The sequence below is a fragment of the Homalodisca vitripennis genome, chromosome 1 (assembly GCF_021130785.1).
Source record: "Homalodisca vitripennis isolate AUS2020 chromosome 1, UT_GWSS_2.1, whole genome shotgun sequence".
NCBI lineage: Eukaryota > Metazoa > Arthropoda > Insecta > Hemiptera > Cicadellidae > Homalodisca > Homalodisca vitripennis.
In genome coordinates this window covers 242557009-242629097 of record NC_060207.1, presented here as the reverse complement: position 1 = coordinate 242629097, position 72089 = coordinate 242557009, and the positions used below count along the sequence as shown (strand labels likewise).

The 72089-nt window shown below is 33.4% G+C and overlaps 1 protein-coding gene across 1 annotated transcript; it reads right to left on the bottom strand.

Annotated features, from left to right (window-relative positions):
* Window positions 1-12069: 12069 nt before the first annotated feature.
* Window positions 12070-68378, bottom strand: LOC124355376. Its single transcript, XM_046806499.1, has 2 exons — window positions 67032-68378; window positions 12070-12195 (listed from the first exon to the last, which is right to left on the bottom strand). The coding sequence occupies exons 1-2, from the start codon at window positions 68376-68378 to the stop codon at window positions 12070-12072; spliced, it is 1473 nt and encodes a 490-aa protein (XP_046662455.1).
* Window positions 68379-72089: the final 3711 nt, after the last annotated feature.

The following is a 72089-nucleotide window of genomic DNA, read 5'->3' as shown; positions in this document are numbered from 1 at the left end:
ACTTGGAAGTGTTTATAGTTTATATGAAAGATTCCCTGAAATTCCAATGTGGAAATGTTTTTGCTTTTGATTCATAAGATTCTGAAGAAATCGCTGTTTTCGCTGGCTTTCCAAAATTCCAAATCTTAAATAAAGTATCGATCTGTAATACGGCGACATAAAAACTTGGGTTGATCAGCCTTTGACTGGGGACCTCAAAACATAAGTGCATGAGAACCATTTTTAGATCAAATATGATGTGAACATTTTTAATCTATTCCCAAAAAGAAATATTCCAAGGATTTTGAACGATTAATCTCCTCCTCCAGAGATTCTATCACTTAGACAGCTGGTCTGTTGTTATTGAGCGTAAATATCTGATCGTAACGCGAAAGTCTGATGTTTGATTTTGAAAATTTCCTTCCTAACTTCCTGACACGTGTATTTAGTTATAAAAACTTGAAAAGAGCGTTATTCCAACGTCCAACGTCGTAACATACGAGTCAGACGGATATTTAGAGTAATTTTTCAGATGACAGCTACGTACAAAGATCTCCAAATGTCTTTATGTTTATTGCAGAATAATAAATTTGCACTTTTAATTAAATAAATATTTGGCTTCCATATTAAATCTTAATTTAAGTACATACTTGAAAACTATCAAAATATGAGCTAAGATTTTGACGAGAGATTTCAAACCCTCTCAGTTACAATTATTTTAAATTAAGTGGTTTGCGGCTTTATTAGCTGTTATATTATCTTTATATTCGCAATGTAAGTTCCGCAAAAAGGAACTTATTTACGAGTAATGGCAGTTCAAGCATCAAGTCAATTCACCAGAAAGGACTCCTACAGGACGAGTACTTAATTGCTCTAATGCTGTGCCAGTCTCTGTATGGTCTAAATATATCACTTGTCAACATCAGTAGCACTTCAGACACATACATGTTATGTACTTGTATTTCCACACTGAGACCCAATAAAAATTTCAAAATTGTATTTACAGACACTGGTAGAAATTAACTGAACAAATCAATGTATTAAAATTATAATTCTGCTATTCATTAAGATTGAAGGGCGGACGGAAATAAAACGATAATCCCAAGCCACCTGCAGGAAATGCCTCATATCCGGCTGCCGTGAGAATTCCGATGTCTGAAATATGTCTTAGAAATGCTGAGGGGGAGGATAAAAATCATCCACATGATTATAACGTGAAATATTTATTTATAATTATTATGATTATGTGATTATAATATGATTGTTGTGTGCGTGTGTGTGTGTGTGTGTGTGTGTGTGTGTGTGTGTGTGTGTGTGTGTTGTGTGTGTGTGTGTGTGTGTGTGTGTGTGTTGTGTGTGTGTGTGTGTGATTATTGGTTTTTGTTTAAGACAGAACGAAACTAAAATACAGCCTAAAAGGGCAACACACCCATTCTAGGATGGCGGAATTTGATCCAAGAGAAAAAACTCAGTATAAGCTGAAACCTCCGAGGCGACGGGACAGCAAGTAAATTTCAATAAGCGATATTTTTATGAGGCTACTTTGTAATAAAACAAGGTACGAAAACACTATATTGTGTATAGCAGAAAAGCTTCCTTAAAATTCTGTGCTAACTCAGGATTGCAAGTCTATACCAACATGTTTTAATATGTCGCATATAAATACGAAAACATCATATGATTATTCTTGTTTGCAAATTGATTGCAATTTTCTCGTTTTCATCATGGTTACGCAGAAACATCTAAATACATTTTCTAATTCTGAGCCAAATTCCATGAAGTAAGATGCACGATCATTGAACTCAGTGATACCCATATAAAATTAAGCTTAGAAAGTAAAGGAAGTATGTATGGTCAGTATTTTTGAGAAGATCATATATAAATTTTCTGTAACGCTCAGCTAAATGCCATTAAGTAACATGCACCAACTCGAAAAGAAGCTATAAAAATCAAACTTCATTAAAGTCTACTTTAGGTTCGTTCTGTAGGACAATAATATGGAGACAGAAAGAAAAAAAATCAGACTTTTGAGTAATGAGTTTTGCTAACGCTCAGGAAATATATTACTCTTATTCACACAACACCAAATAACTTCTACATTATTTTCTATACGAACTATGAAGCTCACAAAATACAGATTATAATAGACTGAGAATGCCAAATTTACTCTGCCTCCTACGCCTAAAAATTTCTCTTTTAATATAAAATTCAAATTACATTCAAATACTTTATTACATTTACTCCATAATTAAAGGAACCCCATAAATAAAAATATAAAAATAAAATAATGTCGGCAAAAAGATTAATTGTTCAGATTTAGCATTGCAGAAATATGAAGACTATACAGAAAATATATTAATTCCTGTCTTAAATGAAAGATTCATATGTATATTAATCTTAATTTTGTCACTGAAACAAAAGCTTTACTATTCAAAAAAACATTTCCTTATTGCTAATAGCTCTGGTTTCATTTTATTCCCTTCCACGTAGAATTTAAAAATAAGATGCGATGATCAGCGGTGATGGTGGACGATTTCCTTCTGGAAGAAACAGACTCCATTAAGTTCCTTGGAATGTACCTTGATCGGGGGCTGACATGGGACGATCACATTGAAAACGTTTGCTCTAAGATTGCTTCGGGAATTTATGTCCTGCGCAATCTTGCAAAATTTTGTTCGGTGGATGTATTAAAAATGGCCTATTTCGGTCTGATACATCCACATTTGACATATGGCTTGAGATTGTGGGGAAGCTGTTCCAAGTACAGATTTGAAAGAGTTTTCAGATCTCAAAAGAAAGCCGTAAGAATTCTTTCAAAATTAAACCCCCGAGAGTCGTGCAAATATGCCTTTAGGGAGCTTGGATTGCTGACCCTTCCCTGTCTCTATATTCTCGAGGTGGCCTTGTACTGCCGACTTAAATGCGAGTTGGTACGGGACAGGGATGTCCACCAATATGGGACTGGAGGCAGGAATAACTTTCGAGTCGAACAGCACAGAACGGCAGCTTTCGAATACTTACCATCTCAAGTTGGAGTCAGACTAATCAATAGGCTCCCTGAGGGCATCAAACAACTCAATGAAACAAAACAATTCAAAACTCGACTAAAACATTTTTCTTATGTCAAAGGCATTTTACTCAACTGATGAGTTCATGATGGGCCGCTGGGATGAAAATTTTTGAAATTAACAATAACCACGAAATCCCCGGTTCTGATACATGCAATGTAATATAATTCTTGAATGTATGTTACCTTGACCAACATCATTTATCTGATGTACTTATTTACTTTATATAGTTATGTTGACGCATGCCATGCAATATTTTAATTGTTTCACGCAATAAAGAATATTATTATTATTATTATCAAAAGCATCTTTAATCAGTTTTAATCCATTGTCATGTGTGATTTTTATTTAAATGTAAACCAAAGCATGACTAATACCATAATGATTTCCTCTAAGGTTGTCTATGTGAAAGCTTCATCGCGTCGAACACCCGAGATTTTTTTGTATTTACCTTGATGTTATTTCTATGCTTTTGATGTAACCTTCCGTGATATATGACGAAAATTTTATTAAAGAACACAGACCTTATTTTAATTCGATTTTCTAACAGAAAACCACGAAGCAATAATAAATATCTAGAGATTTTATTTAATGTGATAAGGATGTTGGATTTGGTGTTACTATAAGACTAAAATATCGTCTTAATACAGCCACATTTAAAGACTTGGATGTGTCTATAGTTTTTTGCAATATTCCCCGAACTCCAAATGTTTTTGCTTTTTAGACTCAGAGGAATCTGAAGAACTCGCTGTTTGCGCTGGCCTTCCAAAAATCCAAATAGTTAATCAAGTACCGATATGTAATAACGGTGAGATCAAAACTTGGGTTAAGCAGACTTTGGCTGGGGACCTCAAAAGATAAGTGCATGAGAACCATTATTGAACAAATATGATGCATGTGAACATTTTTAGTCTATTCCCAAAAAGAAATATTCCAAGGATTTTGAACGATTGATCTCCTCCTCCAGAGAGTCAATCGATTAGACAGCTGGTCTGTTCTTTGGAGTTTTTGATCGAAAACGCGAAAGTCTGATATTTGATTTTGAAAAATTCTTTCCTGATTTCCTGACACGTGTATTTAGTTTTAAAAACTGGAAAAGAGCGTTGTGCCAACGTCGTAATATACGAGTCTTCCATACGCTAGTGATGTTTCCATGTTATTTATAAAGTAAAAGACAAAATTGTTTTAAAATCTTAATTTACTTTAATTTGACCTCAAACATTAAAATTATTGACGTTAAACCGAGCAGACGAATATTTAGAGTAATTTTTCAGACGACAGCTACGTACAAAGATCTCCTAATATTTTATTGCAGAATAACAAATTTGCACTTTTATATGAATAAGTATTCGGCTTCCATATTAAATCTTAATTCAAGTATATATTTTAAAACTATCAAAATATGAGCTAAGACTTTGTCGAGAGACTTCAAATCTTCTGTTACAATAATTTTAAATTAAGTGGTTTGAGGCTTAATTAGTTGTTATATTATTTTTATATTCGCAATATAAGTTCCGAAAAAAGGAATTTATTTAGGCATTTGATACATTTAGGCTAAGATATGACATATATGCATTATATAACAGCTTATATACATTAACAAATATGAATATAGATTTTTTTTATACGTAATAATAATAAACGAAAGTATATTCCAGAAAATTAAAAAACTTTAACACGCCATATAACACGTACCTTAAATCTCCAGTCTTAAACATTGTTTCTCCCCACGGTCGAGTAGTGTTCATGCAAATTGTAAGTTGTATGTCGCGTGAAACTTTCAATTTAGCGAGCACGATGTGCTTCTGTGTTCCATATTTAAAATATACTAGATTTTGGCACGCAATTATTCTTACAAAGCTTTCAGCTTGACATGTAGATATTTAAAACTAAAAGCCATTTGATGCAACAGATTCACTTAATTCAGATGGCACATCCAAATTCAGCACTGACCTAATTCCCAGCTTATCAAAAAAATGTCTATAAATGGCTGAATATAAGCGAAAATTGTTACTCAAGGGATAAAATTTAACGTATGTCTGTATGTGCGTATCTACACGCATTATCTCAAAAATTAATTCTGATTCTGAATAAATATTTTCAGAAGAGTTAATGACAAGAACCATATCAGTTCCAACATCAAGTCCAATCACCAAGAAGGACTTCTACAGGACGAGTACCGGATTGCTCTAATGCTGTGCCACTCTCTGTATGGTCCCAATATATCACTTGTCAACACCGCATCGGTAGCACTTTAGATACGTACATGTTATGTAATTCTATTTCCACACTGAGACCCCCTAAAAATGTCAAAACTGTATTTACAGACTTAACGTCACTGGTAAAAAATCACTGAATAAATCAATATATTACAATGATTGTTCTGCTATTCATTAAATTTAAGGCGCGGACAGAAAAATAAAATGATAAATCGCAGGCCACCTGCAGGAAATACGTCATATCCTGCTGCCGTGAGAATGACGATTTCTGAAATATTTCTTAGAAATGTTGAGGGGGAGGATAAAAATGAACATCGTGATTATAATGTGCAATCACGATTATAATGATTATGATTATAACGTAATTATTGTGTGTGGGTGTGTTTGTGTACGTGCGCGTGTCTGTGTGATTATTTGTTTTTGTTTAGAACCAATGAAACTAAAATAAAGCCTACATGCCACACACATTCTAGGATAGTGGAATTTGATCCAAGATAAAAAAATCAGTAGCTGAAACCTCCGAGGTGAAGTGACATAGTCTCGGGTTATAAAATTGTCGGTGTTCTACGGTGTTGGAGGCGTAGCTGGAAAGGCCAAATGTGCGGATAGTACACGTAAAGAACCTTTGACTACCCGAGTACCAATTTTAAGTAGACGCTGAGAAGTGTTGTGTTCCGAAACTTTGACTTAAAATCACAGACCAATCTAGGTGAATCGTGTACTTCGATATTGTTTTATTGGCTTAACGATCTAGCCTTAATCGACAGTTCGTCGCTTCCACATTGTGGGCCTTCTTCACATCTGCGATTCGTCACGATCATTTACGAAGGAATCTGGCTCCAGCGACCTTACGCAGTATTAAGTTAAGGATAACTTATTTAGTTTTGACTAAGTCATAATTGATACGACTAAGTCATAAGGATTAATAAGATTCATTAAATAATATTGTAACTTATTGACTATTAACATGTTTTATTATTATATTGTTTGATTTAATAAATAAAAACAAATAATACTAAAATGTAACTCTGTTTTTAACATAATTTATTATAGTAATAATTAACTGAGCTACTCAATAACTAATTAATTAATAAAAAGGAGATGGAAACGCCACAACATTTATGTACCTTAAAATTGCAATTGCTATCATTTATCAGAATAATATTTTCTTTGGATATTTTGTTAATACATTTTATTTTATTATATACTTAGAACTTGCTAAATTTATTAATCAAAAGCTTCGTATCTAAATACATAATTTTAACGAATATTTGGCAATTGAAAATTTATAACAATCCCTTTACAAGGTTCGAAAAATCCCAACAATAGATCCAAGATGAAGGAAGTTATTTCTGGCACAACGATCCCGACTGTAGCAACTGGACCAGAAACCCGCTCTGCCCTTTGTAGTAATAACAGTTTAACTTTTGACGCTAAATGTATTTCTTCCAAAATTTACTTTAACATATTTATTTATCCCTGCTTCGCCTTACAAATACAACGTAGAACAATAAAGTTGGTTTCGTTATACCTATAAAAATTGTTTCATCCTTAAGTTAAAAAGCATAAGTTATATGGCATAAGTCATATGGTTATTTCCACGTTCAGATTTTTACTCTTTTAAATCCCTGACACATATGCTCATATTCCGACAGATTAAAAAAAATTATTTGGCTAAAAGGAGGAAAGGAGGAGGAGGAAAAATGTTCTAACTAATCATAATGTGTGATATTCATGTTAATATAACCCGAGCTTAACAAGCATTCTTGCGTCCAACGAGGGTAATAATGTTTTGAGATCTTTGCATACTTGGAGAGTTTTCCATTGTATACTATTGCTTATGATAGACCAAGCAAATGTGAATTATTTCTTGTTGATTAATGAATACAATATTTAAAATTGTTTCAGAAGAATATAACACATTTTAAATGCCAACTACAGTATAAATTATAATTCGTTCTAATCTTAGATTATAAAATAACTGTTTTGAAAAGTATTATTAAATTTATAAGATTAATCAATTATCACGCTTTAAATATCTAAACACTTGTTGATTTGAAAGTCTATCACTCAGCCTCTCTGTAATTAAGTCCTTAGAAAGCAAATTGAGATACTTACTTGATATTTTGCTCGAAGATTCATTTCTATACAGGTGATATCTCATTGGATGATATTTTATGACATTGTAATTTTTATATCATTCAGGATGGGGCTGGCAAATTATCTCTTCTATGTCTTCGAAAAAGGTTCATCTTTGTAATATATATTTAGAACGAGCTACATCATAACAAATTTGTATTTCTTACCATGCCTTCCTACCATATCTGCATTATGAGTAGAAAGTCGGTTGGTTCTCCGTACATAGACGTAGTGTCAGAAGCATCTTAGTGCACTCAACTGTGCACATAATGAGACAATGAGCCTGTTCTTTCATGTAGACCATATTTTTATATTTTGTAGTCTAAGTATTGTTGAGGTCGAAATGATATAAATTTTCTTTTTAAGGTTCTTTGCCAACTTTTTTGGATCTTCTCAGATAACTCCAGAAGTCAAGTTTAAAATACTTTCAGATACCAGATGATATAATGAGATTAAAGTGACTGGAGCTAATCTGAACTTCCAAAATATACCATAGCTACGTTTTATTATACTTAGCTTACACAGGTTTTAGGATATTAGAGTTAACCGTGTTTTAACATGACTTTAGTGAAATAACACCCAAGACCTCAAAACTGGGTAAGATTAGGTAATAATATGTGTACATAATATTAAAACACGTAAAGTTCGAGTTAAATCGATAAGACTTATTGCTGATTCCCTATTGATTATTGATAAGATTGAGTTATAAATTAAACTAAAATGACAGGAATTTGAATTTTTTCCACGTTGTAAATACATAAAACATTATTCTCGAATGCGATAAATACAAGACATCTCTAACCTAAAAGACTTTGAATTAACGTACATATTTAACAGTACTGTATTCACAATAATAACCTATTATCGTTTGTTAACTTAGTTTAAGTCACGTAAGATGATTATAGGCATGGTCTGAAGCTTGGGACTGGATTTGATACAGTGAGAGCTGTAAGACTCTTATCGTAATCTGAAACGAGTGTTACGTGTTACACACATTAATCTCAGGTAACTGTGAAATCATGATTATGCATTCTAATAAAAGTAGTGTAGTATTCAGATGTACAGTAAATTGATGCTATCTCACAGGCAAAACTAGATCCGTCCCAGGATAACAGGTAAGGTTTAATCATCCTCGTTATTCAATATTGCGTAGTTCTTTTAAGAATAGAATTAAATAATTATCTACACTAATATTTGGATATTTTTTATATAAGTATAAATTTAGATTAAATTTCTTTAGTTTTGATTTCATTAGCGCGTACAAAATTATATAAAATTAATATAAATTATCAGGCGATATAAATGTTATATATATATATATATATATATATATATAATTCTCTCTCTCTCTCTCTCTCTCTCTCTCTATATATATATATATATATATATATATATATATATATATATATATTGTTTTTACGAGACAATGCTGGAAACTAATCAATATATTTTACCTATCTTTAATATTGAAGAAATGTCTTTGTGTGATATCCGGTCAGAAGGACCCAAAGATATGTTAGATCCGGCTTGGCGGACCGCAATTATTCGAAGGACCAATAAAATGTCTAATATTTAAAAACTCATACTTCGATAGCTGAGCAGGTGGAGCCCATACATTGATTTTCTAAGGAATAACTCTTAGTCGTCTGGGAAAAATAAAAATACGAATGAGATCACAAAACATAATATTAGGAAAAAAGGGCACACAATTAGAGCAAAATACAAGTGTTAAAATGATTTTCTTCTTCTGTTAAATTGTCCAAAAATGTCCGAATTAGTTGAGGATTTTAAATCTTGGTTGAAAAGAAGATTGTCTTTAGTTGCGAAGGACCATAATAAGAATGATGAAACACTGTTACCTTTGCACCGTCCCATTGTCTGATACCTCGACACACATGAAGTTGGGTTGATTGTAGTTCGACCTGGGTTGATTCCAAGGAACGTTGCGCTGGTGGAGTCCTTGCTGAGGGATGAAGATTCCACCATGAAGATTCCACCTTCACTTGACACTGTTTTCGGTTCACTCACGAACGTTGCGACAAAGTTACTTTTGGCTCGTTAACCAAATAATGTCCGGCTCGAAGGGACTGTTAACTGCCATAGAACGGCTTACGGTTCACAAGAGACAAGACAAAGGGGCACGGCCCGAACTTGGTTAACGTACAACCTAGCGAGACGGAGTCTTAAGAAGAACTGGAGAGATGCCTTGGGGAGCTTTTCTTGTCCGCGTCCTGGACGCCTGATTGGTCGGCAGAAGTCACCTCATACCACGTGACGATCGGACCACTATAGATTTGGAATGCAGGTGGGTGTGTGTGTGTGTGTGTACAAAGATAAGTGGAAATAGATGGCTTATAATAAAAATGGTATCGGACAATGGTGGGCAAAGAGCAGTTCTAAATAACATACAATTCTAATTATTAGTAAAAACTATATTAATGCGTAAAATTTGATTAATTGATATGACTAAATATGAAAACCTAACAGTCTTCAATAATAAAACTACTCGTCTTAAACAACTCAAAATGAATTAGCGTAAAGCCAAGGCATACAATTAATAAAATATAAACTGCTGCACTAAAAGTATGAGCCACATGAAACATCATTACTGGCTATAATCTTTAAAAACCAAAAGGTAAGAATTAATTTTATCATTGACTATAGAGTATGTTGAGGAAGTTTTTGGCTTATTAACTATTACAAAAAGAAAAATAATACTTACTTACACAGGTGACGGAACTTTAGTTTTTTGGATGAGACATGCAAATTCTTCTAATGAACATCACCACATTTATACCGGAAGTGGGTGTTGCTTAAAAAAAGAGCATTTATGAAAATTTTTATGCTACCATCCATTATTATAATTTTATACTAGTTGGCACAATACCATATAGTTTATAAACCTAAACATATCACTGATTACTAATTATTAAGGGTAAGCGGATTTCACGTGTTAATGGTAATACTAGGCTTGGCCATTGGACTACGCTGTGAAAAAATTAAATTGAGACGTAAGTTTTTATTGTATTATGTTCTGGAAGCCTTGTTTAGCTAATGCGGTATCACTGGGAGAGAAATATAATTAGTCACTAATGTTATAACAATCAAAGCAGCAGCATTATTTCTTCAATTAGTCGACCATTATTGACGTGTATACGCAGATGTCACCCATATGTTCTCCACAAGAATATTTATTTATGAAGGACTATCTTCTATCTATATTTATTCAGCGTGAATAAAAGGATATGTAGCATATACAGGTAGACATGTACATTTGTATAATTGTTAGTAATTACATAAGCTTAACTCTGGTACACTTTTTGTTATTCAACTTAAGCTAGGATCAAAGTTTTAGTTATTTATAATTTTCAAAGTTTTTAAATTAGTTATTAAAATAAATATGTTGCAATTTGAAGGAACTCTTTAATACTTTAGTAGACATGCATCAAGAATAGATACAAATTTTATCCAACAATGTGAATGTGCATATCAACAAAGAAACATATTGGCCGACAGTTGTACATATAGTGGTCAATCAAAATGTTAATAACAGTTTTAGAGGCCAACTGCAATATTATGACGTGACCGAATGTTTAACACACATTTTGCAAACAAATTGTTCGCAGCCCAGAATAAATATCAATCCAATAATACTAATATATACTAGTTCTTCTCTTTGGCACTCTTTATTATCTGCAAACTACGTACGTTTGTCTCTAAAGATATGACATCAGTATTTAGTTGTATACCTTAAATAAATTTGAGTACGTTATATTATATGGTGTAAAAATTTAGAGACAGAATTGTATGCAACCCATGCGTGTGAGACAGGAATGTTACTGCAATCGGCTCTCATGCGTAATAACTGTAATTTGTCTCTAATTATGGCGTGACATACAATAATAAGAGTGAGGAGGTAAATAGCATGCTTAGGACTTCTTGATAAAAATACACTATTAGAAATTACCTTAGACAAAAATGAATAGAATAAAAGAAAATCTGAGTATCGAAAGCTTATCCAATCAGAGAAGAGCTTTGTGGCTAGGTCTCATATTGAGAATAGTGACAATACAGGAAAAGCGGTTTGGCAGATTGTGGCTGAATATTCAGGGAAGTGCAAAAGTAACAAACGCATAAATGGTTTGATTGATAATGGCTTGTTGGTCTCAGAACCTAATTTGATAGCTGCAAGGTTTAATTCTCATTTCGTTAACGCTTGTAATCAGTTGGACCTTCAGAGCAAAATAACATCAACTGATTCGGGGTTGCCCAGCTCTCCAAGTTCATCGAGCATTTTTGTTGCTCCTGCCTCGTACAGTGAAGTGTTGAGTGTGACTAAGGGTCTCAAGGCCAGCTCCTCTTCTGATGTATTTGATATGTCTCCATCCATTGTCAGGAGGGTTGCAGATTCACTCTCGTATCCCTTAACTGTCCTGTTTAATAATTCTATTGACCAGGGACTCTTTCCTTCTGCGTTAAAATCCGCCAAGGTCATTCCTGTCTTTAAGAAGGGAGATAGAACCTCAGTTAACCAATATCGCCCCATCTCAATACTTCCCACGTAGAGCAAAATATTTGAACGATTAATTCACAATAGACTGATTAATTTTCTTAACGAAAATTCCTTACTATCTCCTTCACAATTCAGGTTTCTTAAAGATAAATCAACCACTCACGCGATAAATGATTTCCTTAATACCGCCTTCTCTTCTGTTGACTCTGGCAGTGATACTGCGGGCATATTTTGTGATCTTTCCCGTGCCTTTGACACCGTCAACCATCAACGTCTCCTGGACAAGATGGAAAGGTAAGGTGTCAGAGGCATCCCTCTAGAGTGGTTTCGTTCCTATCTTTCTGGTCGCTCTCAGTTTGTTGAGATCACCAACAAAGGGGGTAGGGGTAGGTCTGCTCTCTTACCGGTCTAGGTTGGTGTGCCGCAAGGCTCAATTTTTGGCCCTCTTTTATTTAATATATACGTGAATGACCTTAAATCATCTGTGAGGGGCCACTTGGTGCAATATGCGGACGACACCAGTGTACTTATTCAAGCTGACACAGCTCAATCTCTTTCCACCGAGCTGGCTTTTTCACTCAAGAGTCTTAGTTCTTGGTTTTTCTACTAACTATTTATTTCTCAATCCTGAAAAACCCTCAATAGTTCACTTTAGACCCCACAAGAATGAGAGTGCGTTAGTTACTCTCCTTGACAATATACCTATCGAGCATTCTTCAACGGTCTGCTTCCTGGGACTCCACATTGATTCCAGATTTGGTTGGTCAAATCACATCAGTCATGTCTGTCAAAGACTTGGTGCCAGCATTTACTCTTTAAGGTACCTAACAAGTTTTCTGTCTAGAGATACCGTTAGGCTAGTGTACTTTGGTTACTTTGTGCCCATTTTAACATATGGATTGATTTTCTGGGGGACGGCTTCAGGTGGGTTGATCGGTAGGGTTTTTTAAACTGCAGAAGAGGGCTGTTCGACTGATGTGTGGTCTGGGTCATCGTGAGAGCTGTCGGGAGGTTTTACCTAGGGAAAGCATAATGACATTGCCATCACTTTATATATATTCGGTTGCCACAGTTACATTTAAGAACCTTCAATCCTTCCCATCATTTAACCACGTGTATTCTACAAGAAACAGAGATGCTCTAATCATTCCGCAAAACCATAACACATTTAAAAAATCAATGTCATATATGGGCCCTAAAATCTTTAATGCTTTGCCCTCTAGTATCACAGCGTGCGAGACTGAGACGTCTTTTAAAAACAACTTAAAAAAATACCTAATAAGACAAGCATTCTACTCCATTAACGAGTGGTGCTCCAGCCTAGTGGACGATATAGATAAGATAGTTTGTAGTTTAAGTTGTAATATTTTATGTTTTAAACTGTTTTTAACTGTTATGTAAATGTGTGATGTTGTATTCTTCTGTTTAGTATTAATCGGTTTTATAATCTCTGACCATGTTCCATGCATGTCTCATGTCAATGAACAATAAAGAATTTGATTTGATTTGATTTGATTTGATTTATCCCCTCGCCCGCTAGAGCAATCCAAGCGGAACCTTTCGCCCTGCGCTAGAAAAATCCCAGCGCCTCTTCGTCTTTCCCCGCTAGAGCGATCCAAGCGGAACCTTTCGTCCTGCGCTAGAGAAATCCGAGCGCCTCTATCCCCTCACCCGCTAGAGCAATCCAAGCGGAACCTTTCGCCCTGCGCTAGAGAAATCCCAGCGCCTCTTCGTCTTTCCCCGCTAGAGCGATCCAAGCGGAACCTTGCGTCCTGCGCTAGAGAAATCCGAGCGCCTCTATCCTCTCGCCCGCTAGAGCAATTCAAAGCGGAACCCTTCGCCCTGCGCTAGAGAAATCCCAGCGCCTCTTCGTCTTTCACCGCTAGAGCAATCCAAGCGGAACCTTTCGTCCTGCGCTAGAGAAATCCGAGCGCCTCTATCCTCTCGCCCGCTAGAGCAATCCAAGCTGAACCCTTCGCCCTGCGCTAGAGAAATCCCAGCGCCTCTTCGTCTTTCCCCGCTAAAGCGATCCAAGCGGAACCTTGCGTCCTGCGCTAGAGAAATCCGAGCGCCTCTATCCTCTCGCCCGCTAGAGCAATCCAAGCGGAACCCTTCGCCCTGCGCTAGAGAAATCCCAGCGCCTCTTCGTCTTTCCCCGCTAGAGCGATCCAAGCGGAACCTTTCGTCCTGCGCTAGAGAAATCCGAGCGCCTCTATCCCCTCGCCCGCTAGAGCAATCCAAGCGGAACCATTCGCCCTGCGCTAGAGTAATCCCAGCGCCTCTTTCTCTGTCTCCGCTAGAGACATCCGAGCGGAACCTTAGTTCCTTTGTTATACCCTTTCCCAACGCTTTTATTTCCAAGTTACTATTGTCCTCACTCCTCCTCATACCCTAATTGGAGCCTGGGCTGTGATGATACCGAGCGTTCGTCTTGAGTCCACTTAGGTTGACTCTGCTCTCAATCTGAGCCTTGGGTTTCCCGATTCTAACTACTTTCTCCCGACCCCTGGAATACTTTACCCCATTTCACGACTGAGACTTTCTGGGTCAGTTAAGTTACGTTTGTGAAAATTGACGTTACAATAGGTCAAATATTTCACATCAAACTGCAAAGAAAAGATCACAATAGAACATTTGCGTTATAACATTTTGAAGTAAAGCACTATAACACTACATGTGGATGATTATTAATTTTTAAACTCTTGGAATATTGCGCAAGACATATTTTCCAGAACAGTAATTGATAGTGTGAGTAGTATACTTAGAATTAACATCTCCAAATGTAAAACTATAGTTTAAGTATTTCAATTTTATGCCCAAGACGATGAAAATGTTACTTATTTTGTTAGTGACGATGGGAGGTTAGAAAGAATAGTAGGATATTTATAATTTACCATCGTTATAGGTTATAAACGGTATATCACAACTTTTGAACGTTTATGTATTTTTGCACCCTTTTCTTTCCCTTCTTTTATCTATCTGCTGGTCATTTTTGTATGTATTAAAACCTCCCCCATATGACGAGGAGGTTAGATTCCTATCCTCGAATCGTCCTGTTATACTTTTTATAACCTGTAACGATGGAAAATGTCCGAAAGCCTGTTGTCCTTTCAAAATGTTACTGTTACAATAAATTGTGGGTGTCATACTGAGGATGTACTCTCCATGTGGTCGCATAAGTCAGACCTCACTTTCTAAGAACACGCAATGCTGGAATTCTTAGTTCACTTGTAACAGTTGAAAATGAATTTCTGAGGCAATATTTAAGTTCGTTTTTGTGTGATCTAAGGAACTAATTGTATTTTACAAAGTGTATATTACTATATGAAAATTGTTGCTCTAAAGATGTCTTGCTAGGGTAAGCATATTAGCTTTATCTCAATCAGAAAATGTACCAAACCGTAACTAAATGTGGGAGTGCCGATGACCGAGCGGTCTAAGTCGTTAGACTTTGAGTCTGAGTTAGAGATAACGCAGGTTAAAATCCTGTCAGTAACCATTGCACTTTTTATCAGTACCATTGACCTTGTACTGTATCGACTCACCCCCTTATTCTGTTTGATAAGATCCTCGCACAGGCCAGTGGCCCATGAGGGCGGACAGAATAAAGCTTAAAAAAGGGATCGGCCTCTCCTTAAAAAATAAGAAATATGTATAAAAATTTAAATTATTATAAGTATACTAATTTAAGGCTGTAAACATTTAAGTTATTAGTGCATTTTCACAACACCACACCTGTAATTATTGTAATTGGTCCATCGCTGAAAAAGATAAAATCTTTTAATATAATAATTAATAACTTTTTTGAGAATTTTTATTTTGAAGAATATAGCTACGAAAATAAAACAGGTAATATGGTTTAAATTTAGTTTTTTACTATAACAATAAATTGTATAAGAATCACCATTACTGAATTTACGAATATTTTATTAAATTCCATGTAAGTCTATGACCGCGAAACTGCCTTAACAGGTAATCAATAACTATCAAGAAAGGGACATTAGAGAACAGCCAATCTCCGCCATTTCCTGGTTTTTGTTCTTCTAAGCTAGAATTAATGTGATGGCTTACAGTGGTCTCTCGCAAATTTGTATTTTAATCAAATAATTATTACGTTATAAATATTACGTGCTGGTTATTAAATATAAAACGACTGAAAATAACTCATTACTTGGATTGTTTTATATTTTAATTAATTTCAACGCTTGTTTTCAAAAATTCTCTTCCTTAATTAGAAAATTTTAAATTACTTTCTGCAGCCTGATAAGTACTAATACAGAGCAAAATAAGAGAAATTAATAATTTATTATTTATCACCATATTTTGAGTTTTTATTGCCTGATTGTACTATATTTTCAAAAACCTTACTTTGAATGAAACAGAAACATGACTACTAGTCCAGAGACGAACGTCAAGTCAACATAAAAGTTTTTATATGGGTTTTAAAGTATCATAATACTATTAATTACGTAGATATATTTTTAATTTTAACTATGAGATCGTGAGAATGATCAGACACATTCAATGTCAGCCGTATTGTAACTTGATTATTTAAGATGTCTAAATAGATTTAGTAAATTAGCACAGAAGCTAACATGAATGTGGGAGGGATGATACCCCCAACTCCAAAACTACTATGATCCATGCATCTTGATCCATTCCCTGGAAATTTCCACTTTTGTCTGGCTTCATCAAACTTTTCTCACGCTAGCGTGTCTTCCTTTTTTCAGTCAACAACCTTATCCTTTCTGTCCTCGGAAATAGGAGACATCCTATCAACTTTTAAATAACTCAGTACAATTAATATTCATTATAAATATTCTTTAATTAACAACTTGTTTATTTTTTAAATATTATTTTCATTATGAACTGCAGTAATTTAATAATTACTTATTCGTCACTCACTTGTAATCAAGGGAGGTTAAAAGCTTGAGCGAAATGTCTTTATCTGTACGATATTTGAACCTAAGTTTTCAACCAAAATTTGACATTCTTTTATGTTTTATATTTCATTAAAATCTATAAATAAAAATTGTTGAGAATAGGACAAATATTTTATATTGACATTTGGATACACCACAATATGCGATGATTTTGTACAAAATAGTGTGGTTTTGGTGAATAAACTATCAAATGTAATGTGTTAGTGAGTGAAAGCAATATAAATGTAAATATACCCCTTCCATGAGATTGGTTACATAGTTATCCCGCAGGAGCATGACTCATTGACTATGTAGGAGCCTGGCTCAGTCAACAGACGTTTGATTTCTGTTCCTTCAGGCGTTCTAATACATCATGCATTCTTATTTTCATATTAATTACGTGAGAATTTGCAATAAGGAACATTTTATTTGTGACGGACAATAACAGTTTTAAAAATGGTTCAAATTAATTACAATTAAAAAAATGTGTTTCATAGTTCATCAAATAAAATTTACTTTTTACAACTAAATTATCACATAATACCATACTAAAATATTTATAATTTAAATAAAAATATAAATTTTGGCTTTTTTCTGTTTTAATTATATGTCCAAGCCATAGCAAAACGTTTTTACATGTCCTAAGACATCATTAAAAAGATAACAAAACTAAATTCTAAATTATAACATATTCAGGAAACAGACCTAAGTATTTCGTAGGGAACCTTTATCTATTGACATATTTTGAATAATATAAAAACTTTCTTCTTATGCTCTAATTTATCTTACGATTTACTTACACATAAAAGTACAGCTTTATACAAAAACATTCTTGATAGTACCAACACAACCCTTTTGGAATAGTATGGTAATATATATATATATATATATATATATATATATATATACATTAAATTGTATAATGGCAATAGCCTTATTTAATTTCAATAAACATTGAATCGCAAAAAGTACTTGCTCCGCCGGGAGTCGAACCCGGATCTCTCACTTGCCGGGTGAATGTGCTACCATTACACCACAGAGCGCTCACTTTTTCCGATTCAATTATTTTGTATTTGGCCGTATCTGTCACATATGGGTTTAAATAAGCAAACTAACATATGATCGGAAGACCAAATACCTGTCAAACGACTTTTATTTACATTAAATTGTATAATGGCAATAGCCTTATTTAATTTCAATAAACATTGAATCGCAAAAAGTACTTGCTCCGCCGGGAGTCGAACCCGGATCTCTCACTTGCCGGGTGAATGTGCTACCATTACACCACAGAGCGCTCACTTTTTCCGATTCAATTATTTTGTATTTGGCCGTATCTGTCACATATGGGTTTAAATAAGCAAACTAACATATGATCGGAAGACCAAATACCTGTCAAACGACTTTTATTTACATTAAATTGTATAATGGCAATAGCCTTATTTAATTTCAATAAACATTGAATCGCAAAAAGTACTTGCTCCGCCGGGAGTCGAACCCGGATCTCTCACTTGCCGGGTGAATGTGCTACCATTACACCACAGAGCGCTCACTTTTTCCGATTCAATTATTTTGTATTTGGCCGTATCTGTCACATATGGGTTTAAATAAGCAAACTAACATATGATCGGAAGACCAAATACCTGTCAAACGACTTTTATTTACATTAAATTGTATAATGGCAATAGCCTTATTTAATTTCAATAAACATTGAATCGCAAAAAGTACTTGCTCCGCCGGGAGTCGAACCCGGATCTCTCACTTGCCGGGTGAATGTGCTACCATTACACCACAGAGCGCTCACTTTTTCCGATTCAATTATTTTGTATTTGGCCGTATCTGTCACATATGGGTTTAAATAAGCAAACTAACATATGATCGGAAGACCAAATACCTGTCAAACGACTTTTATTTACATTAAATTGTATAATGGCAATAGCCTTATTTAATTTCAATAAACATTGAATCGCAAAAAGTACTTGCTCCGCCGGGAGTCGAACCCGGATCTCTCACTTGCCGGGGTGAATGTGCTACCATTACACCACAGAGCGCTCACTTTTTCCGATTCAATTATTTTGTATTTGGCCGTATCTGTCACATATGGGTTTAAATAAGCAAACTAACATATGATCGGAAGACCAAATACCTGTCAAACGACTTTTATTTACATTAAATTGTATAATGGCAATAGCCTTATTTAATTTCAATAAACATTGAATCGCAAAAAGTACTTGCTCCGCCGGGAGTCGAACCCGGATCTCTCACTTGCCGGGTGAATGTGCTACCATTACACCACAGAGCGCTCACTTTTTCCGATTCAATTATTTTGTATTTGGCCGTATCTGTCACATATGGGTTTAAATAAGCAAACTAACATATGATCGGAAGACCAAATACCTGTCAAACGACTTTTATTTACATTAAATTGTATAATGGCAATAGCCTTATTTAATTTCAATAAACATTGAATCGCAAAAAGTACTTGCTCCGCCGGGAGTCGAACCCGGATCTCTCACTTGCCGGGTGAATGTGCTACCATTACACCACAGAGCGCTCACTTTTTCCGATTCAATTATTTTGTATTTGGCCGTATCTGTCACATATGGGTTTAAATAAGCAAACTAACATATGATCGGAAGACCAAATACCTGTCAAACGACTTTTATTTACATTAAATTGTATAATGGCAATAGCCTTATTTAATTTCAATAAACATTGAATCGCAAAAAGTACTTGCTCCGCCGGGAGTCGAACCCGGATCTCTCACTTGCCGGGTGAATGTGCTACCATTACACCACAGAGCGCTCACTTTTTCCGATTCAATTATTTTGTATTTGGCCGTATCTGTCACATATGGGTTTAAATAAGCAAACTAACATATGATCGGAAGACCAAATACCTGTCAAACGACTTTTATTTACATTAAATTGTATAATGGCAATAGCCTTATTTAATTTCAATAAACATTGAATCGCAAAAAGTACTTGCTCCGCCGGGAGTCGAACCCGGATCTCTCACTTGCCGGGTGAATGTGCTACCATTACACCACAGAGCGCTCACTTTTTCCGATTCAATTATTTTGTATTTGGCCGTATCTGTCACATATGGGTTTAAATAAGCAAACTAACATATGATCGGAAGACCAAATACCTGTCAAACGACTTTTTATTTACATTAAATTGTATAATGGCAATAGCCTTATTTAATTTCAATAAACATTGAATCGCAAAAAGTACTTGCTCCGCCGGGAGTCGAACCCGGATCTCTCACTTGCCGGGTGAATGTGCTACCATTACACCACAGAGCGCTCACTTTTTCCGATTCAATTATTTTGTATTTGGCCGTATCTGTCACATATGGGTTTAAATAAGCAAACTAACATATGATCGGAAGACCAAATACCTGTCAAAAAACGACTTTTATTTACATTAAATTGTATAATGGCAATAGCCTTATTTAATTTCAATAAACATTGAATCGCAAAAAGTACTTGCTCCGCCGGGAGTCGAACCCGGATCTCTCACTTGCCGGGTGAATGTGCTACCATTACACCACAGAGCGCTCACTTTTTCCGATTCAATTATTTTGTATTTGGCCGTATCTGTCACATATGGGTTTAAATAAGCAAACTAACATATGATCGGAAGACCAAATACCTGTCAAACGACTTTTATTTACATTAAATTGTATAATGGCAATAGCCTTATTTAATTTCAATAAACATTGAATCGCAAAAAGTACTTGCTCCGCCGGGAGTCGAACCCGGATCTCTCACTTGCCGGGTGAATGTGCTACCATTACACCACAGAGCGCTCACTTTTTCCGATTCAATTATTTTGTATTTGGCCGTATCTGTCACATATGGGTTTAAATAAGCAAACTAACATATGATCGGAAGACCATGTTATATATATATACATAATTTATACGTGATATAAATTTAAATTTGCAGTTAGAGTCGTTTTATATATTTTTTACTTAAAATACATTAAAACTAAATTGTAAATTAATATTATTTGACCAACACTATGAATTTTTGGAATAATGAAATACATTGAACGTTCAAAATAAAAAAAAGGAAAATCTGCGTATCAAAGAAACTATGTTTTGTTCTATCAAGAAAGAGTCTAACAATACATTTTAATAAATAGGATATTTTATATAAAGATTGTATCTAAACAAAGCACTTGTCAATTTAAAAATACTTTACCCACGATTGGTTTAGATAGGAAGTATGCTTTGTTGTCAATTGTAACTTTGATGTGTAGCACAAGTGTTGTTTTTTTCTTTTAATTACACTTAACTTTTTTCATAACTAATTTGCATCAACAATGGCTTTGAATAAACTACTTCCATCAGTGTTTGAATAAATGAGGTGGATCTAACAAAGTACTTCAGCTATGGCCATTGTCTATGTCTGTAAAAGCCTCTTGACGTTTTACATTGACTGATTGGAGTCCATTCCGGGAAATTAAAAGCCTGTAATGTGTTCATTACTTATTTTTCCCTTAAAAACAAAAGTCTATTGAAATTTGTTTAATATTTTAAGCTATATAATACAATCGATTTAATAACGTGTACATAATCCTGTAAATATAGTAAATACGGTTCATAATTTAATTTAGATGTTAAAGTTGTACAACGTTATAACTTTGAATAGTAACTAAAATTAAATTCATAATCCGTGCACTAGAAGGTACTAAATATTTAATTCTTATATTTGGTATAAAGTAAGGTAAAACCTTTTGTTAAGCTTATTCCAGTTACGTGTTTTCAGAGAAAAAGTACCAATTCAATAATACTACTGCAAATGTATATTTACTGTAATGCCGAGAAACCTCCCCATAAATATTATACTTTTAACTCAGAATTTCTGTGAATACTTTTAATAGAATGCATATTTATTAATTATATATACTTTAGGATGTCAATATCGTATCAAAATTAACAAATTACAAAGATTTCTTAATACGGTGAATTTTACACACTTGCAATAAAAATAGTTTAATTTACAATACAGCACGTATACACCACGTAACTGATGGTACTAACATCCCATGCAACGTACTTATATTCTTAAAGCACGTGAAAAATACGTAAGGTAAATCGTATTTGTACACACAGTTTAAAAAGAGTTGGCCAAGTTAATTAACCCCAGATTTGCAAACACCATCTAGTTCTAATAATTATTTTCTGAACAAGTTTTTCTTCAGCTTTACGATGTTTTAAACATAAAATTTTCCACCAACAGAGCAAATTCTTGGCTATTATTGGCCTAATTAGTTTGAACCCTATAAAAGCAAACACTATGGATTATATTAACCCTCGGTAAGCGTATCATATTAATACTACGATGGTCACCCATTAATACTACGAATGGTGGTTCGGGGAGAGTCTCCGCGGAGGAGAGTTCATAGTTTACAATTGTTGAGCAGAACTTGGATAGTTCTTAAAAAATATTTTCAGATTCAGTCATCTAAAAGTAAGCTTATAACAAGATTCCATGTTTATATATTTCTTACATGGAAGTATTACAAAAAGAAATAGAAAGGATACGAAAAAACCTTTTGTTTTAATTAAATGACAGCTAAATGTACATAAACGCATGAGAAAGAAAAAAATAAACCAATTGTATGATTTCCGCTAGTAGTCCGTTAACAATGGATTAGACAGAAAAATATGGTATAACACAGTAAATCTAAAATCTAATAATAAAAGTCTAACAGTATCTATCCCAAAAATTGAGGCAGTGAATCGAGCCATGGTTGTCAATCTCGTATCTGAGCAAGATTAATATATGTGTCTGTTTTTTCCTTTGTTAACTCGTCTCATCAACGTCTCTTTCTTCCTGTTTCTGTAAACTCTTATTATTGAAAATCTTATTTTATATATAATCAGTTTTACAATAATATATATTTTTAAATTTTACTACTATATGTAATTCAATTAAATTTTTGAGTATTTCAATTAGTTCTATCTAACAAATAGTTAGGATTTATGAGAGAGCACCCTAATTAACGCACTGGTTCTTTAATAAATAAATAATGCAATATCGTACCAAAAGTGCATATATATTTGGTTATAGGCAAAGAGTTATAATTTTCTCTGTAGTCCAGCACATAATACGAAGAAAACAGCGCTAATTAAAATTACTCCAATTTTACTCCTTTCCTACAGGTTCATGGACCCAATGGTAAGACTTCATCAATCGCATAGGACACAATTGTTAATTTACTATTTTTTTTTTTTAAATCAATAACAGTAGAGTAATTTGTTGCTTTGAATAGTTACTCAACTTCATGATCTTTTTATTTACTCATTTACACAAAATTGATTCATCACTGGTTCTGCTACGTTATACAACATTTCCGCAGAGTCCAATGTACAATGTAAAAAGTTAACAATTTAATTAATTTTTTATTTATTTAAATCTTATTATTTTATTTATAATATCTATATGAAGTATATAGCACAGGATGACCTTAAAATAACAATTATAATAGTAGTTGGTAAAGATGATTACCGCAATTAAGTTGATAGTTATTATTTTCTACTTCATACAAAATAACATCAACATATTCAGACGCACATTACTCGTAGAACAATATGTGGTATACATGAGTGGAGTGTTGGAGCTGCACGACATGAGAACATAGAAAGAATGTGAAAATGAAGAGCTCAGTGTACCATGTGTGTTATAACCAGCACTTCTACAGCACACTGCTTTGCATATAGACAACATTGTTATAGTAACACTGATATCGTAACTTCTGGCAACGCCAGTTTTTGGAGTAGAGTGAAAATAAGCTTGTTATGCTTGTATACTTTAAGGATGTCTTTTCGTTATATATACAGAATCTAGTACCCTTATATCAGAAAATGAAGGTTGTACTGGTAAGTTTTGTTGTTTTGTTATAAATATTGCTATTTGGCTCCTAAGTATTAATTATTAGATGGTTTAAAACATGGCTCCTAATAGTCTAACCTTCCTGGTAACGAATGCATAAATCTTGTTGTACATCCTATAGATTAAAATGAATCGCTAAATGTTTTTTAACAGCTGGAATAGTCTGGGTATTCTTTTATTATTTTTTTGTAAGTCCAGTGAATCTTTAAATGAAAATAAAAATAAACAAATAAATTGTATACCGATATCCTAATAATATTATAAATGTGAAAGTGCCTTTGTTTGTTTACAAGCCTAAAGTACTGAACCGACCGTACTGATATTTTACATGGATATTGTTACATTACCTTATATGCTTGGTCATATTTTGAAAATCCTTTCTGGTTACACCTCACTAGTCTTTGAATTAGCGAAAAATCCCATCTTGACCTCTACGGTTGTGTAATATTAATTGATTAAGCCTGCCAAATGTAATCTCTGTTCTGTTTATACATTCTTTATTATTTTCAGTTTGTTTTACATTTATATTGAGTAAATGTGTAAGGTATAGCAATTCTCATCACAATTTTTAGATTTCAACAATTATATAAATACTCATCTACCATAAAAAATGTCCTAAAACATAAGATGGTCCGAATTTCACACAGAAGTCATCCTTTGAAACAGTCGGCAGGAACTATGCTAGATAAAAATACATACAATTATGATTTTTAGCTTATCCTCAGAATGATAATTATTACAATATCTATATGTTGTGTAGGTACATACATATTATTCAAAATACTAATATTAGGTCAACCAAACATAACCATTTACATGTATAGTACCAATATAAACTTAGAAATTTAGGTTTCATGAATTATTTTTACGGACCAGTTTTTATCTGGCCTATAAGTATGTAAATGAAATTCGCTGTCCAGTCTCCACAACGTAGTGGTAATTACCATGTTACAAAAGAGTGTACCACTGCAGGTCTATATCAGGGTTGTCAAGATAGGAATCTTGTTTGCGTGCTCACACATTCCCCCCTCCCCTTCTTCCAACTTCTGTAATACTTTACCGGCTAAACTGTCTTCCATTAATGAGCTTCTAAGATTTTTCCTTTGGGGTGCAGTTGTGTGCTTGTGCACACATACAGGGTGTAAAAACATTCCCGCACTGACTTGATAATTCCTGAACGATTACAGGTGAAGGAATAAAACTTGTTACATTCTTCCTGCACCTATACATCTATCTTTTTAGGTAACTACCATTTTTTTAATGTCAGGGAAATGGCCCGCAAGTAGAAAGAAGGAAATCTTAAATAAGAGCATATCTCGAGTAATATATCAAATTCAAGGTCTTTATTAATAGAGTACAATGCCTCAACGTCGACCTCAAAAAGTTCAATCTTTAAATAATTACGATGATTCAAACTTTGGAACATTTACAATGTTGGTCCTGTAATGGGTGTTTTTATATTCTTGTCTTGGCTTGAAAGGTGTGAAAGTTTAACTTAGCACATGAACACTCCAGTTTTTTAGAGATATTTTTAAGAAGTAAGTAATTGTTTCTTCACAACAAATATTGTTCTTTTAAAATAATGTACATGTAGAGTTATGCAAACTCCAAATTATTTGGCCTAGATCTTTGTACACCATTCTCCATTGGATGTATATCATATTATGCTTATGTAAAATTAAATTTATTTATGAAAAATCTTAATCCAGGTTTAAAGCAGTTATTACATGTCATTTTCAGTTGTTTCCGAAACTATTATTATGTTTTTGGTTATTTTTATACGAATGCAGCATTAATTGATACACGCGGTCAGCACATATTTATAAAAATTTACTAGAGCCTACATAGTAAAAGCAATTATGATGTAATATGATGGACGCCTACGTGGTTCTTTCAACCTTATAGGCATACATCATGTACATATTATGTAACTGAATGGTTATGAGGCTCAGAGTATATATGTGTTCATACGTAAGCATGAAGAGTCTAATTTGGTCAAAAAGCTTAATCTAAGTTTTTTCCAGGGTCACAGTTCAGTTACTTTCCTCCGATGAAAAAATAAACTTCATATGTAGAAACGAGAAACCCACTGTGGTCAAACAGCATGTACTTATGTTACATACGGAAAACCATACTAAGTTCATGCAACATTCTAAAATAATCATTAATAACATGTTTTCAGTTTGAATTCTTCGTTTTTCTGACTTACGTTTAGGCAGGAATGCCTGGTCAAGTTACAATAGTCTGCATTACTCTTTATTTCCATAAAACACTGTAAAAATGCCATATCCCTATGCCAAGGAAGCCAACCTGATTCTAGTACCTTCCTATGAATTATGTAATTAATCACTAGTGCAATCTGGAGTAAAGAATAGATATTAACTGTATATAATAACCTGCATTATACTATTTATGAGATAACGTATACTAATTTAATATTTTCTGTAATTAAACAGTAAAATATCATGATGGTTTTTTGGTTTTGATGAACTCTTTGTTTAACTCCAGTTAAAACGGTAAACAACGTTTGCTGTCAGTTAAATTTAAATTATTAAATCTAAGTATTATCGTATATTTCTTCCGAACTCTAAATTAATCCAAGAAACATTTGCTTCTTTGTCCTAACATGAACATTTTGCAGACTTACATTACAAATTATATTAAAATAAGAATTATTCTAATCGGTCTAGTGATTTTCGAGCGCTTAGTAACCAGTATACAATATATTTTTTTAATTTATTCTCAAAAATAAAATTGATTAATTTTAACTGTTGGCTGAAATTTATTTTGTACAAAAAATGATTAATGCTTCATAAAAAAATTGATTTAATATGCACTCATATAAAAGACCAATAAGACCTTTAAATGTCAAATATATAAATTAACTATAATTCCAAATGGATACAGTATTTAGAAAGTTTTGTCTCACATCAGAGCAGAAATTGATGTTAGTTGGATGTGCCAAAGAAGGAAGAAAGACACACGATCTATCTTGCTCAGATACATCGACATTGACAGCCGTGACACCGATCGCAGCCCTTCTCGCGTGGGAGATATCACTGACAATATCATACGCTGTCTTTGTGTTTCTTTATCGTAGACCTTTTTATCTTTCTCTCTCTCTCTCTCGTTTATTTAATCTCAGATATATATATATAAAAAGGGACGAATAAAGTATTAAGATATAAAATGAACTAAAATTAACGTTAATGTGCTATAAGCATCGTAAAAACTACTCTATCTAAAAATCCGATTTGAAGTTCAAAAAATATATTTCATTACAATTATACTCTTCGCACAAGCTTTAGCGTATATGTGTGTTCAAAATAATAATTTAGATCAATCATCATTCTAATTTTCCATTTCATCTCAATTTTGAATACAATCCAGAACCTCATATTCCGTGTGTTCAAATTGTAATGGATCTTGGAAAATAAGACATACATCAAAGATTAAATGGACTGAATGACAGGATTAAGTAATTAGTGCGGTTAAGTTAATTGTTTCTTTTGTCGTTCACTACATTTGATGTATGAGGCTAGCAATAATGTTACAAAATATTCGAAAAATATGCTAATATGTTTGTGTTAAGGGTTTATTTATGTTTATGTTGGCCTTTATGATATATGTATGTCAACATATATGTTTTATTCCATATATACCACACCTTTTATGTCGTTTCAACATAGATTATAATGGAATTTAAAATTATACTTAACTCATATAAAGTCTTGTGCTATCCTTATAAGAAATACCTTACCTTTTTCGCATTTCATCAAAATGATTTTTATTCTAAAATCTCAAAACATAGAAATAAGTTTGGATAATACAGTAATTGGTGGATTTGATAAGACGAAAAAAAGTCAGTTAGTTGTACCTGAGACACTAATCCAACGTACAAAACCCGTGACTAAGCGTCTTGCTAATGAGGGAGTCAATAACATACAATGTACAATTTAACTGTATTCTGTAGATATAGTAAGGAATCTGTAATTCATATAATATTGACTGAAGAAAGCTAAGGCTCTCACTGTAAGAACACTCAACACCACACAGTACAGATCAACAGCAAAGGTGATACAGTTATAATTTGTATACTCATGATTTATGGCTTATGAAAAAGTACAATTACTTGAGTTTTATATATTACTGTAAAATGTTATCTATGACATAGGTAACTAGCCATTTCTCTAAAATAAATGTATTCAAAACGAATATTGTATTAAGGGAAATTACTGAGCCCTCTAAAGGACTAGGGGTGGTCTGAAAGAGGTCAGAAATACAAAGACCCAAAAATCCCTACAAAATTAATCTTTTTAGAGATCTGGAGTTTTTAAGGTTTTACATGGTAATTTAAAATGTTTAGTCAATGTCAAGTGAAACTAAAACACTTACATTTAAAAACCTTTTTTGCATGTACAGAGTTATAAAAAAAGATCATAACTAAGAAGAAACGATGAATAATGAACAATCGGTCCAAGAATCAGTGAGGGCAGAACAGATAGTCCGGCAGGATATATGATATTATATTATGATATATATTCAAATATTCATTAAGATTTTATACTTTAGTATTGTCTGAATATTTTAATCTTGTTTGTCTTACAAAAAATGTGTTATTCATTCCACTATAGAAGGGACATATAAAGCCAAGAGAGGATTGGAAGGTTTCTGAAAAAAGGTATGGGAAGCGAAACATAGTGGATTATACCTATTACGTTCCGAAGTACAGCTAGCAAATTGAAACCTTCACGCAAGTCACAACCTGCTATTTACATTAATTCAGAGCCTCACTGCTTTTATCAGTCGACAACACGAGAAGCAAGTGTTTGTAGCTAGTCATAGTGCTACAAGTGAATATATTGTACAACGTGAACGCCACACCACTTGTCGCGTAACAGTCTTCGCTGTGGACGTATGAAAATGTTAAGCCTATGGCTGATTTAATTTTCGAGAAGTCTTGAGGTCTGATAGACATATATATCACACACATAAAATTTCAGCTCACTAAGTAATCAATAATTTCCAGCCAAATTCAATTTTTGAACATTCACTAACATAGACCTCATTCTTGTCAACGTAGAAATGAAGTTTTATGCAATAATTAAATAATAGACATTCCGGTAAAATAGAGAACATTCTAAACCACAAAAGTGCGCTGAAATTAAATATTTTCATAACGTTTTAAAATTGAATATCGCACTATTTTTTTTTTTTCATTTTTTGCGTGAATTGTCCATATGTGTTCCTTGTTCTGTGTCCTTTCTTCTATTTTATCATTTATATCATGAAAAACTATAAGACTAAAGTAAAAATATTTAATAACGCACAGACAAATCTATTATAGTGATATACTATATCATCTTATTCAGTATTGAGAAAATATAGATTAAGCTCCTTGTAAAATTTCAAGTCTACAGGTCAGATCGTTTCCAGGAGATCGTGCCGTGAAACGTACAGAAAAGAAATTTTTCCAATTCTCCAAGTGATACACTTTGATAACAATCAGTCGATTACATTATGACTATGAAATTTGGTAGATTACAATAAACCACGAATATTCCCTCAATTGCAAAATCACTTATTGCGCATGTATTAAGATATGTATAAAGTGAATAACCGCTTAATTTATTTCAATATTTTGCAAAAGTACGCATAAGATATCTCATATTCCCATATATTTTGTATTCTTTGTATTCAGGGCCTTGATGCTGGGGGCTCAGGGGGTATAGCGGTTGGCGGCTTTAGTGGGCGGAACTTAGGGCAATTGCATGCAAGTTGAATGAATGCGAGTGTGTGTCTTGCGATATTATTGTAAATTTGTATATAGTTAAATTAATTATTGATGATTGTTTTGATTTTAAGATTCATTTAATACGTAATGTAAATAAATAGACTAAGTTTTAGTTATAAAAGTATACATATGTTAGTTTAATTTTTATGAGGTTAAGTGGTAGAGAGGACTTTATAGTCCTAACTTCGCCTCTAATAAAGTCATTTTTCATTTCATTTCTTTTCATTCCTGCTTTTTAAAATCTTCCACTTATTTATCATCTTAGATGAGCCTGTTTAATACCGAATGGTATTTAAGGAGTGCATATATTTTATTCTTTAGGAACTTTCCTTCTAACTATTTATCATTTTTATCGGCTTTTATTAAATCTTACACGTATTTAGATGTATTTATGGACTGTAGTTTTTATCAACCTTTTACGTCAATAACAAAAATGTACGCTTGGGACATTTTTAAACCCAATAGTGAAGTATGTGTACAATGACTATATTATGTAAGGTCAATAAATATTGTAAAAGGAATATAGAAATAATTCTTACACTGAATGATGCAAACTTATAAGGCGAACTCTGTGTAAAGCTAGACGACGAATACTTTACTGCTGACGCTGTACTCAGCAAGAATAGAATGTATGCAGGAGCTGACCAGACGGTCTCAGCAAACATATCCTGGCTACCCCGAGTCAACACACAGAAGTGTAGAAATCCTCCGCAACATCCTTATCTGTGGCATAGACTTCGCTGCTAATTTTACTCTATATTTAAACAGCTTTACAATATAAATAGTTTTATTACTCAGTACTATAACAGCATAATCTGTTTTAAACATTAATTGCAATAACAACTGTGTAATTTAGATTTCAAGGTTAGCAGCCATTATTGTATTTAATAGGGTTTAATTGCTGTTCTCCTAAAATTCACACAGTGTGACATAGACTTCGCTGATAACTTTGCTTTAAATTTAAAACAGGTTTACAATGCACATATTACTCAGTACTTTAAACATAATACACTTTTAAAAATTTACATTTCATAACAACTGATTTACTTCAATTTAAAAGTTAACAGACATTATTTTATTCAAAAGTGTTTTATTGCTGTTTTCCTAAAACTTAATCAGTTGCTGTGCATAAGTCCTGATAGACACAATAAATAAAGATTTGTTCATGAAAATTGTATAAATTGACAGTAATTTATGTAAAGAAAGTGAGAAAGTAAACTTACGAGATTTCGAATCAAAATTGAGAATTCTCTAATGTTATAAATTTAAATGAAGGAGCGAATTAAAAGTATGAAAATTATGTTAAGTAGGTTTAAGAAATGTATAATTTTATCTAGTAAAAAATGTGTACCATTTGAATTTTATGATAAAAATAAACACATTGTGTCAAACTGAGACCAAGAAAATGATATACCACATTTACCATTGGGTATTTCTCTAAATCAAGAAGACTCTCGTAATAGCGTCTTACATTTTGACAGAACACATATCGAAATTTTTTACATTAAAATTTTTGTAATATTACATTCGGCATGAATAGGTGTTACTGAAATCTATTATAATTTTTAGCATTTAGGTCATACTACCATATATTTACTTTGGTACACATTAAACACTGTTTATAATTTTAATTGATCACTATTGTCATACATGAAATGTAATATTGTATGTAGGATATTATTAAAAAGGAATTAGTAAGATTGAATATTTAGAAATAATTAATGACATTTATACCTTATTTCTTTGACTTCTAACTTGTTTTCATATTCGTTGTTAAATATCGTGGTAAATAACAGCATACTAAGACAATTGGGATTTTCTGTTCTTTCTGGTTTTAATTATACAGTTTAATCCTTTCCTTAAGCTAAATTATTGGTCTCATAGCGTATGGCTAAATTTGATTAGAAAATCTTTTTCTGAGATCAATAATAAAGTAACATGCTTTTTCTAAAACATTGGTTTTATTACATAAATAATTGGTTAGCATACTTACCTCTTCAGTTAAGTGTAAATCATTTGTTGAATGTTTTTTATATGAAAACTAATTATGTGACACTTTCTAATTCAAACAGGGTAACACAATTAATGGACTTGTAACACAACTATCAAATCATGATAATATGGCAACGAGTCAGATGATTAATTGACTACTGGTGTGTAAACTTGTGGTATACCTACAGTAATACGATTAATTAACTTGTAATACAACTAGCAAACATTTGTTAGTTTATCAACAAGTAATCCTGTAATTGAACTGAATTATTCAGTTATTTTGCACTATTATGAGAAATCAACTTGTTTTCAACATACATTGAAGATATTATAATTTTTGTAACAATTAAAAATTAATTATTAATATTATACAAGCTGGAAACTATCTATTGCCTCATAAACATGTTTATTTAGTTTCTAATTATACAAATTTCTATGACCTAATGGGTTATTATTTTATTTAACTGTAAACTCATGGGTTGTTGATTAAAAGCATTTCAAAATTTCTAAATATTGCTATATAGCATATTAAGCGAAAAATTCAAGGATGGATTACGGGACATAAGAGGTAAACATAACTAACGTAAAACTATGCACAAATTATATTTAATAAATATGGGTTATACATTTTTAATTACTTATACGTGTATATCGTTTAAACAGTTATTCTCTTTACATACGAAATGGTATAATCCAAAATAATCTAAAAATTTATTTTTTTGTAGCCCTAAATAATTTTTATGTCAATTAAACCATTAGTATCTCTGGTGTCAAGCAAATATTAATCTGTTTAAGAAACCGAGATTGGAAGATGATATAACACTCTATAAAAATTTGAAAAAATCCCTTACTTCCTTTGTGATATAAAAAGAAAGCCATTTACAGTCGAGGTAGAGATGTAATAAATAATATTTTATTTATAATTACTTATTTACTTGAAACTGTAATGTATTCATAATAGAAATTACACTTTTCAATGATGCTTATAATACTAAATAAATGCAAGTTGTATCTAGCCATATAAAACATAAAAATTTTAATAGTTTAATTATATTTAAAATGTCTCTGTTTTATATTTTTTAATACAATATTTAAGTAGATGTAAATAAATATTTTTATTGTAAATAAAAACAGTTCTATTACTGTACATAAACATTAATATTCATTGCAGTAACATAATGTTTTAGACCTACACATATTACAATGCATGACGAAGACCACTACATTATACTATATTGATTTACAGTAAATGTCTCCAGTTGAAGCTTAGGATTACCAGAGCAATTAGTGTGATCTCTATCTAGATTACTATCCAAATATTGTATCATAATACAGTTAAATACTACATTAACTAGTTACTTATTCGTTTAGTAATGGATGTGAATTTGTTAGTAGAGAGAATGTTAATGAAATGTAGAACAAACTTAAAATGCAAACAGATTTTTTTCAGACATTTGCTATTGTTCAGTGATACAATACAATCAATTACACTACGTTTCTAGATCGGAAATCTGGTCTATACTTCGGGTAGATGACTAAAATAATGCATGACTTAAAGCAACCATATCCGTTACCAGAGCGTTATGAGACGCATAAGTTAGGAACCACAACAGCTATGTCGCGAGCAAGTAAAACTTATAGCTTTTTCATTTAACTGTAGAATTTAATTCACTGGAAAACTATACTCTACAAGAATACATTTTGCAGTTCATAGTAAAAGAATTTGATTTTGTTTAATTAAAAAAACTTTATCAGTTATATAATTATAGTTTATACGATAAAGATAAAAAATATACCACCATACAGCCGAAAAATTTAATTCCATGAATATAATTTGCTATAATGAATTTTACTGAAACTTTTTTTACGTTGTGAAATATCCCGCTTAAATAGCATACTTGTACTAAATTATTGAATTGATCGGTACAAACCACCTTAACAGCCTCTTGATTATTCATGAACCTCTTGGCTGAAACACTTCTTGTGTCACCTTCTGAGAGTAACAATAATATTAAGTTATTGATCCTGTGATGTCTAAGTCTAGTAGCGTCTCATATAAGGTCTTTGAGATTTTCTTCGATCTTAATACTATTTAGATAGCTTCTTTTATATGTTGGCTAGCCGTATAAATCTGAGTACCGTGACTTATATTTCTGGCCCAAAAGCCATTCGATCTTAGATGAGTTGACATGACATATATTTGTTTTTGAAACTTGCAATCAAAATGGCGTCTACAGTAGGTTTTATAACGTTTCGGCTTTGCTGCTTCTTTTCCATGGTCACATGTTCCTCAACTTAACCCTATAACATTAAATACTTTAAGAGTAGGCATAGTAATTTATTTCAATTAATTTTAGAAACAATAGACGTATTTGGAAAAAAAACAAAAAACCCATGACTTGTTTTTACTACACATTGACGTAAAAGTAACTATTACAATTTATATATTTTATTCACATGTACCAGTGTTATAAACCAAAGCCTTTTACATTATTTATCTCCGACATTGTGTTAATTATAATAGTAAAAACTGGTTTACATGTGTCTTACAATTTCGTAATAATGATCAAATTTATGAAGTTTAAGAAATAATTAAATAAATTTATTTTGTAGCAACAATAAGTAGATTCACTTCTATAATATTCTTATTAGCCTCTTCTGAGAACAGAATGTTATCAAAAGATCGTCAGTTTAGGTGGAATAGTTCCTAAATTGTGTTCTTTTAATCCTTAAAAATTGCAAATTAACAAACTGTACTGTTTTACTGGCACATGAGGGTTAGCTTTGAAATTAAAACTTTTGTAAAGGTTCAAAAAGGAAAAGAAAATCATCTGAAATAAATAAAGTTCAAAATAAAATAAAACTTCTTCTTGAAAATAATTACTGGTTTTTAAAATTAAAATAAAAACTTATTGATGACTTTTTAAATTCAAACTTGTAATATATTCATCTCTCAAAATTTAAAAAGTTCTTACTCCTTGTCTTTTATTCAATTTTCAAAATTCAAAACTTTCACACTCTAATCTGATCTGGCAATTCTCCACTTTAATTTATCTTCAAAATTCAATTTTATTTTCTTACTAAATTTCTTTACTTTACTTTAAATATTACTTCTTTTCATTGTTAGAATTTTTATATTGCTGAAAGCATCTGTACCAACCACAAAACTCTTTTGGTATTTTTACATAAAATTTTAGATACATGTGCTCACTGCACTAACAAGTTTTATATTGCACAGATCAAAAGGACAAGTTCCTAAATTCCCATTAAATTTAATTTTTACAATATTTCTTTCCCTAACATTATTTGATATAATTAAGAATGAATATACACTGGACTCCAGTTAAAAGGTTCACTTACCTGCAAGTTCGATGACGATTAGCAAAACATAACTCTAAGCACTTTCAAAGACTATACTTGTTACTACTACTTCAGATCAACTGTTACTACTGTCCAGTCTTTATCACTCTTCTGGGCCCACTCCTTCCACCGGTAATCCAGTTACCCAAGATTTATTATTTAATACAATCGGTACAAAACAAACATTTTAATTTAACACATTTTATGATGAATATTAGAACAAATATTCCAAATTTTATTTTTATCAACGATAAAACCATTATTAAAAATTAAAAATAGTGATGCAATACATTTACGTTTGCTTTTAAACATTATTTTGAGTTTTATAATACTAAATTTATTAAATTAACAAGTAACGTATTTATTATCTAAGAACGGATAAAAATATATTTACAAATCTATATTTTATGATAAATTTTGTTCCCTGCTATAAGACCAAATCACGTTGTTTTCCTTTGACCGGGCCGGTGTTACTTACAAGAGAGACAATCAGCCTGACGTATCGACAGAGAGGGTTTACTGTTTGTGTTTGTAGCAGAGTACCGTGTCATACGTGACCAGCATTCTTCATCTGCTGCAGGATACGTGACGTGTCTTGACAAACTATGTTTCTTCTTCTCTGTGATCTTTTATGGTCAATTATTGCAGTATATCGTCATTGTAACTACATTTAGGCTAAGAAATATTACTGCCACATATTGCTACACATAGTGTTCTATGTATTTAGGCAATTTACCCATTATTATATAGTAAGCTAATTTTGATAAAAACAAACAATGTTATTGAAAAAATAAAAAGATTAACATTTATGTTGATTTACTTGAGAACTAACTTTGTGTTTTAGAGATATATTCTTATTTATATGTTTTTTTATGTTCAGAAAATAAAAAACAAAAAACAAAATTGTCACTTACACTATAGCTTTTTAAAGAATTAAACTATGTTTTGAAAAAGGAGAGTATAAAGAACTCATTGTTCAACACGTCAACTTAAGCTTATTGCGCACCTCTATCTTTCCTAGTAGGGCCTAGCCACCCCCATACCTTCAACTAGATGAAAGAGTATCTGCCCAATGTCGAATTCTTCATCTCTGGCTATGAGTTTTCCAAATTCTTCTCCTAACTTCAAGCTTCTGACAATGCAAAATAATATAATTAGCAATCTCCTCTGGCTTATTACGTAGTCTGCAGGTGAGGCTTCAGGAACACCTAAGTCAGGAGGACTTATTTTAGCGCCACCAGCCAAGTTTTGAACTGGACTTTGGTGCCTTCAAAAGATTAGAACAATTTTTACTATGTATTAGTTTTAATTAACAATTTTATTTTTGAACATGTTACGTTTGCTGCAGGCTGAAAATACACAAATTATTTGTATTAAAAATAAACGCGCTGCTTTAGGATCTATTCTAATTCTGGCCACTGGTTTTTGAGAAATTCTAACCATTAGGTATCCGTGGCCTCTAAGAACTTTTATCATCTACTAGATAATGGCATCTGGAAGCCTATCTCCCTTATACAAATGTAGAAACTAGTGGCCTGTGTATTCTTCCAGTTTCTAGTATCTAGGAATTCCTGCCACAAAAAATTTCAAATTTTAAAATTCTCCGTATACGCTAAGCTCATTCCTAGTACATTCTGGTGAAAAAATTACCTTTTTTATCATTCAGCCTCTGAGTACCTACGTGTACTAGTCACTCCAATTAATTTTATATTTTTCTAGCTTACAATATTGCAACTGTAAGAGGTATACAGCATACTTCACAAGAACTAAATATAAACTTTAAGATGTCCTTTGCAGTACAAGGCTAAATTGAACTTTAAAAAAATATTCTTTTCATTGTTTGTGTAAAAAACATTGATATGTTATTATCAGAAAAACGTGTGCTGTATACAAAAATTAAGATAGATGCTGAGAAATATATTTTGTAATGGACATCCATGAAGTACTTAACACAGTAGATGGTCAGTAACAATGTTTGTTTGTAACACTTTTAAAATACTAACTTCATAGGAGCCAAAGATAAGGAAAGAAGCGTTTATAGTCCCTGAGGCTCAAAGGAAACATAAAGAACATCGTGTTTTACAATTTATTCCATAGGAGACCTATAAGAATTTAAATTAAACTACGATTGATTTCTAAAGTAATTTCAACTTTCATGAGGACATTATATTAGTCCTGACACTCCAATTCGTGCATCTAAACTACTCTTATTTACGTTTCTAAGTTTAAAGTACTTGTGCTACAAAATTTATATTTAGATTTAGGTTCTAATAAATAATTATATTGGCGGCTTGTTATACTTTAGAGGAATGTTCCGTAGAATATATCTGTGGCTAATGCAAACTTTACTTGGTACCAATAGAAATAGTGACTATACTTTACAAAAACCTGATATCTAGAAGGATTATTTAGGTTGTATCTATTCATGTACCATAAGATGTCTAGAGAACAAATTACACTGTTTTAGCTTCTTTAAGTACTACTGGAAATTGCCAAATACTTGTAGAATATTCATACTGATTCTTGTTTAATCAGCCCAGTATTCTTGCATACTTTAGATATATATATATATACTGGGGTGCAGGGTGCGCTGCCAGATGTTAGATCTGGAGGAGGGCCAGTACCTAGCCAGTATTTATTTAGTTAGTTACATGACCTGAAGGGGAGGATTTCATCTTTAATTCGGATTCGTGGAGGCAACTAAGCCCCCGCCTCCTTCGAAAATTGGCTTTAAATATATTTTTTTTAAATTTTCGGCTACAAACTTGAAACAAAATTACTTTTCAAAAATAGTGGGCCTAGAAATTCTACAACCTTTTTCCTCCCCTCAGTTCATAAAAAATTTACCTGTTAAAAATTTTATATTTACCACCGCCGTACCTGATATATGTTATTTATAGACCAAATTTCTATTTATCGTGTTATTATTATATTATTTATTTATTATGTTATTGTCATTATTGGAATTATATTTATTGTTGTTATTTAGTTTTTAAGTTACGCGGTGCACCGTGGTGCTGCATAATTGTATTTTGCATGGAAATGTTTGCCACCTACTAATTATATTTCTTGTACTCGAAATCTTGTCTCGTTTTTGTCTCTTCCCACTAGTGGCATGTGATTGTTTTTTTTATGATTTGCTCCGAGTTTGGGAGGGGCACGCTTCCGAGGCCTCCTGTCTTTTCGCCTGCTCGGAACAAAATGGTAGCAGAGCGTGGTTTCGTGTTTTTACCCTCTGCGGGCCCGGGGTTTTTTGTTTTGCCACTGGTGGTGAGAGGCACGAGTTGAAGTTGTTAGTTGACTTCCTGCGCCTGTGCCGTCTCGCTGTGCTATTTTTTCGCCGATCGACAGGAAGTGTGTGAACTTGTTTATTTATTTTCTGATTATTGTTACTTGTGTGTTTTTGTTATACTTTGTCATCGTTGTTTTTTTTCTGGTTTTGTTCTGGTACGGCGTAGTGTTTTGTTGCAGTATTTTGGTTTCGCTGCTGTGTTTCGTGGACGGCAGGAATTCTGGGGACCCTGCTGAGAGTGTTGTCTCACTAAGTTATTCTCTTGTCGCCTTACTAATTTTGATTTGTTAGTCGTTGACTTCGAGTCAGTGTGTGTTACTTGTTAGTCTGTGTCATTTATTTATTTATCATGCCTGTCTCTCTGGTGCCTGAATAATTGTTGAAGGAGGATCTCCATTTTGAGTTGTTGGCTCGTGGGCTTACTCCGGGTTCCGACTGCGAGTCCATGCGGAAGCAACTGCGGGATAATATGGACCTGGACACTACCTGGCCTAGGGATTTGGCGTTCCAGAAGCAGAGGCCTATTTTGGAGGCTAAGTTGGAGACTTTTGAAAATAGTCAGGAGGACTGGTTGGAGTCGCCGCCCACTGGCCGAGAGAGGGCTAGGTATTTGTCCCGGCTTACCCATCTACATATGAGGCTGTCGCTACTTAGATCCAAGCTTACCAGTTCTGGTGATAGGGAGTGGTTGGAGGAACGCATCACCTTGGTGGACAGCCTGCTGACTGTACTCTAGAGGGACGAGGGAGCAAAGGCTCCTGAAAAAACCTTGTCTGCGGTTGACTCTGCTGCGGCTGTTAAGGGTGAATGCCGGATCCCTGGGTCAGTTGTTGCAGACTTTGATGTGGGCGTGGCGTCGGGGGTGGACGGGACCCTGCCTGCTGGATCTGGAGGACTGGGAGCTGTGATGACGGGATCCTTTGTTCAGTATCACAAGCTCCCAAACCCACTTACCCCGTTGCTGCAGCGACTACCAACGGTGGATGGTCTGGATACTGAAGCTTTGCTGCGGTTTCTATCTGAGATCCTGCGACTGCATGACTTGCCTGGTCTTCAGGGAGCGAGCTTTCTGCATGTCATCTCTCCGTTTTGTAGGCCACCTTTGGGTGACTGTCTGGTTCGAGTTCTCCAGAGGGGTGGTACCCTGGATGATTTTCATAGGGAGGCATTGGATTTCTTTGTTCCTGGTCCGTTGAGGGAACGTCTCCGTGTGGAGAAATTCTTTAGGCCTCAGGGCAACGGAGAGAGTTTGGCTAAGTTTGTGGCCGAGGTGAGGGACACTGATAGGGTGTTAAGGCTCAATATCCCCGAAAGTATTGTGGTCACCACCATCCTTGAGGGTCTCAATCCTGAAGAGAGGTCCCGTCTAGTTTTTGCTGGTCGCCCTTCCACCTTTTCTGAACTGGACCGTTTGTGCATTGCTTCGCGCAGCGTGCAGTTTGCTGACCGGCAGAGGGCGGAGAGGAACAATCATCGTTCCATCCAGCCCTCCAGGGCTGTCACGGCCGTACAGAATCCCGTGGATGGGCCACACCACTCAGGTGGGCTTCGTCTACCCATCTGCTATGCCTGTGGTGAACGAGGTCATACTCGTCGGGAGTGTCCTAGGAGATATCGCACTGGTCCAAAAAACTAGATCGAAGGGGGGTTTTATCTGAAGTTCCCCCGATGTCTAAGAAAAAATTTCAAAAAAAATAGTACCTGTGCGAAAAATTTGATTAATAGTTTGGACACTACGAGCCTAGCAGAAAAGGGAAACCTACGGCTTAGGACAGCATCTTCGGTGTGCCCTTATATCAATATCTTAGTGGGAGACTCAGTGCATAAGGCCCTAGTTGATTCCGGGTCAGCCTGTAGCCTCATCTCTTCCCGTTTTTTTGAAGCCATTTCAAGGTTGGGTTTGGTGAAGCACACCGAGGAGTCTTCTTTAACTTGCTGGACTGCTTCTAATTCCCCTCTTCCAATTTCGAGGAAGGCTTCAATCAAGTTTAAGGTTGAATGTTTTTCATGGGTGTGGAGCTTCCGTGTGGCCCAGGACCTGAGTATGGATTGTATTTTGGGGGCGGATTTTATTCAAAAGACTGGTTTGGTGCTGGATCTTCAGGCGGGCCAGTCTTATTTCAAATTCAATCGGCGAGTGTCAGTCCCCTTTTCCGATAATTTCAAATCGACACCGCAGGTTGGTGAGGTGGAGTGTGAGGAAGGTTCTGCCCCTGAGGACCCGTTCGGTCACTTGGATGAGGAGCAAGCTGGGGTTCTCCGTGAGCTTTGCTCAAGATTTCCGGATGTCCTCACACCCAAGCTCGGTTCTACCCATCTTATTGAATATGAAATTCGTCTGACTGACACTCAGCCAGTACGCTCCCACCCATACAAGTTGGCTCCTCCAAATATGAAGGTTATGCGTGGTATCATCAAGGATCTCTTGGATCAAGGAGTTATTGAGCCCTCAAACTCATCGTATGCCAGTCCAGCGTTCTTGGTTCCAAAGCCGAATGGAAAAAATCGTATGGTGGTCGACCTAAGAAAACTTAATGCCAAGATTGAAATAGACTCAGTGCCTCTCCCCGATCTCCATTCTGCTTTTGATTGGTTCGGTAAGGCCAAATTTTTCACTATATTTGATTTGAACCAAGCCTATCATCAGATTCCGTTGAAGGAATCACGTCCTCTCACGGCCTTCTGTGTTCCGTGGAATTTGTATCAGTACCGATCTGTGCCTATGGGGCTAGCTGTGGGGGCCCAAACGTTAACTAGGTTGCTTGACTCCATCTTCCACAATGTGAAGTTCAGATATGTCTTTAATTATCTTGATGACCTTCTGGTCTACAGTGAGTCTTTCACGGAACACGTTTAAACATCTTGAGGAGGTCTTGGTTAGGTTGGGTAGGGCTGGCCTTACAGTCAATCCGGAGAAGGTGTCTTACGCCAAGTCTGAAATATCGTTTCTCGGTCACCTCGTGTCGTCTAGGGGTGTATCTATAGACCCTGCCAGGACCCAAGGCATTCGGGATTTCCCTCCTCCGAAGGATGCCAAGGGTGTTGCCAGATTCATCGGCATGGTTAATTTCTACCGTAGGTTTATTCCTGACTTTTCCGAGGTGGCCGCCCCTCTGAACGCCTTAAGAAGGAAAGACGCAAAGTTCGTTTGGGGTGAAGATCAAGAACGTGCTTTTCAACTGCTTAGGGAGGCCATTATCCAACCTCCTGTGCTGCGAATACCGGACTTTAGTAGGCCCTTCATCTTGCAGACTGACTCCTCATCCTGTGCTGTAGGAGCTGTGCTTTCTCAAGAATTCGACGGCGCTCGGCAACCTATAGCTTTTGCATCTAGGACTTCAGAAATCTTCTATTTATGAGCTGGAGTGTCTGGCGGTCGTTTTCGGCATGGATAAGTTTCGGAGGTTCCTAGAGCATTCCGAATTTCTGCTGGAAACTGACAATCAGGCTCTTTCCTGGCTATTGGCCCGTCCTCGACAACTCGGGAAGATTGGTCGCTGGGTTGTCAAAATTGCGGCCTTTAAATTCAGGGTGCAGCACATTCGCGGCACCCAAAACGTCGTCGCCGATGCTCTTTCTAGAATGTATCATCTACCCAGCGATCCTGTTGATTCTCAAGCACCGTTGTGTGGGACGGTGATGTTGGATTTCCCTGCTGCCTTTGAGAGTTTTGGCTCTCACCAACTTCAAGACCCCGAGTTGTCAAACATCATTGGTGAGCTCCAGGAGGGAGAAGCCCACTCTCCTTACTTCTTGTCAAGGGTGTCCTCTGCTGTCGTGCTCGACGCGGAGGTGGTCCCAAGATTGTTCTGCCGAGTGCCCTCATACCGATGGTCTTTTCCTATTTTCATGTTTCTCCCGTGGGCGTTCATTTAGGGATTCACAAGACCATCGCTAAAATTAGAGATAAGTTCATCTGGAAGAGTATGGACAGAGACATTGCTGGTAGAGTACGAGCTTGTCATCTTTGCTCGGTCAGTAAACCAGCACAAAATACCAAATTAGGACTTCTTTCCTCCGAGGTGGCGGAGCGGCCTCTTGAAAAGGTGTTCATTGACTATGAGGGACCCTTTCCCCGTAGCAAGTCAGGGAACACCTCCCTGCTTGTCGCTGTGGATGCTTTCTCTAAGTTTTGCTGGTTGATTCCTCTTAGGAGTGCCACGGCGTCGCTCACCGTCAAGGCACTCAAGTCCCGCCTTCTACAGAATTTTGGAGTGCCCGCCACCTTCGTCTCGGATAACGGCACACAATTCGTGTCGAGGGAGTTTCATCGCTTCTGTTTTGGGCATGGAATCAAACATGTTACGACATCTCCTTACTACCCCCAGCCTTCTCATGCTGAGCGGTTCAACCGCAATCTCAGAGCCGCCCTCATCGCTTATCACGCTGAGAAACAAACTACCTGGGATGAAAACCTGAGCTGGCTTCAGTTAGCCTTCAATTCTGCTCTTCACGAAAGTCATGATTCCACGCCTTTTCAGGTCATGTTTAGTCGTCCTCCTTCTGATCCCTTGTCTAATCTCTGGAGTCTGGATAGTCTTCTACCAGTGCCTGGTACTCCCAATGTGAGTGACACTTGGGAAGCAGTCAGGGTTAAGCTCCTACAGTCTAGGGAAAGGGTGAGGAGAAAATTCAATAAGGGACGTATTGCTAACCCCTTCCAGGTGGGGGATCTTGTCTTTTGTAAGGCCCATCCGGTCAGTTCGGCCGTGGATAAACGGGCAGCCAAACTTTGCTATCGGTGGACAGGTCCTCACCGGATTCTTCGTTTTCTCTCCCCAGTTACCGCTGAGTTGGTTGATCCCGTATCGGGGAGGTTGTGGCGGAAGGCCCACGTTTCTCATCTGAAGGCCTTCCGTGGTGATACCTCTGGTCATGCTCTGGATACTGGTGCGGCTGCGGGGGTGTCCGGGGACTGATCACCCCTGGTTTTCTCTGTAGTGTCGTTTTACTCTCTTTCTCTTTTCTTCTTTCTCCAAGAGAGGCGCCTCTCAATATTTTCAGGAGGACCGTGTTTTGTCTGCCTCCTGCTCAGGACTTCGTTTCCTGTTAGGGTTTTCGACTTCCCGTATCCTGTGCCAGAGCTTGTTGGTTCTTCTTTCAGTGGGGGAGAGGTTTTGTTTGGGGTTGCACCCTTTTTAGTGGGGGAGGTTGAGCCGGGGCTCAGTTTGGACAATTTATTTTTGTCTATTATTTTTTCCCACCTCGGCCACTCTTGTCAGTCGGTGGGGGAGTCACTCCGTCAGAGTATTGATTTTCTGCCTGGTTGGACTGATTGGTTGAGGTCAGCTGGTTGACCTTGACTAGTTTACCGACCAGCTGTTCTCCGGCACCGGCTACTGTTCGGAGCGGTCAGACACGTTCGGAGAAGCTACTGTGTTTCTGTCTGTTCACTGCTCGTCCCGTTCTCCATGGCTGGCTAATTCACCGACTTTCGGCAGGTAATTGTCTCTTTCACTCTCTTTACTTAATTAGTTGGCGGTTTTTCTCTCCCACCCAGACACATATTTTCGTTGATTAGTTATAAGTAGTTTATATATATTATTTTGTAACTTGTGTTCCTCGTGTACGTTGTTCGTGTCGCAAAGTGTTCTTTCCTGTTCTAAATTTTGTTAGTTTATTCACTATGCCAGTTAAGTTTTTATATTTTTGCTCCGGGCTTTCTAACTGATCCGTTCGGCGAACGGAAATTATTTATTCCGTGTACTCACTTTGTATTTTTTTAGTGTAAGCGAGACGGTACAGACTTTGCAAATTTCGTTACCTCGTGTTTTTGTGTTGCGTGCAAAATTGGGTGGCAACATTCATGATTTCAATTTTATTATTTAATTATTGCCTTTATAGTAGCGTGAACGGATTAGAATTTAATTATTGTTATTTAGGAAATAATGTATTGTTATTATTTGTAAATTAGATAATTATTATTAGGCCTACCTTACAATTAATATTTAATAGCAAAATGTAAATTATTATTAATATTATAATAGAATGATTAAAATCCAGCGAATTATAGTTACAAGTAATTGTTATCACTCTTAATCATTTAGTATGGCTGTTCTAGCCTATAAGTAAATGTTTATATATTTGAAAATTTGTTTTGTTTGTAATATTTTATATTGTCACCAAGTAGTGTATCTTAAAATACTTGGTGTCTTGAGTTATTTTTAGGAAACAGTTTTTCAATACTTAAAAGGTACTGTTAGTTACAGATCGTTATTTTTAATTGTTAAATTTAAATATTTTATATATACTTTGTGGCAAACATAATTAAGTTTTTATTATTTCTCGGGTTGTAGTAAAGTTGTTCTGAATATCTACTGGTTATGTTGGGATTCTATAGGGTCCCCGTGAGTGCCGTCAGCGGGACTGATGCGGCGAGTCTGCCCACAGCACTGAAGCCAACTGAATGCCCGCGCCCTGCCAGCGCTATTGGACCGGCATCCAACCGGAGTGTAGTGCTCCCATTCATTTCTTCTGGAACAAGGTTGGATCAAAAATGTTTTTTTTACTTCTTATACTGAACTTGCGAGGACTGGGGTGCAGGAAGCGCTGCCAGATGTTAGATCTGGAGGAGGGCCAGTACCTAGCCAGTATTTATTTAGTTAGTTACATGACCTGAAGGGGAGGATTTCATCTTTAATTCGGATTCGTGGAGGCAACTAAGCCCCCGCCTCCTTCGAAAATTGACTTTAAATATATTTTTTTTAAATTTCGGCTACAAACTTGAAACAAAAATTACTTTTCAAAAATAGTGGGCCTAGAAATTCTACAACCTTTTTCCTCCCCTCAGTTCATAAAAAATTTACCTGTTAAAAATTTTATACTTACCACCGCCGTACCTGATATATGTTATTTATAGACCAAATTTCTATTTATCGTGTTATTATTATATTATTTATTTATTATGTTATTGTCATTATTGGAATTATATTTATTGTTGTTATTTAGTTTTTAAGTTACGCGGTGCACCGTGGTGCTGCATAATTGTATTTTGCATGGAAATGTTTGCCACCTTACTAATTATATTTCTTGTACTCGAAATCTTGTCTCGTTTTTGTCTCTTCCCACTAGTGGCATGTGATTGTTTTTTTTTTATGATTTGCTCCGAGTTTGGGAGGGGCACGCTTCCGAGGCCTCCTGTCTTTTAATGTGCAATCAAAAAATATTTTAGGTAAAAAATGTGCAATCAAAAATTATGTGATTTATAACATATCAACCGTAACACAATATAACATTTTATCTTCAATGAACATCAATAGTGCATGCCATAGCGTGCACCTTCAATAATTTATTACAAATTTTGGGCAATTCATTAATAATATGGACAGGGTAGTTTTGCATGTTTTCTTATTAATAGTTGCAACTTTTTGACAAGTTTTATAAATATTACTTTCCGTGTCTGATAGATCGATAACTATCTCTGACTCTTGCCTCATGCACACAAATGTCTTAACCACTCAACCCAGTAGTTTTGGACATTCCAAAAAGGTTTTCTTAGATATTTTAGAGATTTGGAAGTGTTTATAGTATTTTTGCAAGATTCCCTGAAATTCAAAAGTGGAAATGTTTTTGCTTTAGATTCAGAAGACTCAGAAGAACTGTTTTCGCTGGCCTTCCAAAAATCTAAATTTTGATTAAAGTATCGATCTGTAATACGACGATCATAAAAACTTGGGTTGATGAGGCTTTTACTGGGGACCTTAAAACATAAGTGCATGAGAACCATTTTTAGATTAAATATGATGTGAACATTTTTAATCTATTCCCAAAAAGAAATATTCCAAGGATTTTGAACGATTAATCTCCTCCTCCAGAGAGTCTATCAGTTATACAGCTGGTCTGTTGTAATTGAGTGTAAATATCTGATCGTAACGCGAAAGTCTGATGTTTGATTTAGAAAATTTCCTTCCCAACTTCCTGACACGTGTATTTAGTTATAAAAACTGGAGAAGAGCGTTATTCCAACGTCCAACGTCGTAACATACGAGTCAGACGGATATTTAGAGTAATTTTTCATAATAAGTTTGCACTTTTAATTGAATAAATATTCGGCTTCCATATTAAATCTTAATTTAAGTACATATTTTAAAACTATCAAAATATGAGCTAAGATTTTGCCGAGAGATTTCAAACCCTCTCAGTTACAACTATTTTAAATTAAGTGGTTTGAGGCTTTATTAGCTGTTATATTATCTTTATATTCGCAATGTAAATTCCGCAAAAAGGAACTTATTTAAGCATTTAATACATTTAGCTCAAGATATGACATGTAACAGATTATATACATGAAACAGATATGAATATTAATTTTTTTAATACGTAATAATTGTAATCGGAAATATATTCGGGAAAATTTAAAATTTAACACGCCATATAACACGTACCTTGTATCTCCAGTCTTAAACATTGTTTCTCCCCACGGTCGAGTAGTGTTCATGCAAATTATAAGTTGTATGTCGCGTGGAACTTTCAATTTAGCGAGCACGATGTGCTTCTGTGTTCCATATTTAAAGTATATTAGATTTTAACACGCAATTTATTCTTAAAAGCTTTCAGCTTGACATTTAGATAAAAAAAAAAATTAAAACCAATCAATGTTGACGTACTCGCTTAAACCAGATAGCACACATAACGTAATCTAATTCCAAATTTTTTCAAAATTAGTTTTTAACTGGCTGAGAATTAGCAAAGCCTGTTATTTAAGGGACTGGAAAATTTTCATTTATATATGCACGAACTCTTCACGCAATATCTCAAAAATGAATTCTGATTCTGAACAAAAATTTGCAGAGGTGGTAATGACAGTTCAAGCATCTAGTCCAATCACCAGAAAGGACTCCTACAGGACGAGTACTGGATTGCTCTAATGCTGTGCCAGTCTCTGTATGGTCTCAATATATCACTTGTCAACATCAGTAGCACTTCAGACACGTACATGTTATGTAATGCTATTTCCACACTGAGACCCAATAAAAATTTCAAAATTGTATTTACAGACTTAAAGTCACTGGTAGAAATTAACTGAACAAATCAATATATTAAAATTATCATTCTGCTATTCATTAAGATTGAAGCGCGGACGGAAATAAAATGATAATCCCAGGCCACCTGCAGGAAATGCGTCATATCCTGCTGCCGTGAGAATTCAGATGTCTTAGAAATGCTGAGGGGGAGGATAAAAATCATCCACATGATTATAACGTGCAATAATTATTGTAATGATTATGATTATGTGATTACAATGTGATTATTGTGTGCGCGTGTGTGTGTTTGTGTGTGTGTGTGTGTGTGTGTGTGTGTGCGTGCGTGCGTGCGTGCGTGCGTGTGTGTGTGTGTGTGTGTGTGTGTTGTGTGTGTGTGTGTGTGTGTGTGTGTGTGTGTGTGTGTGTGTGTGTGTGTGTGTGTGTGTGTGTGTGTGTGTGTGATTATTGGTTTTTGTTTAAGACAGAACGAAACTAAAATACAGCCTAAAAGGGCTACACCCATTCTAGAATGGCGGAATTTGATCCAAGAGAAAAAACTCAGTAAGCTGAAACCTCCGAGGCGACGGGACAGCGTCTCGGGTTATAAAATTGGCGGTGTTGTACGGTGTTGGAGTCGCAGCTAGAAACGCCAAATGTGTGGATAGTACACGTAAAGAACTTTGACTACCCAAGTGCCAATTTTAAGTAGGCACTGAGAAGTGTTTGTATGCCGGAACTTTGACTTGAAATCACAGACCAATCGAGGGTAAATTGAGTAACTTCGATATTATTTTATTGGCTAAACGAACTAGCCTTAATCGACAATTTCGTCGTTTCCTCGATGTGGGCCTCCTTCACATCTGGGATCGTCACGAGCGTTTACCAAGGAGTCTGGCTCCACCGACCTCACGCAGTATTAAGTTAGGGCTAACTTATTTCATTTTGGATAAGTCGCAATCGATGCTACTAAGGTGATTATTATTTTAGAAGGATTAATAAGATTCATGAAAGAATATTGTAACTTACTGACTATTAACATGTTTTATTATCATATTGTTTGTTTTAATAAATAAAAACAAATAATACTAAAATGTAACTCTGTTTTATACATAATTACTTATAGTGATATAGTGAGCTAGTCAGTAACTAAAAATTAATAAAATGGAAACGCCATAACAATTATGTACCTCAAAATTGCAATTGCTATCATTTATCAGAATAATATTTTCTTTAGGTATTTTGTTAATACATTTTATTTTATTACATACTTAGCACTTCCTAAAGTTAAGCTTCGTATCAAAATCCATAATTTTAACGAATATATGGCCATTGAAAATTTATAACAACCCCTTTATAAGGTTCGAAAAATCCCAACAATAGATCCAAGATGAAGGAAGTTATTTCTGGCACAACGATCCCGACTGTAGCAACTGGACCAGAAACCCGCTCTGCCCTTTCTAGTAATAACAGTTAACTTTTGTCGCTAAATGTATTTCTTCCAATATTTACTTTAAGATATTTATTTATCTCTGCTTCGCCTTACTAATACAACGTAAAAAATAACTATGGTTTCGTTATTCCTATAGAAAATTGTTTCATCTTTAAGTTAAAAAGCATAAGTTATATGGCATAAGTCATATGGTTATTTCCACGTTCAGATGTTTACTCTTTTAAATCCCTGACACATATGCTCATATTCCGACATATTAAAAAAAATTATTTGGCTAAAAGGAGGAAAGGAGGAGGAGGAAAACTGTTCTAACTAATCATAATGTGTGATATTCATGTAAATACCGAGCTTAACAAGATTTATTGCATCCAATGAGGGTAATAATGTATTGAGATCTTCGCATACTTGGAGAGTTTTCACTTGTATACTATTTCTTATGATAGATCAAGCTAATGTGAATTATTTCTTGTTGATTAATGAATAAAATATTTAAAATTGTTTCAGAAGAATATAACACATTTTAAATGCCAACTACAGTATAAATTATAATTTGTTCTAATCTTAGATTATAAAATAACTGTTTTAAAAAGTATTATTAAATTTATAAGATTAATCGATTATTACGCTTTAAATATCTATACACATGTTGACTTGAAAGTCTATCACTCAGTAGGAGGGATGTTACAAATTATGCCTGTCTGAAATATAATTAGTCACTATTGATATAACAATCAAAGCAGCAGCATTATTTCTTCATTAGTCGACCATTATTTTCGTGTATACACAGATGTCACTCATATGTTCTTCACAAGAATATTTGATTATGAAGGACTATCTTCTATCTACATTTATTAAGCGTGCATAAACGGATATTTAGCTTATAAAGGTAGACATGTACATTTGTATAATTGTTAGTAATTACATAAGCTTAACTCTGGTACACTTTTTTCTATTCAACTTAAGCTAGGATCAACGTTTTAGTTATTTCTAATTATCAAAGTTCTTAACTTAGTTAGTAATTGTACTACGTTGCATTTTGATGGAACCTTTTAATATTTTAGTAGACATGCATCAAGAACAGATGCAAATTTTATCAAACAATGTGAATGTGCATATGTGCATTATGTGTATACAAAGAAACATATTGGTCGACAGTTGTACATATACCGGTCAATCAAAATGTTAATAACAGTTTTAGAAGCCAACTGCAATATTATCACGTGATCAAATGTTGACATACATTTTGCAAACAAATTAGTTCGCAGCCAGAATAAATATCAATCTAATAATACTAATATATACTAGTCCTTATCTTTGGCGCTCTTTATTATCTGCAAACTACGTACGTTTATCTCTAAAGATATGACGTCAGTATATTTAGTTGTATACCTTAAAGAAATGTGAGTGCGATATATATATATATATATATGGTGTAAAAAGTTAGAAACTGTATTATACGCAACACATGCGTGTGAGACAGCAATGTTACTGCAATATCGGCTCTCATGCGTAATAACTGTAATTTGTCTCTACTTATGTCGTGACATACAATAATAAGAGCGAGCAGGTAATAGCATGCTTAGGTCTTCGTGATAAAAATACACTATTAGAAATTACCTTAGACAACAATGAATTATATAGGTCAAATATTTCACATCAAACTGCGAAGAAAATATCACAATAGAAAATTTGCATATTAAAATTTTGTAGCTAGCACAATAACACTACATGTGGGAGTGCCGATGGCTGAGCGGTCTAAAGTCGTTGAAGTTTGGGTCTGAGTTGCAGATAACGCAGGTTCAAATCCTGTGAGTAACCATTGCACTTTTTATCAGTACCATTGACCTTGTACTGTATCGACTCTCCCCCTTATTCTGTTTGATAAGATCCTCGCACAGGCCAGTGGCCCATGAGGGCGGACAGAATAAGGCTTAAAAGAGGGATCGGCCTCTCCTTAAAAAAATAAGGAAAAATGTATAAAAATAAACTAATATGAGTACAGTATACTAATTTAAGGCTGTACACATTTATGTTATTAGTGCATTTTGACAAACACCACACCTGTAATTATTGTGATTGATCCATCGCTGAAAAAGAGAAAAGCTTTTAATATAATAATTATTAATTTTTTGGAGGAATTTTTATTTTGAAGAATATAGCTACGAAAAAAAACAGGCAATAATGCTTAAATTTAGTTTTTATTATAACAATAAATTGTATAAGAATCACCATTACTAAATTTACTAATATTGTATTAAATTCTGTGTTAACAGGTAATCAATAACGATCAATTAAGGGACATTAGAGAACAGCCAATCTCCGCTATTTCCTGGTATTTGTACTTCTAAGCTAGAATTAATGTGATGGCTTATAGTGCTCTCTCGCGATTTTTTTTTTTTAATCAAATTATTATTACGTTATACATATTACGTGCTGGTTAATAAATATAAAACGATTAAATTTAACTCATTACTTGGATTGTTTTATATTTTAATTAATTTCCACACTTGTTCTCAAAAATGCTCTTGCTGAATTAGAAATTTTTAAATTACTTTCTTCAGTCTGATAATTACTAATACAGAGCAAAATAAGAAAAATTAATAATTTATTAGTTATCACCATATTTTGAGCTTTTATTGCCTGATTGTACTATATTTTCAAAAAGCTTACATTAAACGAAACATAGAAACGAAACATGACTACTAGTCCAGAGAGACGAACGTCAAGACAAAACAAAAGGTTTTTATATGGGTTTTAAAGTATCATAATACTATTAATTACATAGATATATTTTTAATTTTAACTATGAGAGCTTGAGAATGATCAGACTCATTCAATGTCAGCCGTATTGTAACTTGATTATTTAAGATGTCTAAATAGATTTAGTAAATTAGCACAGAAGCTAACATGAATGTGGAAGGGATGAAACCCCCAACTCAAAAACTAACTATGATCCATGCATCCTGATCCATTCCCGGGATATTTCCTCTTTTGTCTGGCTTAATCAAACTTTTCTCACGGTGTGTGTCTTCCTTTTTTGACTCGACAACCTCATCCTTTCTATCTTCGAAAATAGGAGACATCGTATCAACTTTTAAATAACTCAGTACAATTAATATCCATTATAAATATTTTTTAAGTAACAACTTGTTTATTTTTTTAATATTATTTTCATTATTAAGTGCAGTATTTTAATAATTACTTTTTCATCACTCACTTGTAATCAAGGGAGGTTAAAAGCTTGAGCGAAATGTCTTTATTTGTACGATATTTGAACATAAGTTTTCAACCAAAAGTTGAAATTCTTTATGTTTTAATATTTCATAATAATCTATAATTAAAAATTGTTGAGAATTAGATAAATATTTTATATTGGCATTTGGATAAACCACAATATGCGATGATTTTGTATTAAATAGTGTGGTTTTGGTGAATAAACTATCAAATGTAATGTCTTAGTGAGTGAAAGCAATATAAATGTAAATATACCCCTTCCATGAGATTGGTTACATAGTTATCCCGCAGGAGCATGACTCATTGACTATGTAGGAGCCTGGCTCAGTCAACAGACGTTTCTGTTCTTCCTTCAGGCGTTCTAATATATCATGAATTTTTATTCACATATTAATTACGTAAGAATTTACAATAAGGAACATTTTATTTGTGACGGACAATAACTGATTTAAAAAGGGTTCAACTTAATTAAAATTAAAAAAGATGAATTTCATATTTCATGTAATAAAATTTACTTTTTACATCTAAATTATCACATAACACCAAAGTAAAATATTTATAATATGTGAATAAAAAATGTTGTCTTTTATCGGTTGTAATTATATGTCAAAACCATAAAAAACGTTTTGACAGGTGCTAGGACATCATTAAAAAATAACAACACTTTAAAGTAAATTATAACATGTTCAGGAAACAGTTCTGAGGTTTCCCTAGGGGACCTGTATTTATTTGAAGAATTGTGAATAATATTAATGTCTTATGCTCTAATTTATCTTGGGATTAACTTACACATAAAAGTGGAGCTTTATACAAAACAATAGTATCAATACAACTCTTTCGGTAGAGTATGGTGATATATTTAAATATATTTGCGGTTTTTCAACATCCGTTTTATTTCCGCCGTCTTGTTTTTGTCTGCCGTGACGATTGCCATCGGCTAGTGCCCTCTGGTCAGTCGTAGGTTGTTGATATACAAATGCAGACTTATTGTGACCTGTATTCTGTAGTTCAGTTTTAATGATTTGTGTTGTGTATAGTTTGTTTATTAAGTGCTGTTTTTAGAGTTAGTGAAGTTGACAAACAACATGGTGGTTGTGATTCCTGACAACGCTTTGGTATAATTTTTTTATTTTAACCTAGTTTGTAATTATGTATTAGGTTAGTTATTACCTGAAGAATAGATCAGATTGCAGATCTCGAAACAGAGTTACTGATTTATTGTTTCACTAAACGATGGCAAATAACCGGAAAAATCCTGTTTCCTTCATAATCCTTACATCGTCAAAAATAACCTTCAAACAAAGAAGTTATTCAACAGTTATTTATACGTGGTATAAATTTACATTAACAGTTAAAGACATTTTACATATTTTTTGCTTGAAATAAGTCAAAAGTAAATTGAAAATAATATTATTTGGCCAACACTATGAATTTTTATGATAATGAAATATATTGCACATTCCAAAACTTTTAACAAATAGAAAAATCTGCGTATCAAAGAAACTATGTTTTGTTTTATCTAGAAAAAGCCTAACAATACGATTTAATAAATATGATATTTTTAGTAAATATTCTAACTAAATAATGCAATTGTCAATTTACAAGTATTTTGCCCACGATAGGTTTAGATGGGAAGTGTGCTTTGTTTTAAATTGTAACTTTGATGTGTAGCACGAGTGTGGGAATATCTCATTTTAATCATTAATTTTTACTTAGCCTTTTTCATAACGAATTCGCATCAAAAATGGCTTTGGGTAAAAGAATTTCATCAGTGTTGTAATAAATGAGGTGGATCTAACAAAGTACCTCAGTTATGGCCATTTTCTAATTCTGTAAGAGCCTCTTGTTCCACATTAGCTGAGTGGAGTCCATTCCGGGAAATTAAAAGCCTGTAATGTGTTTATTACTTATTTTTCCATTAAACACAAAAGTCTATTGAAATGTGTTTAATATTTTAAGCTGTATAATACAAAAAATTTTATAACGTGTACATAATCCTGTAAGTATAGTAAATACGGTTCATAATTTAATTTAGATGTTAAAGTTGTACAACGTTATAACTTTGCATAGTAACTAAAATTAAATTCATAATTCGTGCACTAGAAGATTCTAAATCTTTAATTCTCATATGTGTTATAAAGTGAGGTAAAACCTTTTTGTTAAGCTTATTCCAGTTACGTATTTTCAGAGAAAAAGTACCAATTCAATAATACTACTGCAAATGTATATTTACTGTTATGCCGAGAAAAATCCCCATAACTATTATACATTTAACTCAGAATTTCTGTGAATACTTTTAATAGAATGCATATTTAATAATTATATATACTTTAGGGATGTCAATATCGTATCAAAATTAACAATTTACGAAGATTTCTTAATATGGTGAATTTTACACACCTGCAATAAAGTAGTTTCAAGTACAATACAGCACGTAACTGATGGTACTAACATCCCATGTGACACACTTATATTCTTAAAACACGTGAAAATACGTAAGGTAAATCGTATTTGTACACACAGTTAAAAAGAGTTGGCCAAGTTAATTAAACACCGCCTAGTTCTAATAATAATTTCTGAACAAGTTTTTCTTCAGCTTTTCGATGTTTTAAACATAAAATTTTCCACCAACAGAGCAAATTCTTGGCTTTTATTGGTCTAATTAGTTTGAACCCCATAAAAGCAAACACTAAGGATTATATTAAACCTCGGTAAGAGTATCATATTAATACTACGATGGTCACCCATTAATACTACGAATGGGGGTCCGGGGAGAGTCTCCGCGGAGGAGAGTTCATAGTTTACAATAATTGTTGAGCAGAACTTGGATAGTTTGTAAAAAATATTTTCAGATTCAGTCATCTAAAAGTAAGCTTATAACAAGATTCCATGTTTATATATTTCTTACATGGAAGTATTACAAAAAGAAATAGAAAGGATACGAAAAAAACCTTTTGTTTTAATTAAATGACAGCTAAATGTACATAAACGCATGAGAAAGAAAAAAATAACCGATTGTATGATTTCCGCTAGTAGTCCGTTAACAATGGATTAGACAGAAAAAATATGGTATAACACAGTAAATCTAAAATCTAATAATAAAATTCTAAAAGTATCTATCCCAAAAATTGAGGCAGTGAATCGAGCCATGGTTGTCAATATATCTGAGCAAGATTGATATATGTGTCTGTTTTTTTCTTTGTTAACACGTCTCATCAACGTCTCTTTCTTCCTGTTTCTGTAAACTCTTATTATTGAAAATCTTATTTTATACATCATCAGTTTTACAATAATATATATTTTTAAATGTTACTACTATATCTAATTCAATTAAATTTATGAGAATTTCAAGTAGTTCTATCTAACAAATAGTTAGGATTTAGGAGAGAACACCCTAATTAACGCACTGGTTTTTAATAAATAAATAATGCAATATCGTACCAAAAGTGTATATATTTATATTTGGTTATAGGCAAAGAGTTATAATTTTCTCTGTAGTCCAGCACATAATACGAAGAAAACAGCGCTAATTCCAATTACTCCAATTTTACTCCTTTCCTACAGGTTCATGGATCCAATGGTAAGACTTCATCAATCGCATAGGACACAATTGTTAATTTACTATTTTATTTTAAAATCCATAACAGTAGAGTAATTTGTTGCTTTGAATAGTTACTCAACTACATGATGTGTTATTTACTCATTTACACAAAATTGATTCATCACTGGTTCTGCTACGTTATGCAACATTTCCGCAGAGTCCAATGTACAATGTAAAAAGTTAACAATTTAAATATTTTTTTTATTTATTTAAATCTTATTATTTTATTTATAATATCTATTTAAAGTATATAGCACAGGATGACCTTAAAATAACAATTATAATAGTGGTTGGTAAAGATGATTACCGCACTTAAGTTGATAGTTATTATTTTATACTTCGTACAAAATAACATCATCATATTCAGACGCACATTACTCGTAGAACAATATGTGGTAAACATGAGTGGAGTGTTGGAATTGCACGACATGAGAACATAGGTAATACATTATTACCGCAGATTTTCTATAAGATTTTTTTAGATTTAATTAAGTTTATAGTTATTATTGCCTAGTTTCTACAAAATAACATCATCATATTCAGACGCACATTACTCGTAGAACAATATGTGGTAAACATAAGGGGAGTGTTGGAGCTGCACGACATGAGACCATAGAAAGAATGTGAAAATGAAGAGCTCAGTGTACCATGTGTGTTATAACCAGCACTTCTACAGCACACTGCTTTGCATATAGACAACATTGTTATAGTACTACTGATATCGTAACTTCTGGCAACGCCAGTTTTTGGAGTAGAGTGAAAATAAGCTTGTTATGCTTGTATACTTTAAGGATGTCTTTTCGTTCTATATAAAGAATCTAGTACCCTTATATCTGAAAATGGAGGTTGTACTGTTAAGTTTTGTTGTTTTGTTATAAATATTGCTATTTGGCTCCTAATTATTAATTATTAGATGGTTTAAAACGTGGCTACTAATAGTGTAACCTTCCTGGTAACGAATGCATAAATCTTGTTGTACATCCTATAGATTAAAATGAATCGCTAAATGTTTTTCAACAGCTGGAATAGTCTGGGTATTCTTTTATTATTTTTTGTAAGTCCAGTGAAGCTTTCAATGAAAATAAAAATAAATAAATAAATTGTATACCGATATCCTAATAATATTATAAATGTGAAAGTGCCTTAGTTTGTTATGAAGCCTAAACTACTCAACCGATTCTTTACATTTATATTCTTACATTACCTTATACGCCTTGTCATATTTCGAAAATCCTACCGGGCTACGCCCCACTAGTCTTTGAATTAATGAAAATCCCATCTTGACCTCTACGGTTGTGTAATATTAATTTATTAAGCCTGTCAAATGTAATCTACTGTTCTGTTTATACATTCTTTATTATTTTCAGTTTGTTTACATTTATATTGAGTAAGTGTATAAGGTATAGCAATTCTCCTCACAATTTTTAGATTTCAACAATTCTATTAATACTCATCTACCTTAAAAATGTCCTAAAACATAAGATGGTCCGAATTTTACACCGCAGACGCCCTTTGAAGCAGTTGGCAAGAACTATGCTAGATAAAAACATACATCTATAATTTCTAGATGTTTCTCAGAAAGTTAAATTATTACTATATCTATATGTTGTGTAGGTACATACATATTATTAAAAATACTAATATTAGGTCAACCAAACATAACCATTTACATGTATAGTACCTATATAAACTTAGAAATTTAGGTTTCATGAATTATTTTTACGGACCAGTTTTTATCTGGCCTATAAGTATGTAAATGAAATTCGCTGTCCAGTCTCCACAACGTAGTGGTAATTACCATGTTACAAAAGAGTGTACCACTGTAGGTCTATATCAGGGATATCAAGATAGGAATCTTGTTTGCGTGCTCACACATTCCCCCTCCCACTACTACCAACTTCTATAATACTTTACCGGCTAAACTGTCTTCCATTAATGAGCTTCTTAGATTTTTCCTTTGGGGTGCATTTTTGTGCTTGTGCACACATACAGGGTGTAAAAACATTCCCGCACGGACTTGATAACTCCTGAACGATTACAGGTGAAATAATAAAACGTTACATCCTTACTGCGCCTATACATCTACCTTTTTAGGTAACTACCATTTTTAATGTCAGGCATTTCCCTGTTCCGCAAGAAGAAAGAAGGAAATCTTAAATTAGAGCATATCTCGAGTAGTATATTAAAATTAAAGGTCTTTATTACTAGAGTAAAACGCCTCAACGCCGACCTCAAAAGGTCCAATCTTTAAATAATTACGCTGATTCAAAATTTAGAACATTTACAATGTTGGTCCTGTAATAGGTGTTTTAATGTTCTTGTGGCTCAAGTTGTGAAAGTTACACTTAGCATATAAACACTCCAGTTTTAAGAAATATTTTTAAGATAGTAATATTGTTTCTTTACATCAAATATTGTTTGTTTAAAATAATGTACATTTTGAGTTATGCTAACACAAAATCTTTTTGCCTAGCTCCTTGTAGACCATCCTCCATTGGATGTGTATGATATTTATGCTTATGTAAAATTAAATTTATTTATGAAAAATCTTAATCCAAGTTTATTATATTTTTGGTTATGTTTATACGAATACAACGTTAATTGATACACGCGGTTAGCATGTAATTATAAAAATTTACTAGAGCCTACATATTAAAAGCAATTGTGATGTAATATGATGGACACCTATGTGATTATTTCAACTGAATTAGGCATACATCATGTACATATTATGTAATTGAATGGTTATGAGGCTTAGAGTACATATGTGTTCATACGTAGGCATGAATAATCTAATTCTGTCAAAAAGCCTAAGTTATTTCCAGGGTCACAGTTCAGTTACTTTCCTCCGATGAAAAAATACACTTCATATGTAGAAATGAGAAACCCACTGTGGTCAAACAACATGTACTTATGTTACATACGGAAAACCTTTCTAAGTTCATGCAACTTTGAAAAAATAATCGTTAATAACATGTTTTCAGTTATTGAGGTCTTGATTTTTCTGACTTAAGTTTGGGCAGGAATGACTGGTCAAGTTACAATAGTCTGCATTACTCTTTATTTCCATAAAGCACTGTAAAAATGCCATATCTCAATGTCAAGGAAGCCAACCTGTTTGTTGTACCTTCAAATTAGTTACATAGTTAATCACCGGTGCAATCGGAAGTAAAGGATAGATATTAACTGTATATAATAACCTGAATTATACTATTTATGATCCACCGTATACTTATTTATTATTTTCTGTAATTAAACAGTAAAAAAAACATGATGGTTTTTTGGATTTTATGAACTCTGTGTTGAACTCCAGTTTACACGGTGAACAACTGTTTGTTGTCAGTTAAATTTAAATTATTAAATCTAAGTATTATTGTATATTTCTTCCGAACTCTAAATTAATCCCAGAAACATTTTCTTCTTTGTCCTAGCATGAACATTTTGCAGACTTACATTACAACTTATATTAAAATAATAATTATTCTAATCGGTCTAGTGGTTTTCGAGCGCTTAGTAACCAGTATACAATATATTTTTTTAATTTATTCTCAAAAATAAGATTGATTGATTTTAACTGTTGGCTGAAATTTATTTTGTACAAAAAATCATTAATGCTTCAAAAAAATGAAAAAAAATTTGATTTAATATGCACTCATAAAAAAGACCATTAAGACCTTTAAATGTCAAATATATAAATTAACTATAATTCCAAATGGATACAGTATTTAGAACTTTTTGTCTCACATCAGAGCAGAAATTGATGTTAGTTGGATGTGCCAAAGAAGGAAGAAAGACACACGATCTATCTTGCTCAGATACATCGACATTGACAGCCGTGACACCGATCGCAGCCCTTCTCGCGTGGGAGATATCACTGACAATATCATACGCTGTCTTTGTGTTTCTTCATCGTAGACCTTTTTATCGTTCTCTTCTCTCTCTCTCTCTCTCTCTCTCTCTCTCTCTCTCTCTCTCTCTCTCTCTCTCTCGTTTATTTAATCTCAGATATATATATATATATATAAAGGGACGAATAAAGTATTAAGATATAAAATGAACGAAAATTAACGTTAATTTGCTATAAGCGTCGTAAAAAACTATTCTATCAAAAAATCCGATTTGAAAGTTCCAAAATTATATTTTATTACAATTATACTCTTCGCACAAGCTTTAGCGTATATGTGTGTTCAAAATAATAATTTAGATCAATCATCATTCTAATTTTCCATTTCATCTCAATCTTGAATACAATCCAGAACCTCATATACCGTGTGTTCAAAATTGTAATGGATCTTGGAAAATAAGACATATATCAAAGATTAAATGGACTAAATGACAGGATTAAGTAATTAGTGCGGTTAAGTTAATTGTTTCTTTCGTCGTTCACTACATTTGGTGTATGAGGCTAGCAAAAATGTTACAAAATATTCGAAAAAATATGCTAATATGTTTGTGTTTCGGGTTTATTTATGTTTATGTTGGCCTTTATGATATATGTATGTCAACATATATGTTTTATTCCATACATACCACACCTTTTATGTCGTTTCAACATAGATTATAATGGAATTTAAAATTATACTTAGCTCATATAAAGTCTTGTGCTATCTTAATAAGAAATACCTTACCTTTTTCGCATTTCATCAAAATGATTTCTATTCTAAAATCTCAAATATAGAAATAAGCTTGGATAAAAAAGTAATTAGTGGATTTGATAATACGAAAAAAAAGTCAGTTAGTTGTACCTGAGACACTAATCCAACGTACAAAACCCGTGAGTAAGCGTCTTGCTAATGAGGGAGTCAATAACATACAATGTACAATTTAACTGTATTCTGTGGATATAGTAAGGAATCTGTAATTCATATAATATTGACTGAAGAAAGCTAAGGCTCTGACTAGTAAGAACACTCAACACCACACAGTACAGACCAACAGCAAAGGTGATACAGTTATAATTTGTATACTCATGATTTATGGCTTATGAAAAAGTACAACTACTTGAGTTTTATATATTACTGTAAAATGTTATCTATGACATAGATAACTAGCCATTTCTCTAAAATAAATGTATTCAAAACGAATTGTATTAAGGGAAATTACTGAGCCCTCTAAAGGACTAAAGGTGGTCTGAAAGAGGTCAGAAATACCTGGACCCAAAAAACCCTACAAAATGAATCTTTTAAGAGATCAGGAGTTTTTAAGGTTTTACATCATACTTTAAAATGTTTAGTCAATTTTAAGTGAAACTAAAACACTTACATTTAAAAACCCTTTTTGCATGTACAGAGTTATAAAAAAGAGCATAACTAAGAAGAATCATCACTAAGAATCAGTGAGGGCAGAACAGATAGACCTGCAGGATTAGTATATTATAATATATATTCAAATATTTATTAAAATTTTATACTTTAATCTTGTCTGAATATTTTAATCTTGTTTAAAGTCTTACAAAAAATGTGTTATACATTCCACTATAAAAGGGACATATAAAGCCAAGAGAGGACTGGAAGGTTTATGAAAAAGGGCATGGGAAACATAGCGGATTATACCTATTACGTCCTAAAGTACAGCTAGCAAATTGAAACCTTCACGCAAGTCCGAACCTGCTATTTACATTAATGCAGAGCCTCACTGCTTTTATCAGTCGAAAACACGAGATGCAAGTGTTTGTAGCTAGTCATAGTGCTACAAGTGAATATATTGTACAACGTGAACGCCACACCACGCGTCGCGTAACAGGCTTCGCTGTGGACGCATTCAAAATGTTAAAGCTATAGCTGATTTCTATTTCGAGAAGTATTGAGCTCTGATAGAAATATATCACACACACAAAATTTCAGCTTACCAAGTACTTCAATAATGCCCACCCAAATTCCATATTTGTACATTCACGATCATAGACCTCATTCTTGTCAACGTAGAAGTGAAGTTTCATGCAATAATTTAATAATACACATTCTGGTTAAATATGTAAGATACAAACTAAAATAGTGAGCTGAAAATAAATATTTTCATAACATTTTAAAATTGAATCTCGCACTATTTTTTTTTCATTTATTGTGTGAATTGTCCATATGTGTTCCTTGTTCTGTGTTCTTTCTTCTATTTTATCATTTCCATCATGATCAACTATAAGACTTATATAAAAATTGTTAGTGACGCACAGCCAAATCTAACAGAGTGGTATACTACATCAACGAAATCAGTGTTGAGAAAATATAGATTAAGCTCCTTGCAAAATTTCAAGGCTACAAGTCAGTTCGTTTCCAAAAGATCGTGCCGTCAAACGTAGAGAAAAGATATTGTTCCAATCCCCCAAGTGATACACGTTGATAACAATCAGTCAATTACATTATTATTATGAAATTTGATACATTAAATTAACCACGAATATTCCATCTATTACAAAATCACTTATTGCGCATGTATTAATACATGTATAAAGTAAATATCCGTTTAATTTTTCTCAATGTGTTGCAAACGTACCCATAAGATATCTCATATTCCTGCTTTTTAAAGTCTTTCACTTATTTATCTTCTTGGATGAGCCTGTTTAATACCGAATGGTAATTAAGGAGTAAATATATTCCACAATATTTTATTCTGTAGGAAATTTCTTTCTATTAATCATTTATCGGCTTTTATTAAATCTTACACGTATTTACAGGTATGTATGGACTGTAAGTTTTATCAACCATTTATTTCAATAACAAAAATTAACGCTTAGAAAATTTTTAAACCCAATAGTGAAGTATGTGTACAATGACTACAGTATATTATGTGAGGTCAACAAATATTGTAAAAGGAATATTGAAATAATTCTTGCATTGAAAGATAAAAAACGTATAAGGCGAACTCTGTGTAAAGCTAGACGACGAATACTTTACTGCTGACGCTGTACTCAGCAAGAATAGAATGTATGCAGGAGCTGACCAGACGGTCTCAGCAAACATATCCTGGCTACCCCGAGTCAACACACAGAAGTGTAGAAATCCTCCGCAACATCCTTATCTGTGGCATAGACTTCGCTGCTAATTTTACTCTATATTTAAACAGCTTTACGATATAAATAGTTTTATTGCTCAGTACTATAACAGCATAATCTACGTTTTAAACATTAATTGCCATAACAACAGTGTAATTTCGATTTCAAGGTTAGCAGCCATTAATGTATTTAATAGGGTTTAATTGCTGTTCTCCTAAAATTCACACAGTGTGACATAGACTTCGCTGATAACTTTGCTTTAAATTTAAAACAGGTTTACAATACACATATTACTCAGTACTATAAACATAATACACTTTTTAAAATTTACATTTCATAACAACTGATATACTTCAATTTAAAACTTAACAGACATTATTTTATTCAATAGGGTTTTATTGCTGTTTTCCTAAAACTTAATCAGTTGCTGTGCATAAGTCCTGATAGACGCAATAAATACAGATTTGTTCATTAAAATTGTATAAATTGTCAGTAATTTGTGTAAAGAAAGTGAGAAAGTAAACTTACGAGATTTCGAATCAAAATTGAGAATTCTATAGTGTTATAAATTTAAATAAAGGAGCGTATGAAAAGTATGAAAATTATGTTAAGTTGGTTTAAGAAATGTATAATTTTATCTAGTAAAAATGTATACCATTTGAATTTGATGATAAAAATGAACACATTGTGTCAAACAAAGACCAAGAAAATGAAATTCCACATTTACCATTGGGTATTTCTCTAAATCAAGAAGACTCTCGTAATAGTGTCTTACATTTTGACAGAACACCAATCGATATTTTTTACATTAAAATTTTTGTAATTTTACATTCGACATGAATAGGTGTTACTGAAATCTATTATAATTTTTTAGCATTTAGGTCATACTACCATATATTTACTTTGGTACACATTAAACACTGTTTATAATTTAATTGATCACTATTGTCATACATGAAATGCAATATTGTATGTAGGATATTATTAAAAATGAATTAGTAAGATTGAATATTTAGAAATAAATAATGGCATATACACCTTATTTCTTTGACTTCTAACTTGTTTTCATATTCATTGTTAAATATTGTGGTAAATAACAGCATACTAAGACAACTGGGATTTTCTGTTCTTTCTGGTTTTAATTAAGCATTTTAATCCTTTCCTTAAGCTAAATTGTTCTCATAGCGTATGGCTAAATTTGATTAGAAAAAGGTTTTCGGAGATAAATAATAAACTAACATGTTTTTTCTAAAACATTGATTTGATTACATAAATAATTGGTTAGCATACTTACCTCTTCAGTTAAGTGTAAATCATTTGTTGAATGTTTTTTGTATAAAAGCTAATTATGTGACAGTTTCTAATTCAAATAGGGTAACACAATTAATGGACTTGTAACACAACTATCAAATCATGATAATATGGCAAAGAGTCAGATGATTAATTGACTATTGCTGTGTAAACTTGTGGTATATCTACAGTAATAAGATTAATTAACTTGTAATACAACTAGCAAACATTTGTTAGTTTATCAACAAGTAATCCTGTAATTGAACTGTATTGTACAGTTATTTTGCACTATGATGAGAAATTGTTTTCAACTTGTTTTCAATATACATTGAAGATATTATAATTTTGTAACAATTAAAAATTAATTATTAATATTATACATGCAGGAAACTATCTTTTATCTCATAAACGATAGTTTTACGTAGTTTCTAATCATACACATTTCTATGACCTAATGGGTTATTATTGTATTTAACTGTAAACTCATGAGTTATTGATTAAAAGCATTTCCAAATTTTTAAATATTTCTATATAGCATATTGAGCGATAAATCCAAAGATGGATAACGGAACATAAGAGGTAAACATAACTAACGTAAAACTATGCACAAATTATATTCAATACATGTGTTTTATAAATCTTTAATTACTTATAGGTTTATATCTTTTGTACAGTTATTCCCTTTACATAAGAAATGGTATAATCCAAAACAATCTACTAATTTATTTGCTTTGTAGCCTTAAATAGTTTTTATATCAATTAAATCATTAGTATCTCTGGTGTCAAGCAAATATTACTCTGTTTAAGAAATAGAAATTGGCAGATGATATAACACTCTATAAAAATTTGAAAAATCCCTTACTTCCTTTCTGATATAAAAAGAAAGCCATTTACAGTCGGGGTAGAGATGTAATAAATAATATTTTATTTATAATTACTTATTTACTTGAAACTGTAATGTATTCATAGTAGAAATTAAATTTTTCAATGATGCTTATAATACTAAATAAATGCAAGTTGTATCTAGCCAAATAAAATATACAAATTTTAATAGTTTAATTATATTTAAAATGTCTCTGTGTAATATTTTTTAATACAATATCTAAGTATATGTAAATAAATAATGTTTTGTAAATAAACACAGTTATATTAAATAAAAATTAATATTCTACTAAGTAACATAATGTATTAGACCTACACATATTACAATGCATGACGACGACCACTACATTATACTATATTGATTTACAATAAATGTCTCTAGGTGAAGCTTAGGATTACAGGAGCAATTAGTGTGATCTCTATCTCGATTACTGTCCAAATAATATATCATAATACCGTTAATCACTACATTAACAATTAAGTTATTCGTTTAGTAATGGATGTGACTTTGTTAGTAGAGAGAATCCTCATGAAATGGTAAAACAAACTTAAAATGCAAACAGATTTTTTCCAGGACAGTTCCCATTGTTCAGTGATACAATACAATCAATTACACTACGTTCCTAGATCGGAAATCTGGTCTATACTTCGGGTAGATGACTAAAATAATGCATGACTTAAAGCAACCATATCCTACCAGAGCGTTATGAGACGCATAAGTTAGGAACCACAAAAGCTATATCGTGCGCAAGTAAAACTTATAGCTTTTTCATTTAACTGTAGAATTTAATTCACTGGAAAACTATACTCTACAAGAATACATTCTGCAGTTCATTGTAAAAGAATTTGATTTTATTTAATTTTAAAAACTTTATCAGTTATATAATTATAGTTTATACGATAAAGATAAAAAATATACTACCATACAGCCGAAAAATTTAATTTCATGAATATAATTTGCTATAATGAATTTTACTGAAACTTTTTTACGTTGTCAAATATCCCGCTTAAATAGCATACTTGTACTAAATTATTGAATTGATCGTTACAAACCACCTTAACAGCCTCTTGATTATTCATGAACCTCTTAGCTGAAACACTTCTTGTGTCACCTTCTGAGAGTAACAATAGCATTAAGTTATTGATACTGTGATGTCTAAGTCTACTAGCTTCTCGAATAAGGTCTTTGAGATTTTCTTCGATCTTAATACTATTTAGATAGCTTCTTTTATATGTTGGCTAGCCGTATAAATCTGAGTACCGTGACTTATATTTCTAGCCCAAAAGCCATTCGATCTTAGATGATTTGACATGACATATATTTTTTTTTGAAACTTGCAATCAAAATGGCGTCTAAAGTAGGTTTTATAACGTTTCGTCTTCGCTGCTTCTTTTCTATGCTCACGTGTTCCTCAAATTAACCCTATAACATTAAATACTTTAAGACTAGGCATAGTAATTTCTTTCAATTAATTTTAGAACAATAGACGTATTTGGAAAGTAACAAAAAACCCATAGCTTTTTTTTACTACAGATTGACGTAAAAGTAACTATTACAATTTAGATATTTTATTCACATGTACCAGTGTTATAAACCAAAGACTTTTACATTATTTATCTCCGACATTGTGTTAATTATAGGGTAGACCGGGGCTAGTTGTGCCACTTTGGATATTATATTTTTTTTTTAATGTTGCCTTTATTTTTAGACCTTTACTAACACTTCAATATGTAACTTTATTTCATTAAGAATAATTATTTAGTACCATTGACCTGTTAAAAAACATATGTAACAGTATATTAACGGTTTTATGAACTCATACATTTTGTAACAACATGCCCCAATGTGGGGTAAGTTGTGACGGGCTTAGGGCAGATTGTGACATATACTATAATAAGCAGCAGGTATTACAAAATAAGGCTGGAAAGTAACTAAACTGTTTTCATAAGTGTTATATTTTAAATTTGAGTATATAAAGGTACATAATTAATAGGTGAGTGTAACAAGAAGGTAAGTCTGGAAATGAAAAAATATATATAATAAATAAATAAAAAATAATAATAAAATAAAATAAAAATAGATGTCTCTAGTCAGATGTAACAGAATACAATTACTCATTATCATCACTAGATGAACCCATCTCCATTTCTGAATGGCAGTTTATGCAAACATAAAAACGTTCATTCTTTGTGCACTTAACATGAGCCCACTTTTTACATTCCATACACTGCACCCAATCGTCTCCAAGTTTTGACTCTTTGTATGGACCTGTGCAAACTAAGCAGAAACAATCTTCTTCCTCATCGTCTTCAGAGCTTTCTTCCTTTTTTCTTGAAATAAGTCTTTTATTTTCCAATTCTTTATTTTTAGGTAGGCGTTTTCTTTCTTTTTTCATATCAAACAGCTTTTTTTTTATTTTCAACTCCTTGCATTTTTTAACTTCTCGCCTCTTCATCTCTTCTATGCGAATGTTCTCCTTAACGGGTGTGCTTGTCAGAATTGCAGACTTTAGGCTCTTGCGTTTTTGACTTTTGCGTGGACCAGCTTTTGGTAGAGGTCTTATATCCATAGGGCTGACTGACAAAACCTGGGCATTAGATGGACATGGTTGGTTGGCATATGATGTGCTGGGTTGAGGTTCTTGCTGATGCTGAGACTCTTCCATTTCCCTAATGGTGGCATCATCTCTAGGCCTACCTTCTTCAACCTCACATTGGCCCACTTCTACAATAGGGCTATTCAATGGACGGTCGGTTACTGAAGAACATAGAAAGTCTTCTTCAGTAAAAATATGTTTATTGAATTCCCATATTCCAGTAGAGCGAAATCCTGCCTGTATGTTTGATGGCGTTGCCGCTTTTGGCAATGCTGTTCTCACTATAGTTGGGATGTCATAAATAGAGATTGTGTTTCCAGGATGACATTTCATCCACCCACACATAGCATCGTTGAATAATTTCTTAAATGGACCAAAAACAGAGACGTCGAGTGGTTGAAGTCTGTTTGTTGTGTGGGGAGGAAACGACAGGAGAGTAATGCCATTCTCTTTGCAATAGTCAAGAACGTCTATATGCAGATGAGCACTATGGTTGTCGAGCAACACCAACACTGGTGATTCTTTTGAGCACCTAACCTTTTTGACAAAATGTTTCATGTAAAACAAAAAGTCAGGGCCTGTAATCCAACCGCTTGGATTAGCAGTGCCACAGCAACCTACTGGTCCATCACGTACAAAATGATCCTTGTAAAACTTTCTAGGGAATAAAAACATTGGAGGAACTGAATTTCCCTCTGCATTTACAGCTAGAACCATAGTCACATTAGTCCCTCTCTCGGCTGAAGTCATACCTCCAACTCTTTTCTCGCCTTTCTGTGCGATAATTTTCACCGGTTTTTGAACAGTTCCAGTCCCTGTCTCGTCAATATTCCAAATGTCATTAGCTGTAAATTTGTTTTGATTCAACACTAACTCCAGGTTTTGAAAAAACAGATCGACATTATGTTTATTGAAGCTTGTACTACGACTTAAGCTGGTGGCCTCAGGAACTCGAATGGAAACATTTTCGTTGCGCTGCATAAACTTTGTAAACCAATCATTACTGGCTTGCCTATTAGCAACCCAATTCTCAGGGACAGGAACTTTGTTGGCAATAGCAAATTCATAAGCTATATTCCTCATTTCTTTTGGACTGATACCATAAAATATTTTCGCTGCCTGAACAGCATAATCAGAGAGTTGTTTTTCTTGTTCAGCCGAAAATATCAGTCTAGGTTTTTTGTACCCCATATTAACACATTTATCTAGGTTACTCTCTTGTTTCTTAATAAACCTAAGTAATGACATTCGGTTAACACCATGTTTTTCAGCTGCTTGTCTTAAGCTATATGTTCCAGATTTTACATCTAACGACGCTGACTCGTAGATCTTTATATTACACTGACCACGGGTTGTTTTCCTTTTGTAATTTCTCACCATTATCTGCAATCTGAAACAAACCCAATAAAATACGCATTATTATACATTGGGGCATGTTGTGACATGTCACAATGTGCCCCCGGCCCGTCGTCACAACTAGCCCCACCGTCCGCCATCTTACTATATGCGACCTGCACGCAACTCAACCAATCGTAGGGAAAATGTATCAATACCGTACGTAGGGAGAATAAACAAGCTATCTAATAAAAATAAAATGAGTTCCTTACCTTGTGGTATGTGAGAGATACACCAAATCTAAGACAACGGCAAAATTTTACTTTTTAACTACGAAATTACAAAAATTTGTAAAGACTAGCACAAACACAACGCATCACTGTCAAACTACACCAGCAGACTGCAGGTAAGAAGGAGGATATGTCTACGTGACCGGGTGGTGCTGCTACCTGTGGATTGTCTGAAAAACTATTTGTCACAACATGCCCCTGTCACAACTAGCCCCGGTCTACCCTACTAGTAAAAACTGGTTTACATGTGTCTTACAATTTCGTAATAATGATCCAATTTAGGAAGTTTAAGAAAAATTTAAATAAATTTATTTTGTAGCAACAATAAGTAGATTCACTTCTATAATATTCTTATTAGCCTCTTCTGAGAACAGAATGTTATCAAAAGATCGTCAGTTTAGGTGGAATAGTTCCTAAATGGTGTTCTTTTAATCCTTAAAAATTGCAAATTTACAAACTGCACCGTTTTACTGGCACATGGGGTTTTAGCTTTGAAATTAAAACTTTTGTAAAGGTTCAAAAATGAAATAAATAAAGGTTCAGAAAATCTTCTGAAATAAATAAAGTTCAAAATAAAATAAAACTTCTTCTTGAAAATAATTACTGATTTTTAAATTAAAATAAAAACTTATTGATGAATTTTAAATTCAAACTTGTAATATATTTATCTTTCAATATTTACAAAGTTCTTACAGCTTGTCTTTTCTTCAATTTTCAAAATTCAAAACTTACACACTCTAATCTGATCTGGTAATTCTTCACTTTAATTTATCTTCAAAATTCAATTTTATTTTCTTACTAACTTTCTTTACTTTACTTTAAATATTACTTCTTTTTATTGTTAGAATTTTTATATTGCTGAAAGCATCTGTACCAACCACAAAACTCTTTTGGTATTTTTACATAAAATTGTATATACATGTGCTCACTGCACTAATAAGTTTCATATTGCACAGATCAAAAGGACAAGTTCCTACATTCCCATTAAATTTAATTTTTACAATATTTCTTTCCCCAACATTATTCGATATAATTAAGAATGAATATAGACTGGACTCCAGTTAAAAGGTTCACTTACCTGCAGGTTCGATGACGATTAGCAAAACATAACTCTGAGCACTTTCAAAGACTATACTTGTTACTACTACTTCCGATCAACTGAGACGGGAGGTACGGCACGTCTACCTCACCCCACCTCTCAATTTCGATATCAAACACTCCCATCTGCGATGCGCGCCTCGCTGATAGTAGCCTCTTTTGTACTGTCCAGTCTTTATCACTCTTCTGAGCCTACTCGTTCCACCGGTTAATCCAGTTACCCAAGATTTATTATTTAATACAATCGGTAGAAAACAAACATTTTAATTTAACACATTTTATGATGAATATTAGAATAAATATTCTAAATTTTATTTTTATCAAAGATACAACCAATATTAAAAATTAAAAATAGTGATGCGATACTTTTACGTTTGCTATTAAACATTATTTTGAGTTTTATAATACTAAATTTATTAAATTAACAAGTAACTTATTTATTATCCAAGAACGGATAAAAATATATTTACACATCTCTATTTTATGATAAATTTTGTTCCCTGCTATAAGATCAAATCACGTTGTTTTCCTTTGACCCGGTGTTACTTACAAGAGAGACAATCAGCCTGACGTATCGACAGAGAGGGTTTACTGTTTGTGTTTGTAGCAGAGTACCGTGTCATACGTGACCAGCATTCTTCATCTGCTGCAGGATACGTGACTTGTCTTGTAAAACTGTGTTTCTTCTTCTATATGATCTTTTGGGGTCAATTATTGCAGTATATCGTCATTGTAACTACATTTAGGCTAAGAAATATTACTGCCACATATTGGTACACATACTGTTCGATGTATTTAAGCAAGTTACCCATTATTATATCGTAAGCTAATTTTGATAAACAAAATAAGTTATTGAAAAAAATAAAAAGATTGACATTTATGTTGTTTTACTTGAGAACTAACTTAGAGTTTTAGAGGTATATTCTTTATTTATAGGTTTTTTTGTTCAGAAAATAAAAGACAAAAAACTAAATTGTCACTTACACTATAGCTTTTTAAATAATTGAACTATATTTTGAAAAAGGGGAGTATAAAGAACTCTTAGTTCAACACGTCAACCTAAGCTTATTGCACACTTCTACCTTTCCTAGTAGGGCCTACCCACCCCCATACCTTCAACTAGATGAAATAGTATCTGCCCAATGTCGAACTCATCACCTCTGGCTATGAGTTTCCAACTTCTTCTCCTAACTTCAAGCCTCTGACAATCCAAAATAATCTAATTAGCAATCTCCTCTGGCTTATTACGTAGTCTGCACGTGAGGCTTTAGTAACACCTAAGTCAGGAATACTTATTTTAGCGCCACCAGCCAAGTTTTGAACTGGACTTTGGCGCCTTCAAAAGATTAGGACAATTTTTACTATGTCTTAGTTTTAATTAACAATTTTATTTTTGAACATGTTACGTTTGCTGCAGGCTGAAAATACACAAATTATTTTTATTAAAAATAAACGTACTGCTTTAGGATCTATTCTAATTCTGGCCACTGGTCTTGAGACATTCTAACCATTAGGTATCCATGGCCTCTAAGAACTTTTATCATCTACTAGATAATGGCATCTGGAAGCCTATCTCCCTTATACAAATGTAGAAACTAGTGGCCTGTGTATTCTTCCAGTTTCTAGTATCTAGGAATTCCTGCCACAAGGAAATTTCAAACTCTAAAACTCTATGTATACGCTAAGTTCATTCCTAGGACATTCTGGTGGAACATCTATCTTTTGTGATCATTCAGCATCTGAGTACCTACGTGTAATAGTCGCTTCGATTAATTTTATATTTTTCTAGCTTACAATATTGCAACTGTAAGAGGTATACAGCATACTTCACAAGAACTAAATATAAATTTTAAGATGTCCTTTGCAGTACAAGGCTAAATTGAACTTTAAAAAAATATTCTTTTCATTGTTTGTGTAAAAAACATTGATATGTTATGATCAGAAAAACGTGGGCTGTATACAAAAATTAAGATAGATGCTGAGAAATATATTTTGTAATGGACATCCATGAAGTACTTAACACAGTAGGTGGTCAGTAACAATGTTTGTTTGTAACACTTAAAATACTAACTTCTTAGGAGCCAAAGATAAGGAAAGAAGCGCTTATAGTCCCTGAGGCTGAAAGGAAACATAAAGAACATCGTGTTTTACAATTTATTCCATAGGAGACCTATAAGAA

What these genes read in the sequence shown, in the direction of transcription:
- LOC124355376 (XM_046806499.1), bottom strand. Translation starts at nt 68,378, where the DNA reads ATGGGGTACAAAAAACCTAGACTGATATTTTCGGCTGAACAAGAAAAA. An exon ending in AAGAGATGAAGAGGCGAGAA is followed by an intron (nt 12,196 to 67,031) that starts GTTAAAAAATGC and finishes CATCTTGTCCAG; the next exon opens with GAGACGTTGATGGTTGACGG.